The sequence below is a fragment of the Gorilla gorilla genome, chromosome 10, assembly GCF_029281585.2.
Source record: "Gorilla gorilla gorilla isolate KB3781 chromosome 10, NHGRI_mGorGor1-v2.1_pri, whole genome shotgun sequence".
In the NCBI taxonomy this organism is placed as follows: domain Eukaryota; kingdom Metazoa; phylum Chordata; class Mammalia; order Primates; family Hominidae; genus Gorilla; species Gorilla gorilla.
This window is the reverse complement of record NC_073234.2, coordinates 126,118,845-126,190,786: the sequence shown is the minus strand read 5'-3', so window position 1 is coordinate 126,190,786 and position 71,942 is coordinate 126,118,845. Positions and strand designations below refer to the sequence as shown.

Below are 71,942 nucleotides of genomic sequence, written 5' to 3'. Positions count from 1 at the left end.
GCAAATTTTTTGTATATTTAGTAGAGATGGGGTTTCATCATGTTGGCCAGGCTGGTCTCAAACTCTTGACCTCAAGTGATCTGCCCGCCTCGACCTCCCAAAGTGCTGGGATTACAGACGTGAGCCACCGCAGCTCTTGTATTTTCACCAAGAGAGTTTCTTGCTACTTACTCCTCCACCAAAAACAGTGATAATACTAATTATTTTAGTTATTACAGCTGACACTCTGTGTTCCATATCCCATCTTAACACCTTACACCTGCTCATCAAATCATCGTGACAACCTTGTAACATAGGTCCCATCATTATCCTTAGTTTATAGATGAGGAAACTGAGGCCCAGAAAGCAAGAGAACCTTGCCCAAGGTCACACAGCTAGTAGACAGCAGGGCTAGGATGCAAAGGCAGGCAGCCGGCCCCAGAGTCCACCTTGTAATCTCTGCACTCACTGCTTTCCATTAAACTTCTTGGGGATTTACTGCAAATCGTGGTTACTTTCCTTTACCATTATCTCTATATATATCAATTGACTTTCACTTACACAAGTAATATGTGAATGAATACATTCTAAAAAACAAAAACAAAATTAGGGCATGACTGACAAAACTAAACTCTGCTTGGACATTACTCTTATTTTCCACCGTGAGTAGTTTGGTAAGAATCCTCTCAGCCTTTTGCCTACACGTTTACATATGTACTTTACTGCCACTTTGCATACTCTTCCCACTGGGCCTCTAGAAAACAGTAGCTGAGATGGCAAACTTGAGACTGAAGAAAGGTTGTGGGGGCTGGAGATGGTATCACTTTCTGTTTTCTGTAGATCAGTTACCTATAAATATTCTGAAAGCTTCCCGGCAGGTGACTCAGCCAATGGGCCAGCGAGTTGGATGCATAATTAGGTTTCCTTGGCTATCTGCAGAGACAAAACCAGAGAAGGTGGGCTGTCTCTATCCAATATGGCTGCCACTCACCAAATGGGGTTTTGGGCCCTTGAAATGTGGCTTGTCCGAACTGAGATGTGATATAAGTGCAAAATACCAGATTTTGTAGCCTTATACAAAAAAAAAAAAAAGGATAACATAGCTCATGCTTTTTTAAAAAAAACCTTTCCTATGGTGCTAAATTAATTTCTTTTCTTTCTTTCTTTCTTTCTTTCATTCATTCTTTTTCTTTCCTTCCTTCTTTCTTTTTTTTTTTTATTTCTATGAGTCAGGGTTTCACTCTGTCACCCAAGCTGTAATGGCCTCACAAGTAGCTAGGACTTGTGTATGTGTAATCACTTCTAGCTAATTTTCTTTCCTTCCTTCCTTCCTTCCTTTCTTTCTTTCTTTCTTTCTTTCTTTCTTTCTTTCTTTCTTTCTTTCTTTCTTTCGAAACAGGGTTTCACTATGTTGCCCAGACTGGTCTCAAATTCCTGGCTTCAAGCAATCCTCTCACTTTGGCCTCCCAAAGTGCTAGGATTACAGGCATGAGCCACTGCACCTAGCCTTGAAATACTTTCTTTTTTTCTCTCTCTCTTTTTTTTTTTTTTTTTTTTTTTTTGAGATGGACTGTCTTGTCGCCCAGGCTGGAGTACAATGGCATGATCTTGGCTCACTATAATCTCCACCTCCCAGATTCAAGCTATTCTACTGCCTCAACCTCTCAAGTAGATGGGATTACAGGTGCCTACCACCGTGCCCGGCTAATTTTTGTATTTTTAGTAGAGACGGGGTTTCACCATGTTGGCCAGGCTGGTCTTGAACTCCTGACCTCAGGTGATCCACCCGACTCGGCCTCCCAAAGTGCCAGGATTACAGGCATGAGACACTGTGCCCGACCAGAATACTTTCTTTATATTGATTACGTGTTAAAATGGTCATTTTAAAAATATATCAGGTTAAATTAAATATATCATTTAAATTAACTTCAGCTTTTTTAATGAGCCTACTGGAAAAATTAAAAGTCCATATGTGGTTTGAATTCTTTTTTTTTTTTTTTTTAAACACACTCTGTTGCCCAGGCTGGAGTGCAGTGGCGAGATCTTGGCTCCCTGCAACCTCTGCCTCCCAGATTCAAGCGATTCTCCTGCCTCAGCCTCCCAAGTAGCTGGGACTACAGGCGCCCACCATCACACCTGGCTAATTTTTGTATTTTTAGTTGAGACGGTGTTTCACCATGTTAGCCAGGCTGGTCTCGAACTCCTGGCCTCAAGGGATCCATCCGCCTTGGCCTCCCACAGTGCTGGGATTACAGGCGTGAGCCACCATGCCCGGCCTTGAATTCTATTTCTAATGGATAGCGCTGTTCTAAACAGTTGCTTGAGGAGACACTATTTTAAAAAATTATCTGAGAATGGTAATGATAGTTCGATTGTATCAGGTGCTCTAAGATGAGGTTGTAGGCTAAACACTTCCCATTGCTTATCTCTTCCATTCCTTCACAACAGTTGCATGAGCTAAGCACTATTCTTACCTCCATTTTGCAGAGGAGGAAACTGAAGCTCAGAGAAGTGAAGTCATTTGCCCAAGGTCACACAGCCAGGAAGCAGCCAAGCAGCAATGTGAACACATCCCTCATGGGATTAACCCTGTGGATGACAGGACAAGAAAACCATTCACAGGGACCCGCCTCAGAGATGAGTATAGTCAGAAGAAAGTCCTGGAAAAGCCAGGTTCCAATGGAATAATACAAGCCCATCTCATCCACAGCCCTTTTTTTTTTTTTTTTCTTTTTGAGACGGAGTTTTGGGTCTTGGTCTGTCACCCAGGCTGGAGTGCAGTCGCACGATCTCGGCTCACCGCAACCTCCACCTCCCCAGGTCAAGTGATTCTCCTGCCTCAGCCTCCTGAGTAGCTGGGATTACAGGTGTGCACCACCACACCTGGCTTTTTTTTTTTTTTTTTTTGAGACAGAGTCTCACTCTATCGCCCAGGCTAGAGTGCAGTGGCTCGATCTCGGCTCACTGCAACCTCTGCCGCCCAGGTTCAAGCGATTCTCCTGCCTCAGCCTCCTGAGTAACTGGGATTACAGGTGCCTGCCATCACGCCTGGCTAATTTTGTATTTTTAGTAGAGACGGGTTTTCACCATGTTGGCCAGGCTGGTCTTGAACTCCTGACCTCGTGATCCGCTCGTCTCGTCCTCCCAAAGTGCTGGGATTACAGGTGTGAGCCACCATGCCCAGCTTAATTTTTGTATTTTTAGTAGAGATGGGGTTTCACCATGTTGGCCAGGCTGGTCTTGAACTCCTGACCTCATGTGATCTGCCCACCTCAGCTTCCCAAAGTGCTAGGATTACAGGCATGAGCCACTGTGCCCATCCTCATCCACAGCCTTTTGGGGGTGGGGGTGTTGTTTTGTTAGTTTGGGGCCCAGAGGAGAAACCAATCAGACAATTCCATACCTGCTTCTCTGCCCTACACATTGCAAGGCCCAGCCCCTGCTCTGAATTAATATGGAGTTTACATTTGAAGAGTAAGTGTTAGTTTCTTTTTTTTTTTTTTTTTTCTGAGACGGAGTCTCGCTCTGTTGCCCAGGCTGGAGTGCAGTGGGGCATTCTCGGCTCACTGCAAGCTCTTCCTTCTGGGTTCACGCCATTCTCCTGCCTCAGCCTCCCGAGTAGCTGGGACTACAGGCGCCCACCACCACACCCAGCTAATTTTTTGTGTTTTTTAGTAGAGATGGGGTTTCATCATGTTGGCCAGGCTGGTCTTGAACTCCTGACCTCAGGTGATCTGCCTGCCTTGGCCTCCCAAAGTGCTGCGATTACAGGCGTAAGCCACTGTGCCTGGCCAAGCTAATGCATTATAATTAGTGTATAAGGAGCAGTCAGGATGACCAGAAGTCACTTTGATTGTCATCTTAGTTTTGGCAGGTTTTGGCTGGCTTCTTTACTGCATCCTGTTTTATCAGTGGGGTTTTTATGACCTGTAAAAATACAAAAATTAGCCAGGTATGGCGGCACACACCTGTAATCCCAGCTACTTGGGAGGCTGAGGCAGGAGAATCACTTGAACCTGGGAGGCGGAGGTTGCAGCGAGCTGAGATTGTGCTGCTGCACTCCAGCCTGGATGACAGAGTGAGACTTTGTCTCAAAACAAACAAACAAAAAAATCTATATATCTATCTATCTATATCTGTCTACATAGATAGATAGATATAGCAGCAATGGCTGCTTCCTGGCCATGTGACCTTGAGCAAATGACTTCACCCCTCTGTGTGTGTGTGTGTGTGTGTGAGTGTGAGTGTGTGTGTGTGTGTGTGTGTTTTAATATAATGCATTAGCTGCTAAAAGACACTCCCACCAGCACCACAACAGTTTACAAATGCCACGGCAACGTCTGGAAGCTACTGACAGAGCAGGAGCACCGTAATCTCTGACAAACAGAGATTTGTTAAAGCAGCTTAAAGCTGCTTTAAGTTCCAGCTCCCTTTCTAGCTTCATTCATTTCAAGGAGATCACTTCTCTTCTAACTACAAGCAGCCAGAAAGAGCAGACAGTAAAACACAGATAAGATAGCTCGGGCACAGAGGGAGGTGGGGGGAAAGTCTCTTAGGTAACTGCCAAACTTCACCCTCATACAATGGGCCCCATTAAAACAGTGGGCCTTAAATGAGCATATTCCTTTCCCTTCAGGTGCACTAAGATAGGGAAGCTAAAAGCAGACTCAGAGGATATGCCTGCAGCTGCAGGAAGATGTTTGGCAACAAACACACAACTCTCCCTCCCAGATAAGCACAACAAAGAGACACAGAAGCAGCCCAAGCCTCTGATAAACTCTCCCACCCTGAATCCTTAAAAACTCTTAGTCTGTAAGAGAGTGTGCCTTTGACAACTCGCCAGAAGCTCCTCTCAGGTTTGTTTTCTCTAAAATAAACCTGTCTTGACTGGTGAGCCACCTTTCATGTTTCTTTCCTCTTTCTTTAATTTGTGTTGGTCTAAAAGGAAGAAGAACTCTCAGTTCCAGGAAATCCCTCCCCCTTTCCCAAAACACCTATGAATAATCCATCCCTTTAGCATATGATCAAGAAATAATTATAAAAATAGCCAACTAGCAGCTCTCACAGCTTCTCTGTTCATGGAGAAGCTATTATTTTAATTTTAATTTTTTTTTTTTGACAGAGTCTCACTCAGTCACCCAGGCTGGAGTGCAGTGGCATGATCTCGGCTCACTGCAACCTCCGCCTCCTGGGTTCAAGCGATTCTCTTGCCTCAGCCTCCTGAGTACCTGGGACTATAGGCAGGTGCCACCATGCCCAGCTAATTTTTTGTATTTTTAGTAGAGACAGGGTTTCATTGTGTTAGCCAGGATGGTCTCGATCTCCTGACCTCGTGATCCACCCACCTTGGCTTCCCACAGTGCTGGGATTACAGGCGTGAGCCACTGTGCCCAGCCTTTAATTTGTTTTAATTTTTTTGAGACAGGGTCTCACTCTGTCACCCAGACTGGAGTGCCATGGCACAATCTCAGCTCACTGCAACCTCTGCCTCCTGGGCTCAAGTAATCCTCCCACCTCAGCCTTCTGAGTAGCTGCGACTACAGGCACATGCCACCATGCCCGGCTAATTTTTTTGTGTGTGTGGAGATGGGGTTTTGCCATGTTGCCCAGGGTGGTCTTGAACTCCTGGACTCAAATGATCTGCCTTCCTCAGCCTCCCAAAGTGCTGGGATTACAGGCATGAGCCACTGCACCTGGCTCATTCTTTTTTTCTTTTCTTTACTTCTCTAATAAATTTGCTTTCACTTTATGGACTTGCCCTGAATTCTTTCTTGTGCGAGATCCAAGAACCCTCTCTTGGGGTCTGGATCAGGACTCCTTTCCGGTAACAATTGCAGCTCTGTGGTAGTGATATGATCTTATGATTACCTTCCAGCCAATGGGATGTACACAGAAATGGTATGTACAAGTTCTAGGAAGTGTCCTTAAAACTAAGGGGCATGCTCTTTGCTTCCCCTTTGCAAGCTTCTCTCTGGCTGGAATACACACATGATGGCAGGTGCTACGGCAGCTGTCTTGTGTCTCAAGAGGGCAGACAACTGTTGAGGATAGCATAAAAATAAGGTGGAAGGAGCCCAGGTATCTCATAATTATGGAACTGCCATTGAGCCCAAGTCTGCCCATATGTACTGTGAACCCCGAAAATTTGAGACAGGTCTCAGTTAATTTAGAAAGTTTATTTTGCCAAGGTTGAGGACGTGTGCCCATGACACAGCCTCAGGAGGCCCTGATGACATGTGCCCAAGGCGATCAGAGCACAGCTTGGTTTTATACATTTTAGGGAGACATGAGGCATCAATCAACATATGTACGATGAACATTGTTTAGGTCCAGAAAGGCGGGACAACTGGAAGTGGGGGAAAGAAGGGGGCTTCCAGGTCACAGGTAGGTGAGAGACAAATGGGGGGCATTCTTTTGAGTTTCTGATTAGCCTTTCCAAAGGAGGCAATCAGATATGTGTTTATCTCAGTGAGCAGAGGGGTGACTTTGAACAGAATGGGAGGCAGGTTTGCCACAAGCAGTTCCCAGCTTGATTTTTCCCTTACTTAGTAATTTTGGGGGCCCAAGATATTTTCCTTTCACAGTACCTTTCTATGAACGAGAAATAAGCTTCTATCTTATTTTGGTCACTGCTAGTTGGTGTCTATTTGTTAAAGTAACTAAAGTGTTTTTTTGTTGTTGTTGTGTTTTTGAGTCTCATTCTGTTGCCCAGGCTGGAGTGCAGTGGTGCCATCTCAGCTTACAGCAACCTCCGCCTCCCAGGTTCAAGTGATTCTCCTGCCTCAGTCTCCCAAGTCGCTGGGATTACAGGCACCTGCCACCACCTAATTTTTGTATTTTTTGTAGAGATGGGGTTTTGCCATGTTGGCCAGGCTGGTCTTGAACTCCTGACCTCAGGTGATCCACCCACCTTGGCCTCCCAAAGTGCTGGGATTACAGGTGTGAGCCACCGCTCTCAGCCTGGTTGTTTTAAAACTAACACAGGCCAAATTTATAGAAATTTCAGACAATGAAAAAAAAAAATACAAGCCAGGTGCAGTGGCTCACACCTGTAATCCCAGCACTTTGGGAGGCTAAGGCAGGAGGATTGCTTGAGCCCAGGAGTTCAAGACCAGCCTGGGCAACATAGTGAGGCACCATCTCCACAAAAAATAAAAAAATTAGCCAGGCAGGGTGGTGAACACCTGTGGTCCCATCTACTCCAGAGGCTGAGGTGAGAGGATCATTTGGGCCTAGGAGGTCAAGGCTGCAGTGAGCCATGATTGCACCACTGCACTCCAGCCTGGGCAACAGAGTAAGACCCTGCCTGAAAAAAAAAAACAAATACAGACCATTGCTCAGAGCGACAAGTTGTAGATTGAGAGGACTGGGGAAAGAAAGATCGGTGAGACTTTTGGGAGAGCATGGTGGGGCATTAGACTGCTTCAGATAGTGTGGAAGGCATTAGAAGTGGGACAGCAGTGGTAGAGATTAAAGGGTTAATAGCCCAGGACCATCAGCCATCAGAGGTAAGCAGTGAGGAGACATTTCAGGAATCAAGCGAGTGATTCTGTGAACTGGGGTCAGGGACAAGCGTCCACCTCTGTTTCTATAAAATGGATTGATAATGCTAACAAATGGAATAAAATAATAAAATGGTGTTGTGATGATGAAAAGAGACACAGTTCTTAACATGCTGCCTGACCCACAGGATGCACACAATATATGTTAGTAATTATTATTATTACTATTACTATTATCTCCTGCTATGACTGGCCTAGCTAGTCTTCCAGCTCTCCTGCTACTGAAATGCCTTCCCCCAAGTTGTCCCGTGGGAACCTGAAACAGTGACAGTCTATTCTATTCCTTTCAGACAGTACAAGGGCCTGCAGAAAAGGCTCTTGGAGGCAATGATCTCTCTGCAAATGAATTGGAGACCAGCACAAGATCCTAGACTCAAAGCCTTCTGTCATGACTGGATGTGACTTTTTGAGGTGTCGTCCTTGGGTGATGGGGAGGTGTATTTTGAGAGCAGATGGGACAGAAATAAATCTTTGTAACCAAGCGGGCAAACATGGTGGAATATATTATTGTTTTTAATTTTTCACTCCTTTCTCTGTTTTCCGCCAACTGACTTGGCCATATGGCATGCTTTGACCAACACAGTATGTAATGCCCATCACATCCACCTAAGAGCTGTAAGAGGCATAGCTAGGGTTTTCTCCTGCTTTCTCACAAGTTTCCCTTCTGCAACAAGAATGGGCGTGTCCCATAAGGCCCCAGAATGAAAAGACACACAGAGCAGAGCCCAGCGTAGCCACAGCTACAGCCACTGACATTAACAAGAGCAAGAAATCCACGTGTATTGTTGTAAACAATTGAGATGTGAGGATTGTTTGTTATGCAGCAAAGCTGACTTACACATCTGCCCCAGGGTTCTGGGAAGGGCCAAAGGATGTGGAAGAAGATGGACCTCAGTTTGAATCTCAGCTCTTCCCAACATCGAATCCTAGGTGACTTTGAACAAGTTGCTTAACCTCCTGGGACTCCATTTTCCTCATCAGTGAAATGAGGATAATGATACTGCTTATACGTCATAGGGTTATGGTAAGGATTAGATGAGATCTTGTCCATAAAGGGCTTGGAGTTGAAAAAGGGCTCTGTTAATAGGTGGTACAAGGACAAGTTCAACTGATATTCAGATCCCAGGCTTGACCAAGGCCTGACCTTGATCTCAAAGTGGAATTATAACTTTGCTGAGCTATATATATCTATAGCTATATATAACTATATATACATATAGAGACATATAGCTATATATAGCTATAGAGATATATAGCTATATATAGCTAGCTATATATAGCTATAGAGATATATAGCTATATATAGCTAGCTATATATATAGCTAGCTATATATATATAGATGATTTAGCCTGTGTGTGTGTGTATATATATATATACACACACATATATATACATACATAATATATATAATAATGTGTATATATATATATATATATACACACATATACATAATTTGGGTTGACAAGAACCCCACAACTGCCTCCAGTTTAAGCTGCCCTGGCCATGCATGATGGCTCACACCTATAATCCCAGTACTTTGAGAGGCCACGGTGGATGGTTCACTTGAGGTCAGGAGTTCAAGACCAGCCTGACCAACAAGGCAAAACCCCATCTCTACTAAAAATACAAAAATTAGCCAGGCATTGTGGCCCACAACTGTAATCCCAGCTCCTTAGGAGGCCAAGGCAGAAGAATCATTTTAACCTGGGAGGTGGAGGTTGCAGTGAGCTGAAATGGTGCCACTGCATTCCAGCCTGGGCCACAGAGCGAGACTCCATCTAAAAAAAAAAAAAAAAAGCTACACCAACTCACCAACTTCTTTCTTCCACATTCCTCTTCCCAACCTCAGGCCTCTGAAGGAAACCCTCTCCCACCAAAAAATAAAATAAAAACACAAGAACAGAAAACCCACAGCTTGAGGTGCTGCTTAAGGCTGACTTGAACCATGATCATTCACAACGAATGGCAAATTTTTTCATGTTTATCTTATCAATAGGTATCCTTCCTCTTGGGCTGTTTGGGAAGCAAATTTGGTCCACTCTTCAAAGTTTGCCTGCTCTTGGCTTGACCAGATGACCTCGAACTTAAAAGCAAGTTTTTATGTTGTGGAAGTGGCGCATTGAGCAAGTTTTATGGTGTGGAAGACGTCCGCGAACACACGATTTCACACCAATGCACGCAAACCTGCATGCATATACAACCATTTATATATATGCGTATACAACCACTTATATATACATGCACACAAAGATTTTCTTTTTTTCTTTTTTCTTTTTTGAGACAGAGTCTTGCTTTATCGCCCAGGCTGGAGTGCAGTGGCGTGATTTCAGCTCACTGCAACCTCTACCTCCTGGGTTCAAGCAATTCTCCTGCCTCAGCCTCCCAAGTAGCTGGGATTACAGGTGCATACCACCACGCCCGGCTTTTTTTTTTTTTTTTTAAGTACAGATGGGGTTTATACCATGTTTGTCAGGCTGGTCTCGAACTCCTGACCTTGTGATCCGCCCACCTCAGCCTCCCAAACTGCTGGGATTACAGGCATGAGCCACCACGCCTGGCAAAGATTTTCTTAGCCAGTTTCCTACTTAGGGGACTTCCAGGGTTTTTCTAAGCTGCTTGTTCTGTTTGCAGTTACAAAAGACATTGACGTGTATAGGCAGTATGTGTAGAGAGTGTAACTTTAGGCTCTGACTGAACTCAAAACAGACTCAGAGACAAGGATTCTACTGCAAGTTGTTCATTTGGAGGGTAATTCCAGGAAACATCAGGAAGAGGGTAAGAGAAGGAAGTTAATATAAGGGTATTTTATCAAGCAAATTACCACTGTGGCAACTGGGGCATTCTGTTTGGGAATGCCAGGAGCTGGGTAGAACACACTTCAGAGTTATCCCATCTGCGGATCACTTGAGGTCATGAGTTCGAGAACAACATGGTAAAACCCCATCTCTCCTAAAACTACAAAAATTAGCTGGGTGTGGTGGCAGGTGCCTATAATCCCAGCTACTTAGGAGGCTGAGGCAGGAGAATCACTTGAACCCGGGAGGCAGAGGTTGCAGTGAGCCGAGATCACGCCACTGCACTCCACCCTGGGCAGCAGAGTGAGACTCTGTCTCTAAATAAATAAATACATACATACGTACATACATACAGTTATCCCATCTGAGGGGTGAGGGAGCTGGGGTATTTATCCGCCAACCCCTGTCAGTCACTGGTTGAAGGATGTTCCCAGGGCAAACTAACTTCTTGGCACTACTCATTTGCCCCCAGACTTGTTGAGCAAGCCCTTGTAGACAAAGCCAAGTACAGGTGCCGGCAGCAGGTCCACGACTAGAGGGAAGCAAGTGAGGTGACTAGGGTGCAAAATTTAAGGAGTCACTTACTCTTGGGGTTGTGCAATTGCAGAGTGGACAGTTTGAACCTTTCTGGCACAGAAAGGCGATTACTGAAAGGCTATGGGGGAGGCACTGACAGTGTCTGCTACAGGTTTTGCAGGCAGGCAGGCTGCCTGAGTTTGATTCTTAATTCAGCCACTCAAGGGACACTCACTTAACTTCCTTATAACTCTGCTTCCACATCTGTAAACTGAGATAATTATAGTGCTTACTTCATAGGACTGTTAGAGAGGATTACACGGATGATTCATATCAAATGCTGAGAACACAGCTGGGCACAAAATAAGCCTCTCATAAGCATTAGCTTTGATGACATTGCAACGGACGTTATAGTGCATTTATCTTGGTAGGCTTTTTTGGGGTTTTTTTTGTTTGTTTGTTTTGAGATGGAGTCTCACTCTGTTCCCCAGGCTGGAGTGCAGTGGTGCCATCTTGGCTCACTGCATCCTCCGCCTCCCAGGCTCAAGTGATTCTCCTGCCTCAGCCTCCCTAGTAGCTAGGACTACAGGCACGTGCCACCATGCTAGGCTGCTTTTTGTGTTTTTAGTAGAGATGGGGTTTCGCCATGTTGGCCAGGCTGGTCTCGAACTCCTGACCTCAGGTGATCCACCTGCCTTGGCCTCCCAGAGTGCTGGGATTACAGGCATGAGCCACCTCGCTCAGCCCTGGTGGTTTTTTGAGTATCAAGGAAGCAAGATCACCTAACAGTTAAGAAAAGAGCCTTTCGGTTCAGGCAGATGTGGGTTCAAGTCCCCAGTCCACAATTTATTATGTGACCTTAGGCAAATCACTTAACTTCTCTGGACCTCAAGTCTCTAATAAAAATGATTATTAATCTCGGCGTGGTAGCATGTGCCTGTAATCCCAGCCACTCAGGAGACTGAGACAAGAGGATCACTTGAACCCAGGAGTTTGAGACCAGTCTGGGCAACATAGCAAGACCCCATCTCTTACTTTTTGGAGGGGGGTGGGGGACACAGTCTCACTCTGTTGCCCAGGCTGGAGTGCAGTGGTGTGATCACAGCTTGCTGCAGCCTCGATCTGCTAGGCTTAAGCAATCCTTCCACCTCAGACTCCTAAGTAGCTGGGACTACAGGCACGTGCCACCATGCCCAGCTAATTTTTTTTTTGAAGAGATAGGGTCTTGCTATGTTGCCCAGGCTGGGAGATCCCATCTCATAAAAATAAAAATTATTATTTAATAATAAGATACTTAGCCACAATTTTTAAAGCTTTAAATAAAATTAAAAGATGTATGCAGGGTGTTTCTCTAAGCGCTGTGCCAGGCTTGAAGTCAAGTGTGCAATAAATCTTAGGTGTGATTGTTGGGTGTTCAATTTCGCATGCAAGCAGGAAGCTTCTGCCATGTTGGAGTGGCCAGGAAGCTATAATTCAGGCAGCAATATTTATTGCACACCTGCAAGATGCAAAGCACTAAGATGGGAAGTGAGGGCCATTAAAAAGAAATATTAGCACTCTGTCTTGGTCCTGGTGGTAGACTGGAATTCTTCCATTTCTCCTTTAATAGAATCACACGTCCACACCCTCTGCTTTGTGACTTTGTGGTTCCTCTCTAGAATGGGCTATGAAAACTCTCCAGCAACCTTGAGAACATACAAAAGGAGACAGAGGCTGGGCGCAGTGGCTCATGCCTGTAATCCCAGCACTGTGGAAGGCAAAGAGGGAGGATTGCTTGTGGCCAGGAGTTCAAAACCAGCCTGGGCAACACAGTGAGACCCCATCTCTACAAAAGTAAAAATAAAAATTAGCCAACCATGGTGATGCATGCCTGTAGTCCCAGCTGCTTAGGAGGCTGAGACAGGAGGATCGCTTGAGCCCAGGAGGTCAAGGCTGCAGTAAGCTGTAATCACACCACTGCACTCCAGCCTGGGTGACAGAGCAAGACCCTGTCTTTAAAAAACAAAAAACAAAAAAGGCCAGGCATGGTGACCCATGCCTGTAATCCTTGCACTTTGGGAGGCTGAGGCAGGTGGATCATTTGAAGCCAGGAGTTCAAGACCAGCCTGGCCAACATGGTGAAAACCCATCTCTACTAAAAATACAAAACTTAGCTAGGCATGGTGGTACATGCCTATAGTCCCAGCTACTAGGGAGGCTGAGGTGGTAGGATCACTTGACCCTGGGAGGTGGAGGTTGCAGTGAGCCAAAATCATGCTACTGCACTTCAGCCTGGGCAACAGAGACAGACCCTGTCACAAAAAAAAAAAAAAAAAAAAAAAAAAAAGAAAAGAAAAGAAAAAAAGCAAAAGGAGGCCAAGGGAAAAGTTAGAAAAACTTGGTCCCTGATGACTCTATGGATTTCCTACAGAAGCCCTGAGTTGTCCCCCACCCCTCCATGAACTTATTTTAATATGAGAGAAAAACAAATCAATAAGTGCTTGAGTTTCTGTTATACACAGCAAAAATGAAATCTATGGTACACGCCCTTCCTATTTTATTTATTTATTTATTCATTTTGAGACAGAGTCTCACTCTGTCGCCCAGGCTGGAGTGCAGTGGCATGATCTTGGCTCCTGCAACCTCCGCCTCCTGGGTTCAAGTGATTCTCCTGCCTCAGCCTCCCGAGTAGCTGGGACTACAGGCATGCACCACCACGCCTGGCTAATTTCTGTATTTTTAGTGGAGACAGGGTCTCATCATGTTGGCCAGGCTGGTCTCGAACTCTTGACCTCAGGTGATCCACCTGTCTCAGCCTCCCAAAGTGCTGGGATTACAGGCATGAGCCACCACGCCTGGCCTTATTTTATTATTTTTTATGCTCTGGGCATGGCACTGTGGAAGATCGTGTTTTCTGGGGATTGCAGAGGAACATTCTCAAGTCTTGCAAAGAGGAGACAGTTTCCAGGCTGCCTCCTGCAGGGTGTGGCTCTTCTGCCCATGCCCCTGGGATCTGGCTGTCCCTCACCTTATCTCCATCTCCTGTCAAAGGCCTCAACCCCTGCTCTGTGCTAGCCCGGTGACTTCTGCTTTCTGCAAAGAGACAAATCAGAAACACCCATCCATGTCAGATCAGCCCTGAGGTTGGTCCAGACACGAGGGTATGAGCTGCCCCAACACCAAGTCCCCCTTTCCCTTGAGCTCAGTGGGCACCCATTCCACTCACGGTAGACCTGCCCATCTCTCCACTAGGTTCATTCATTACGCAGCTGGACCTTTTCATCCTGATGAATGCATCTCTTGGCAAGGGACACCAGGCCACAACTGCCAAAAATTTTTTAGTAATAATTTTTTTCTAGTCTTTTTTTTTTTCTTTTGAGACAGAATCTTGCTCTGTCATCTAGGCTAGAGTGCAGTGGCACCATCATAGTTTACTGCAGCCTGGAATTCCTGGCCACAGCGATCCTCCCACCTTGGCCTCCCAAAGTGCTCAGATTACAGGCATGAGCCACTGTGCCTGGTCCAGAAATAATGTTCTGATGCAACCAAGGATAGCCAAGTTAGAACTCAGAGAAATGAGATCCACCACTCCCCTTAAATTCAGCTGCCAAATTCCAACCACTTACATTGTTTCTTTACCCACGCACCCCCACCTATTCACACTTCTTCAAGTAACAATACCTCAGTTTTCCTCTGAACAGCTTCTTACCCCCGCTACTGGTTCATTTGGTCTGAGTGATGGAAATTCTACTTTCTGCACCCAATGTAGTCATGTGATTTGCACATGGCCAATCAGAGCCTCGCAGGCCTCTGGCCTTAGTGATTAGTGTCTCCATTTGGACTACTGAGAGTCAGGCCCAGGATTTTGTTTCATCTCCTGCAAAGATAAAGGTAACTCCCTTCTCTGCTGGTCTTGGGGCTGTGAGGGTGGGATGGTAGGGGCTGCTGGCAACCACCTTTCCACCCAGAGGGTAACAGCTGATTGAGAGAGTGGCATTAGCACAAAAGGAAGCTAAACTAAGTGATGGGAAGAAAGAGACACACAGAGACCAGCCCGGATAGCATCATTTGATCTCCTGGATCAAGCCACACTTGAATGTCTTTTTTTTTTTTTTAAAGACGGAATCTCACTCTGTTGCCCAGGCTGGAGTGCAGTGGTGCAACCTCGGCTTACTGTAACCTCCACCTCCCTAGTTCAAGTGATTCTCTTGCCTCAGCTTCCCAAGTAGCTGGGATTACAGGTGCCCGCCACCACACCCAGCTAATTTTTGTATTTTTAGTATTTTTAATAGAGATGGGGGTTTCATCATGTTGGCCAGGCTGATCTAACTCCTGACCTCAGGTGATATCCCCGCCTCAGCCTCCCAAAGTGTGAGCCACCACACCCAGCCGATTTTTTATTATTTTTAATTGTTGCTTACCACCTAGAATAGGGCTTGGCAGGTAGCAGGTGCTCAATAAATTTTTTTTAATAGAAAAATAAAGAGTACTGGCTGAGCGCAGTGGTTCACGCCTGTAATCCCAGCACTTTGGGAGGCTGAGGCAGCCAGATCACCTGAGATCAGGAGTTCGAGACTAGCCTGGCCAACATGGTGAAACGCTATCTCTACTAAAAATACAAAAATTAGCTGGGCGTGGTAGCGGGCACCTGTAATCCCAGCTACTGGGGAGGCTGAGGTGGAAGGATTGCTTGAGACCCAAAGGTCAAGGCTGCAGTGAGCCAAGACTGTGACACTGCACTGCAGCCTGGGCAACAGAGTGAGATTCTGTCTCAAAAAAAAAAAAGAAAAAAAAATCATAAATGTAAAATCAGTGTCACGTGCCATAAATAGAAGATAATTGTAAATATATACACTTTGAAGGCCAGTTTTCTTACATTCAGACTGGGTATTTTCACACCTTCTAACGACTGGACTTGAGGTCTACTTTCTCTTTGTTAAAAAGAGATTACCAGCCGGGCGCGGTGGCTCACGCCTGTAATCTCAGCACTTTAGGAGTTCGAGGCAGGCAGATCACTTGAGGTCAGGAGTTCAAGACCAGCCTGGCCAACATGGTGAAACCCCGTCTCTACTAAAATACAAAAAAAGCCAGGCGTGGTGGTGGGCACCTGTAATCCCAGCTACTGAGGTGGCTGGGGCAGGAGAATCACTTGAACCCGGGAGGCAGATGTTGCAGTGAGCTGAGAACGTGCCACTTCACTCCAACATGGGCAACAGAGTAAGACTCTGTCTCAAAACAAAACAAAAACAAAAACAAAAACTTATTAGCATCAGGCTGGGTGCAGTGGCTCACGCCTGTAATCCCAACACTTCAGGAGACCGAGGTGAGCAGATCACTTGAGGTCAGGAGTTTGAGACAAGCCTGGCCAAAATGGTGAAACTCTGTTGCTATTAAAAACAGAAAAATTAGCCAGTGGTAGTGGTGGGTGCCTGTAGTCCCAGCTACTCAGGAGGCTGAGGCAGGACAATCGCTTAAACCCAGGAGGCCAAGGTTGCAGTGAGCTGAGATCGCACCACTACACTCCAGCCTGGGCGACAGAGGGAGACTCTGTCTCAGAAACAAAACAAAACAAAACAAAACAAAAAAACTTTATTTGTCTCAGAAACAAAAAAAAAAAAAAAAGAAAGCAATGATACTTTCTCCTTAATCATTGCTTCTAATTAAAATATTAAATTAAATTTAAAAATATATCACTGCTCTAAAGCAAGCACCGTCTGATGAGGGTCATGGGCCCACCACATTTTTGTAAATAAAGTTTTATTAGGAAACAACCACACTCATTCATTCTTTGATGTATAGTCAAAGACTGCTTTCATGCTACATTGGCAGACGAGTATTCATGACAAAGACCACTGGGCCTGCAAAAGTCAAAAATATTTTCTATCTGGAGCTTTACAGAAAAAGTTTACCATCTCCTGCTCTAAATCACGTCACACTCAAATTCTCTGGTGTATGGAATTTTATGACCTTATAGAAGGAAGCATCACCTTTTCATAGAAAGTCCACAGCAAGCTGAAAGGGCCAAACTGCCCTGCCATCCCATTTGGGTTGAGGCAGGCTCTTCAGATGCAAAATCTACCCCCAGCTTTCCGAAGGCAAGTGGGGAGGTGAGGAGCATGGACGCCAAGCCCCCGGCAACTTCACTCTGAGCCAGAAGCAGCATCTTGCTGTGGGTCTTGCCGGATGGTGGAATTATGTGTGATTTCATCCTTTCCACGTTTCCATGTTTTCTAAATATTTAACACATTGTATTTGTCTGCTAGAGCTTTCATAACAAAATACCACAAGCCAGGTGGCTTAAGCAACAGAAATTTATTTCCTCGCAGTTCTGGAAGCTGGAAGTCCAAGACGAAGGTGTCAGCAGGGCAGTTTCATTCTGAGGCTCTCTCCCTGGCTTTAGATGACCGTCTTCCACCTGTCTTCACAGGGTCTTCTTCTGTGTGTGTTTGCTGTGTTCTAATCGCTCTTTTTTTTTTCTGCTCTGTCACCCAGGCTGGAGTGCAGTGGTGCAATCATGACTCACTGCAGCCTTGATCTCCCAGACTCAAGTGACACTCTCAAGTGAGCCACCACGCCCGGCCCCTAATCTCTCTTCTTTCTTCTTTCTTTAGTCACCTGAGTAGCTAGGGCCATAAGCCACAGGCACACATCACCACACCAGGCTAATTTTTTTTTTTTTTTTTTTTAGAGATGGGGATCTCACCATGTTGCCCAGGCTGGTCTCAAACTCCTGGGCTGAGGCAATCCTCCTGCCTCAGCCTCCCGAAGTGCTGGGATTAGGATTACAGGCATGAACCACCATGCCTGGCCTAATGTGTCTTCGCTCTGTCGCCCAGGCTGGAGTGCAGTGGCACGATCTCAGCTCACAGCAAGGTCCACCTCCCCAGTTCACACCATTCTCCTGCCTCAGCCTCCCAAGTAGCTGGGACTACAGGTACCCACCACCATGCCCCGCTAATTTTTTTTTTTTTAAATAGAGATGGGGTTTCACTGTGTTAGCCAAGATGGTCTCGCTCTCCTGACCTCATGATCTGCCCACCTCGGCCTCCCAAAGTGCTGGGATTACAGGCGTGAGCCACCACACCCGGACCCTAATCTCTCTTCTTATAAGAACGTCATTCATATTGGATTAGGGCCTACCCTAATGACCCCAATCTAACTCAGTCACCTCTTCCAAGGCCTTATCTCCAAATACAATCACATCCTGAGGTTCTAGGGGTTAAGACTTCAACCTTGGAATTTTGGGAGGATGCAGTTCAGCCCATAGCACATATTGTATTTGCATTATTCAAACATGGACAGTAAACTGCTAAAAATTTTTAAAAGGTAGACCAACAATCATGACCAACATTTTAATCTGAAATTTTTATTGTGTAAGTAATATCTGTCTGATACTTTTAAAACAATTCAAAGAGTATAGAAGATAACAAGGGGAACACCAGCACCTATTCCCAGCCAGCCACACTCCCCACTGTTGACATTTTGTGTATATCCTGCCAGAAATTTTCTTTTTGTTAAATTTATTTTTATTGTTGAGATTTTTATTTTATTGTTGAGGTCTCGCTATGTTGAGATTACAGGCGTGAGCCACTGCACAGGGTCTTGTTATGTTGAGATTACAGGCGTGAGCCACTGCACAGGGTCTTGCTATGTTGAGATTACAGGCGTGAGCCACTGCACAGGGTCTTGCTATGTTGAGATTACAGGCGTGAGCCACTGCACAGGGTCTTGCTACGTTGCCCAGGCTGGTCTTGAAAACCTGGGCTCAAGCGATCAACCTGCCTCAGCCTCCCAAAGCACTGGGATTGCAGGTGTGAGCCACTCTGCCCAGCCCCCTACCGGAAATTTTCTCTGCCTAGACAAGGATATGTAACCACCTCATACTTTTTTATTTTACACAAACAGGTTTATGACTTATATACTGCTCTGCAACGTGACTTTTTACACTGAACAATAAATAAATCATTGTATATTTTCAAAGCCTGTCACACATCTTGCACCTCAAGCTCCATCTCAGTGCCTGCCTCTGGAAAACCCAACTTGCAACAGGTTATTTTGAAGCTGATCCCAGACGTCATGTCATTTCATCTATAAATATTTGAATAGCTATCACTAAAAGATCAGGACTTTGTTTTTATGTTTAAACATAAGCACAAAACAAAGAAATAAACAGCAACAAATACATAGAATGAGTATGAAAGGAGAGGGATGATTATTCTTTTAATTTTTATTTACCTTGGTGATGTTGCCATGCTGATTTTGGACTTTGGAAAATTAAATCAATAATGAGCCATTTGTTTCCCTCTCCCACTCCCACTGTCAAAATAATTAAGATTTTTTTTTCCAGTCTTAAATCCCTCGGGTGGTTTCTCTTCCTTAATCTATAAAGCAGCAACGTCAAAGAGAGACTGTCCCTTGCCCCGGCGGCTGCAGTGATGGGCACTCTTGGGCCAGACAGAGGCCTGTTCTGCCCCGTGAGATGGCCCACAAATGGCCTTTCTTTCTCCCAGAAACAGCCATCAGCTCCCAGGCCCTGCCAGGCCTGTGATGTGAGGTGAATAGCAAGGTTCCCATGCATACCCACTGGGAGCCCAGTGCTGTGTTAAGCACTTACCTGCATTACTTCATTCAATTCTTCCCCAACTATTATCCCAATTTTACAACTATAATGTTTTGTTTTTGCTGTTTTTTGTTTGTTTATTTTTGAGACGGAGTCTCGCTCTGTTGCCCAGGCTGGAGTGTAGTGGCGTGATCTCGGCTCACTGCAACCTCCACCTCTCGAGTTCAAGTGATTCTCCTGTCTCAGCCTTCCGAGTAGCTGGGATTACAGGCACGTGCCACCACACCTGGCTAATTTTTATATTTTTAGTAGAGATGGGGTTTCACCATGTTGGTCAGGCTGGTCTCAAACTCCTGACCTCATGATCTGTCAACCTAGGCCTCCCAAAGTGCTGGGATTACAGGCTTGAGCCGCTGCACCTGGCCCATTTGTTTATGTTTATTCAACTTTTTTTGTTGTTGTTTTAGAAACAGAGTTTCACTCTATCACACAAATTGGAGAGCAGCGGCATGATCACCGTTCACCGCATCCTTGACTTCTGGGCTCAAGCGATCCTCCTGCTTCGGCTTCGTTAAGTAGCTGGTACTACAGTGCACCCACCCCACCTGGCTAATTTTAAATTTTTTTGTAGAGACAGGGTCTCACTATGTTGCTAGGCTGGTCTTGAGCTCCTAGCCTGAAGCCATTCTTCCACCTTGGCCTCCCTAAGTGCTGGGATTTACAGGCATGAGCCACCATGCCTGGCCTATTCAAGAATTTTTTACTGAATACCTTGTATGTGCCAGGCACGGGCCCAGGCACAAAAGCAAGAATAGCAAGCAGACAAAAATCCCCACCCACGTGGAAACAGAAAACAGGCAATCAAAGACATAACACAATGTCAGGCAGTGAAGAATCACACGGAGAAAAACAGAAAAATGGGAAGGGGGCTGGGTGCAGTGGTTCATGCCCATAATCCCAGCACTTTGGGAGACAAAGGCAGGAGGATTGCTTGAGCCCAGCAGTTCGAGACCAGCCTGAACAATATAGTGAGACTCTGTCTTTACAAAAAAAAGAAATTTTTTTTTTTGAGATAGTTTTTCGCTCTTGTTGCCCAGGCTGGAGTGCAATGGAGCAATCTCCGCTCACTGCAACCTCTGCCTCCCGGGTTCAAGGGGTTCTCTTGCCTCAGCCTCCCGAGTAGCTGGGATTACAGGCATGCACCACCACACCCAGCTAATTTTTTTAAGTAGACACGGGGTTTCACCACATTGGCCAGGTTGGTCTTGAACTCCTGACCTAAAGTGTTCCACCCGCCTCGGCCTCCCAAAGTGCTGGGTTTACAGGCATGAGCCACCGCGCCCGGCCCAAAAATTTTAAAATTAGCCAAGTGCAGTGCTCTGTGCTTGTGGTTCCAGCTACTCAGGAGGCCGAGGCTGCAGAATCACTTGAGCCTGGGTGGATGAGGTTACCGTGAGCCCTGATCGTGTCACTGCACTCCAGTCTGGGTGACAGTACCAAACCCTGTTTCAAAAAGAAAAAGTGTGATGGAAGGATTGAGGGCTAGGGAGCATTGTATTCCAGTGGTCAGGGAAACCCTCTCTGCCAGGGTGACAGTTGAACAGAGATCTGAATGGAATGAAGGAATAAATAGCTGGGGAAGAGCATTCCTGTGGAAGGAATGGCTCTAGCATGGGGGTTTGCTTGGGATGCTTCAGGCACAGCAAGGTCAGTGTGGCTCAAGGCAGGAGCAAGAAGGTGGAAGAGTTTGAGGCTGGAGATGAGTCAGAGACTCCCCTGGCTCCTGGGAGCCAGATGCCAGATGCTGCTGCCTGAAATTGGTAAGCTTGAAATTGATTGTGATGGGAGTATTAACACTATGAAAATTGGCAAAAGCTATAAATCAGGGCTTTTTTTTTTCTTCTTCTTCTTCTTGGAGCACCGACTTTTGTAGGTCGCAGTCAGGAGTTTGGATTTTATTCCAAGTTTGACAAGAAGCCATTGGACCTTTGGAGCAGGGAGTGACATCTTATTTCTGTTTCTGAGATCGTTCTGGGCTGTGCATGGAGAAGAGACAGTAGGCAGGCAAGAGGAGAAATCATTTAGTCCTCCCAGCAAGAGATGATGGTGGCTTGGACTTAAAGGGGTTGGATTTAGGCCGGTCGCCGTGGCTCACACCTGTAATCCCAGCACTTTGGGAGGCATAGGCAGGCGGATCACTTGAGGTCAGGAGTTGGAGATCAGCCTGGTCAACATGGTGAAACCCCGTCTCTACTAAAAATACAAAAATTAGCTGGGCATCGTGGCATGCACCTTTAATCCCACTACTCGGGAGGCTAAGGCAGGAGAATCTCTTGAACCTGGGAGGCGGAGCTTGCAGTAAGCCGAGATTGTGCCATTGCACTCCAGCCTGGGTGACAAAGTGAGACTCTGTCTCAAAGAGAAAAAAAAAAGGGCGGTGGGGGGGGTTGGATTTGGAATGTGTTTGGATTTACTGCTGGATAGGGAGTGTGAAGTGTGAGCAAGAGAGAGGCATGGAGAGATGCACCAAGGGTGACTGTGGCCTTTGCGTGTTCTGCTCATCTATTGTGCATAACAAAACACCTGGATGTTTAGTGGCTTAAAGCCATACTAGTTATTTATTGAGCTCACATATCTGTAATTGTAGCAGGACTCTGTGGGGAAAGCTAACCTGTCCTGCTCAGCATCCCCTGGGAGGTTGGAAGGGTGCTAGAGTCATCTGAAAATTCTTCACTCACATGTGCAATGGTGGTGGATGCTGGCTGTTAACTGGGACCTCACCTGGGGCTGTCACCTAGGTCACCTACGCAGACGCTCTTCATGTGACCTTGGCCTCCTCCCAGCACTGCAGCAGGGTTCCAGGAGCAAGTATCCCAAGAAAACAGGAAAGCTGGATGGAAGCTATATTACCTTCTGAGACCAAGTCTCCAGAGCTGCATAGCATGACTTCCACCGTACCCCATCCCGCAGGTAAGGGGAGGGACCATAGATTCCATTTCTTGCTAGGGGAGTGGTAAGGTTCTAGAAGAACATGTGAGACTGGAAATACTGTCATAGCTAATTTTAGAAAATACGGAAAATACAATCCCCATATTATGTGTCTGGTCGCAGGCGAAGCACCCCCTTACATTATTTCATTCCATTCTGTACTATCTTCATAGATGACAAAACTGAAGCTTGGAGATGTCACATCACTTGCCCAAAGCCACCCAACCACTAAGGGGACAGAACTGGAGTTTGATTCCAGTAGTCTGATTCCATGTAACTGGCAAGAACCTGGCCAAGCCAAATGCAGCCAAACAAGACTTGGAAGTGGCAGAGAATGGTCTTCCGAGGTTAACCCAGAGAGTGGGCAGCCAGAGATGAGAGCTGCCTGCTCTGGGCCTACTCACAGCCTCTGGCCTCTCTAGGGTTAGCCTTAGTCTCCCAACTGGCTCTAAGGCCATGATTTTATTCTAATTTCAAGGCTATAAGAACATGAGGCCATGCCTGTAATCTCAGCAGATTGGATGGCTAAGGCAGGAAGATCGCCTGAGCCCAGGAGTTCGAGACCAGCCTGGCCAACAGAGTGAGACCCCTTCTCTACAAAAAAAAACTTTTGAAATTTACAGGGTGTAGTGGCACATGCCTGTGGTCCCAGCTATTTAGGAGGCTGAGGTAGGAGGATTGCTTGAGCCCAGGAGGTTGAGGCTGCAGTGAACCAAGATCATACCACTATACTCCAGCCTGGGCAATACAGAGAGAACTTGCAAAGAAGAAGAAGAAGAGGAGGAGGAGGAGGAGGAGAAGGCAAGGAGGAAGAAGGAAGAAGAATTTTGAACACACATAAGCAGAAAAGACAATTTGCCCTGAGCAGGCCCTGGAAGCCTGTTCTTGGCTCTGGAGGGCCCTAAAATCTGGATGGAGCTTCCCTGCAGGGTTGGGTGCAGGCCAGTGTGTGGGCAGATGGAAGGGATGGTGGAAAGCACTTATTCCAGAAATCATCAATGTGGGGCTTAGATGCCCAGCAAGGGAACTGGAAGGCTAGATGTTCCAGTTCCAGCTGTCTAAAGACAGCTTTCTAAGTCAAGCCAATAGCCCCTTTATTTTGATCAATATTTCCTAGGAGAAAAGGCCGGGTCAGTGCAGAAACTTAGATGGTCTCTGGGGACCACTGGTTTCCCTGCCCAGTGGCCGATCATCAACTTCCGCTGTGAACAGCTTTCAGTAGTTTTCCAGAGTGCTGGCAAGGAAGACTTGACTTGAGGATTGGACACCAGGAAAATTGTCAGAATAATGTGTGTGTGTTGGGGGGGTTATAACAGGATGTGTTTATTTTGTTTGTTTGTTTTTTGTGTTTTCTTTTCCCTTTGCTTTTTTGTTTCTTTTCTTTTTGGGAACCATCTCAAATAGTATATTTATTTTTTGATAAACTATCTCAGGCATTAAAATGATAGATAATACAAACACTGGAAATAACCCAAATGCCTGCCAACAGGTGAATGGATGGACATATTCTTTTTGTTGTTGTTGTTGTTTTTTGAGACAGGGTCTCAGTTGCCCACGCTGGAGTGCAGTGGCACAATCACAGCTCACTGCAGCCTCCACATCCTGGGCTCAAGGCCTCCTGCCTCAGCCTCCTGAGTAGTTAGGGCTACAGGTGTGGGCCACCACTTTTAGCCAACTTTTTTTTTTTTTTTTTTTTTTTTTAGAGACAGGGTTTCACTATGTTGCCAGGCTCCAAATAGGTGTCTTTTTTTAGATTCTCCTGCCTCAGCCTCCCGAATAGCTGGGATTACAGGCACCCACCATGCCCAGCTAATTTTTGTCTTTTTAGCAGAGACAGGGTTTCACCATATTGGCCAGGCTGGTCTCAAACTCCTGACCTCAAGTGATCTGCCCACCTTGGCCTCTCAAAGTGCTGGGATTGCAGGCGTGAGCCACCGTGCCTGGTCCATATTATTTTTTAAAAAAATAGGGATGGAATCTCACTATTGTGACCAGGCTGTCTCAAACTCCTGGCCTCAAGCCATTCTCCCATCTCGGCCTCCCAAAGTGCTGGGATTACAAGTATGAGCCACCGTGCCCAGCCTAAAATCTTTTTTTTCCTTTCTTTTTTTTTTGAGACAGAGTCTAGCTTTGTCACCTACACTGGAGTGCAGTGGCCAGGATCTTGGCTCACCACAACCTCTGTCTCCCAGGTTCCAGCCATTCTCCTGCCTCAGCTTCCTGAGTAGCTGGGATTACAGGTGTGTGCCAGCTAATTTTTTGTATTTTTCATAGAGACAGTTTTCACCATGTTGGCCAGGCTGGTATCAAACTCCTGACCTCAAATGATCTGCCTGCCTTGGCCTCCCAAAATGCTGGGGTTACAGGCATGAGCCACCATGCCCCGCCTAAAATATCTTTCTTAAAGCACATTGCGGCCCCCAAAAAGTTTGAAAACCCTGCCCTAAATATGTGATATTGTTTTCCTATTTTAAACTTTTAAGTAAGTAGCATCATCCAGCCCAAATGCTTCCCCCAGCTGGCTTTTGCTTCGTTGATATTAGCTTTGAGATGGATCCATGTTGATACACGTAGCTCAGTTTCCTTCCTTTCCATCACCGCCTAAACATGCTGCAAGTTATTTCTCCGTCATCCTATGATTGGATTTTTTTTTTGCCAAATGGGACATTTAAAAAATAGCTATCTCTCACTATTACCACCTTTCTTACTTGGAAGGACATTTTAATATAAATAAAGTCAGAATGTCCTGCTCTCAGAAGCAAAGCCGGTCTTTTAAACGAAATAAATCTGGCTTTATGAAAACTCATTCCACCTGCCCCTGAGGGTTAAGGCTGTTGGTTTTCTTCCTTGTTGACTGTTAGTTTGTTTATTAGATGTTGTAACCTAGTGAAAACATAGTCACCTACACAACAATATTAGGCTGCCTGGTGCTACCTCTGGGGAAGGAAAGGGGAAGCGAATAGGATGGAGATGGGATTCAAAGGGAGTAGACTGGGCATGGTGGCTCACGCCTGTAATCCCAGCACTTTGGGAGGCCAAGGTGGGTGGATTACTTGAGGTCAGGAGTTTAAGACCAGCCTGACCAACATGGCGAAACCCAGTCTCTACTAAAAATACAAAAATTAGCCAGGTGTGGTGGGCACCTGTAATCCCAACTACTTGGGCGGCTGAGGCAGGAGAATCGCTTGAACCTGGGAGGTGGAGGTTACAGTGAGCCAAGATCGCACCATTGCACTACAGCCTGGGCGACAGAGCAAGACTCCGTCTCAAAAAAAAAAAAAAAAAAAAAAGTGTCAACCATAATACTTCATTTCCTTTCTTACCTAAAAAAAAATAAAGAAAAAAAACTAAGTCAAATATGGCCAAATGTTAACATTTGGAATCTCTGGAGTGTGAACAGGGGTATCTATATGCAAGTACTTTAAGCTTTAAATAGTTCATTACATTTTTTTCATTACCAATCTCTACTTCGCTCCAAGTTCTAGATAGTTCATTACAATGTTTTTTTCCTTTTCTTTTTTTTTTTTTTTTTTTGAGATGGAGTCTCACTCTGTCACCCAGGCTGGAGTGCAGTCTCAGCTCACTGCAGCCTCCATCTCTCAGGTTCAAGTGATTCTCCTGCCTCAGCCTTCTGAGTAGCTGGGACTACAGGCGTCCACCACCACACTCAGCTAATTTTTGTATTTCTAGTAGAGATGGGGTTTCACCATGTTGGCCAGGCTGATTTCGAACTCCTGACCTCAGGGATCCACCTGCCTTGGCCTCCCAAAGTGCTGCGATTACAGGCGTGAGCCACCGTGCCCAGCCAAAACATGTTTTTTAAGGAATGGGGTCTCACTACATTGTTCAGGCTAGTCTCAAACTCCTGGGCTTGAAGCAATCCTCTCACCTTGGCCTCCCAAAGTGCTGGAATTACAGGTGTGAGCCACCACACTGGCCAGAAGACATCTTTTATTGTCATGATTGGAGAAGAGGGCCATAGTACTTGTATCTGGTGGGTAGAAATCAGGGATACTGCTAAACACCATGTAGTACACAGGACAGAACCCGCACGACAGAGAATGATCTAGCCCAAAATGTCAATAGCGCCCAGGTCAACAATCCCTGCTCTAAAGTGAGCCTCCCTTTGCCAGACTTTGTTCCAAATGGCAGTGCGATCCACCCTCCAGATGCTGGGACAGCTTGTTTCTTTCCCGACCACAGAGTGAGTCATTTTGTGATGCTAAGGAACATTTAGCAAGGCGATAATCATCCTAGTTTCGCTGTTGGATAAGTCCAGATGAAAGTGTATTTGGGGCCTTCTCAAAGAAAGACACACCCAACGACAATGAAGTCTCTGTGAAGGCCAAGGCTGGTGCAAGAGGTTTTGAACAGCCCATCTAAATCCCCCTGCTCCAAGAAGGCTCCTGGGAACATCCCAAAGAATCTGCTCTCCCTGATCCCTAAGAACATAACTTCTGTGTTTGGAGGAAGAAGTGTGACATCAGATTCCCTGGGTTTAAATCCTGGCTCTGGCCCTCCCTAGCTGGGTTATAAATTATTTCCCTTGGCGAAACCTAACTCCTAAAATAGTGTGAAGATTAAAATGAGCATGCAGGCAGGGCGCAGTGGCTCATGCCTGTAATCCCAGCACTTTGGGAGGCTGAGACAGGAGGATCGCTTGAGCCCAGGAGTTCAACATCAGCCTGGGCAACATAGTGAGACCCTATCTCTACAAAAAAAAAAAAAAAATCAGAAAAATTAGGGCAGGCATGGTGGCTCACGCCTGTAATCCCAGAATTTTGGGAGGCCAAGGCAGGTGGATCACCTGAGGTCAGGAGTTCAAGACCAGCCTACAAAAATATTAGCCAGGTGTAGTGGTGCATGCTTGTCCTCCCAGCTACTCTCTACTCTGGAGGGTTAGGCAGGAGAATCGCTTGAACCCAGGAGGCAGAGGTTGCAGTGAGCGGAGATCATGCTACTGCATTCCACCCTGGGTGACAGAGTAAAACTTCGTTTCAAAAATAAAATAAAATGAGCATGCATGAAAGGCCATGAGCATAGAGATTGGCACACAGAAAACACTCAATAAATGCCAGCTATTATCACTGTTATTGTCATCATTATTCCTGTTAGCACCCTAAGTACATTGGAAGATACATTCTCATGATCACATTCTGAGATGGGTAATAATGTCCCCATTTTGCAGATGAGAAAACTAAGACTAAGCAGTAAAGCCACCATATATATATAATATATATATATACACACACACACATATATACATTTACAAGTACAAATATATATACATTTACAAGTATAAATATATATACATTTACAAGTATAAATATATATACATTTACAAGTATATATACACATTTACAAGTATAAATATATATACATTTACAAGTATATATACACATTTACAAGTATAAATATATATACATTTACAAGTATAAATATATATACATTTACAAGTATAAATATATATATACATTTATAAGTATAAATATATATATATTTATAAGTATATATACGTTTATAAATATATATACATTTATATATATTTATATATAAATATATATATAAACATATAAAGTAAATGGACATTTACTTTATACATGTGTATACTTTATACTTTATACATATATACATATATGTATATATGTATATATGTGTATATGTGTATATATACACATATATACCTATATAGGTATATATGTGTATATATACACATATATACCTATATACGTATATATGTGTATACATACAGATGTGTGTGTATGTGTATACATACAGATGTGTGTATGTGTATATATGTACGTATATATGTATATATGTATGTGTATATATACACATATATACACATACATATATATACATGTGTGTATATATATACACACACACACACATATATATATTACACAATTTCACTCTGTCACCCAGGCTGGAGTGCAGTGCTGAAATCTTGGCTCACTGCAACCTCCGTCTCCTGAGTTCAAGAGATTCTCCTGCCTCAGCCTCTGGAGTAGCTGGGATTACAGGCACCCACCACCATGCCCGCCTAATTTTTGTATTAGAGGTAGAGATGAGTTTCACCATGTTGACCAGGCTGGCCTCAGCCTCTGGAGTAGCTGGGATTACAGGCACCCACCACCATGCCCACCTAATTTTTGTATTAGATGTAGAGATGAGTTTCGCCATGTTGGCCAGGCTGGCCTCGAACTCCTGACCTCAAGTGATCCACCTGCATCAGCCTCCCAAAGTGCTGGGATTACAGGCATGAGCCACCGCTCCCTGCTAAAGCCACATTTTTCAACAGCCTGCTCTCTAGTCTCATAGCTTCCTCTCCTTCTCACCTATAGTCCATTCTCCTCACGGAAATCAAAGAAATCTTTAAAAAATGTAGGCTGTGCACGGTGGTTCACGCCTGTAATCCCAGCACTTTGGGAGGCCGAGGTGGGAGGATCACCTGAGGTCAGGAGTTCGAGACCAGCCAGGCCAACATTAGCCAGGCATGATGGCAGGTGCCTGTAATCCCAGCTGCTCGGGAGGCTGAGGTGGGAGAATCGCTTGAACCCAGGAGGCGGAGGTTGCAGTGAGCCGAGATCATGCCATTGCACTTCAGCCTGGGTGACAGAGTAAGACTCCGTCTCAAAAAGAAAAAATGCAATCAGAGCTAAGCATGGAGGTGTGCACCTGTAGTCCCAGTTACTTGGGTAGGAAGTAACTGTCCAGGAGTTCGTGTCCAGTCTGGGCACCATAGTAAAACCTGATCTTGGCCAGGCTCGGTGGCTCACACCTATAATCCTAGCACTTTGGGAGGCCAAGGTGGGTGGATCACTTGAGGTCAGGAGTTCGAGACCAGCCTGATCAACATGTAGAAGCCCTGTCTCTACTAAAAATACAAAATTTGCTGTGCGTGGTGGCACATGCCTGTAATCCCAGCTACTCGGGAGGCTGAGGCAGGAGAATCGCTTGAACCTGGGAGGCGGAGGTTGCAGTGAGATGAGATCGCGCCATTGCACTCCAGCCTGGATGACAAGAGTGAAACTCCATCTCAAAAACAAAACAAAACAAAACCCAATCTTTCAAAACACATACACACAATCAGACCTTATTTTGAAGAAGATGCTCTCTGGGTTATATGTGATGTGATATTTTATGATCCATCATTTTTTTGTGGGGGAGACAGGGTCTCACTCTGTCGCCCCAGCTGGAATGCAGTGGCACAGTCACAGCTCACTGCAGCCTCAACCTCCGGGGCTCAAGCAATTCTTCTGCCTCAGCCTCCTGAATAGCTGGGAGTTATAGGTGCACACCACCAAGCCCGGCTAATTTTTTGTATTTTTTGTAGAGACAGGGTATTGCCATGTTGCCCAGGCTGGTCTCAAACTCCTGAGTTCAAGCGATCCACCCATCTCAGCTTCCCAAAGTGCTGGGATTACAGGCATGAGCCACCACACCCAGCCTGATCCACCATTTCTTTATGATTTAGGTGTTAGGAGATAATTATGAGCAATGCCTTGGCTGTTGATGTTAACATTAAGGGGAAACCTAAAGGCATATGGGAACTCTTTGTACCATCTTTGCTACATTTCAGTAAACCTAAAACTATTCCAAAATAAAAAGCTTATTTAAAAAAAAACATGAGGCTGGGTGCGGTGGCTCACGTCTGTAATCCCAGCACTTTGGGAGGCCGAGACGGGTGGATCACTTGAGGTCAGGAGTTCAAGACCAGCCTGGCCAACATGGTGAAACCTCGTCTCTACTAAAAATACAAAAAATAGCTGGGTGTTGTGGTGCATTCCTGTAATGCCAGCTACTAGGGAGGCTGAGGCAGGAGAATTGCTTGAATCCAGGAGGCAGAGGTTGCAGTGAGCCGAGATCATGCCACTGCACTTCAGCCTGGGCAGCAAAGTGAGACTCCGTCTCAAAAAAAAAAAAACAACAAAAACATAAAGTCATGAAGTCAGGCTGGGCACAGTGGCTCATGCCTATAATCCCAGCACTTTGGGAGGAGGAGGCGGGCAAACCGCTTGAGCCCAGGAGCTCAAGACCAGCCTGGGCAACATAGCAAGACCACTGTCTCCACAAAAAACTTAAAAATTAGCTGGGTGTGGTGGTGTGCACCTGTAGTCCCAGTTACCTGGAAGGCTGAGGCGAGAGAATCACTTGAGCCTAGGAGGTCAAGGCTGCAGTGAGCCATGATATCACCACTGTAGTCTAGCCTGAGCAACAGGGCAAGACCCTGTCTCTAAAAAAAAAAGTGAAATAAGATCATGTTACTCCTCTACCTAAAACCCTGCAGTGACTTCCCACTAAGCTTAGAATAAAATCCGAACGTCTTCTTGTGGTTTATAAGACCCTGAGTGGGCCGAGGCGGGCAGATCACCTGAGGTCAGGAGTTTGAGATTAGCCTGGCCAACATGGTGAAACCCTGTCTCTACTAAAAATACAAAAATTAGCCGGGGCATGGTGGCAGGCACCTGTAATCCCAGCTACTTGGGAGGCTGAGGCAGGAGAACCGCTTGAACCCGGGAGGTAGAGGTTACATGAGCCAAGGTCGTGCCATTGCACTCCAGCCTGGGCAACAAGAGTGAAAAACAAAACAAACAAACAAAAAAAAACCCTGAGTGATCTGGCCTCTGGCCACTTCTCCAATTCCCACCTTCTTCTTCTTCTTTTTTTTTTTTTTTTTGAGTTAGAGTCTCTCTGTCACCCAGGCTGGAATGCAATGGCGCGATCTCGGCCCACTGTAGTCTCCACCTCCCGGGTTCAAGCGATTCTCCTGCCTCAGCCTCCCAAGTAGCTTAGGATTACAGTCACCCGACACTACTCCCGGCTAAATTTCGTATTTTTAGTAGAGACGGTGTTTGACCATGTTGGCCAGGCTGGTCTCAAACTCCTGACCTCAAGTGATCTGCCTGCCTCGGCCTTCCAAAGTGCTAGGATTACAGGCGTGAGCCACTGCGCCCAGCCTTCCAACCCCCATTTCTGACACTCTTCTCCTACCTTTCACACTGTGCTCCAGCCACTCTGGCATTTTTCCCATTCCTCCAACACTGGAAGATTATTCCTGCCTCAGGGCCTTTGCACTTGGTGGTCCTTCTTTCGGGAATATTCTTCGCCTATGCCATCCTTCCCATGACTTTCTCTTTTTCATCCTTCACATCTTGACTCAAATGTCAAATCTTCAGTCCTCCTATGTGGTCACATGACCCTTTCTAATTTTCTCACGAAATCGCCACTCTCTGAAATTATCCTCCTCAAATGGTTTATCTGTTCCCGTCTGTGTCTTTCTCTAGACTGGGAGCTCCATGAGGACAGGGACTAAGTCTGGCTTATTCACTGCTATGTCCCCAGCTTCTCACACAGTGCCTGACACCCAGTACGGCCTCGACAAACGTTGCCCAAAAGAATACAAGTGTCTGCCGGTAACACCACAGGATGCAGAGATAGAACTGTGGACGTTGTCAAAGAGCATTCACCCATATTTTTTCCCCATGGTTCCCTCCTTTGTATAAAACCCCCGGAATATCCAGGGAGGTCTAGATTTGCAGGCAAACCTCATCACCAACACTCAACACTTCTTTCTTTCTTTTTTTTTTTTGAGATGGAGTCTCATTCTGTCGCCCAGGCTGGAGTGCAGTGGCACGGTCTCAGCTCACCGCAACCTCCGCCTCCTGGACTTAAGCAATTCTCATGCCTCAGCTTCTGGAGTAGCTGGGATTACAGGCGCCCACCAGCACGCCCAGCTACTTTTTGTATTTTTAGTAGAGATGGTGTTTCACTATATTGTCCAGGCTGGTCTCGAACTCCTGGCCTCAAATGATCCACCCACCTTGGCCTCCGAAAGTGCATGAGCCACTGCGCCGAGCCACCAACACTTCTTCCAATCATCTCACCACAATCCTAATGCTCATTAAATTGGAAGGACGGAGAGAATAAAGTTCATCCCCAGCCTTCTAGAACAGAGTTCCAAATTGCTGGCCTAGGGCCAAATGTAACCCACAGATATGCTTTGTCTGCCTCACACTGTTTTAGAAGATTTTGAGTTCATGACCGACTTTTTAAAATTGGAACATTTAACATAAAAATCCATATGTTCAAGTTTTACCAAAAACTCAGAGGATCTGGCCACAAGTGGCCCCAGGGGACTGGAGCTGAGAAGTGGCTGCCCCCTTGGATGAAACGTGGGCTCAGTTTGCTCCAGTCCCTACCCAGAGGCTGAATTCTTTCGTATTATCAGCCAGGTCCCTTTAGGCACTGGGATCCCCCCTCAAAGCCTAAATATCCTCAGAGACACTATTGAGTTTCCAATATTTGGCCACAGCCACTCTCTTCTAATTATCAGCTCCCCATCATCTTCAGCAGCCCCTAAGAAAGCTCTGTAGAGCCAGGAAAGACAGTTTGAAAAGTGCACTTTAATCCACTCTCCTCATTTTACAGATAGGCAAACTGAGGCCTAGAGAGGGGAAGGGACATCCCATTTATTAGGCTGTATCCTTTCTGACAGGATGCTTATATCAACTCATCTTTGGAAAGCCACTGGTGCTGATAATGGCAGAAAAAGGTGAATAGGGAATCAGTGCTTTCCTCCACCAGCTATTTGCTGGTTCCTGGGAGCTGTGAGGGCCCACCCTGGTGAGCTATGCCATGCTCAGGCTCAGAGCCAGCTAATCACTTAGGCATGTGCCAGCAGAACTGAACTCTGGAGGGGAGTTGCCCAGCAGAAAACAGCCTGGGGACAGAGGCTCTCCCCATGTCCCAGCTCAGTCTGAAGTCCTCCAGCCCTGATGATGTTGCAAGAGGTTAACACACCTGCCATTTTGCATGAGGAAAATTATGGCACTCCTATTGTGGGCAGAGACACAATTCAGTCATTCCACTGGGTTCCAAATTGATATGTGCCCAGTATGTACCAGGGATGTGAACGCTGCTGGGGGTTCACTGCCGGGTTTTACTGAATATGAACGAGGGCTGTGGTTTCAGGCTGTCCTGAGTTCCAGCCCTGACTCTGTAACTTCCTGGCTGTGTGACCTTCAGCAACCACCCTAGCCTCTCTGTGCCTCACTTTCTTCATCTGTAAATGGGGGTGATAGGAATAGGACATAATTCCTAGGATTATCTTGGGGATTCAATGAGATCATTTTTTGGCACATACTAAGAAATGAACACAGTAGCATTTTTTTCTTGTTTATTTTTCTCCACTGCACTTATCAGAAGCTGATATTTTTATTTGCATCTTTGCTTACCATCTGACTGACTAAATGACTCTCCATAGAGAAAAGCCTTGTCTGTCTTGATCACCCCTGCTTCCCTGTCTAGAACAAATGCCTGGCACAGAGTGGGTACTCCATAAATATTTGTCTGCTGAATGAATTGCTGTCTTTCATATTTCTACCCTAAATGCCATTCCGATGATGCACCCTGCCCTGGAGTAGCCCAAAGTCCTGTGGACTCCAGCAAGAGCCCCCCCGACCTCCATAGCCAGATGTTCACAGCAGCGCTGGGCACCAACTCCGAATGTCACCAACTGGGCTCATTGCCTTGGCCTGACAAATGGCACTTATGTGACTTCTGGTGGACAGAGCTGTAGCAGGGGAAAGTGAGTTGGTGCCTGAGGAAAGTGGATCGATAGGCTGAGTTCTGAAACTCAAGGGCCCTGCACCAGTAGCGAGGGGGCCCAAGTAAGGGGACACGGAGCCCGCACCCTGAGGACATTGCTTTGGAAGAGGATGCCTGGGTGGTGCAATTACCTCGTGGCATACTGAGATGGGGATTCGTGCATCCTGCACGCCTTGGGAAACAAAATGAATTTCTCGGAGAGAGGCGGCTTTGCAAAATGTAAAGCGCTGCAGGAAGCAACGTACATGGAAAGGTCAGGAAAGAGAGCCGATCTGTTTGCTGAGTGTGGGCTGTACTTCCAAACCCAGCCAAAGTCGACGCGCAGCCCCTGGAGGTGGCACAGTTTGGGGGCCCCTTGGATAGGAGTGCCCTCGGGGAGGCTGGGAAGCCGGAGAGGAATGGGCCAAAGTTTCTTCGGGTGTCTGCAGAACCCAGGACCGCCCGCGCAGCTTGCATCTTCTCTTCCCGCCCCCGGCCTGCACGCGTGAAATCTGCAAATTCCCCTTTTAACTGCTGCACGCGCTCGTTCAACTTTGCCCTGGCTAGAATCGGGATAACCGTCCCGATGATTACATAACTTTCCGAGTTCAGGAAAGATAAATCCAAGGGACAGAAATGATAAAATTTTCTTTGAGGATGGATTTTTTACCCCTAAAGTTACAGAAGTGCACAAAAAATATGTATACAAATACCCATATACCCACGACTCACAATGAGTAACTGTTACATTTTGACTTATCTGAAAGAGGGTTTTTTTTTTTTAGTTACCAAATAAACCTTTCTCTTGTCCCAAGTTCCAGTATATCTGAATCCAAAATAAGTCAACCTTCTTTTCTTTATTATTCTCCTTTTCCATCCTCACCCCAGATTTATCTTAAAGGGTAAATTCCAGGACCCCCGAAATCCCTCGGTGAGCTCCCACCTGTCCAGGTCTGCAAACATCTAGCCTCAATGCACAAGATCCGGCGATGGCCGCAACCGGCGGTGTGCACAGCTGCATTTCCTCCCCCAGCCCCAACTCCCGCGTGCAACTTTGCAGCTCTCGCTCGGGCCCGGCATTGGGGGCGGGCCTATTTACTCGGCCCGTTTGGCGGAAGGATCCCGTGCGGGGACGCGGTTGCGCTCAACCATCTCCGCCCCGCCCAGCGCCCGGGCCCCGCCCCCTCCCGCGCCCGGGCCCCGCCCCCTCCCGCGCGCCCTATGGCCCATAAAGAAGTCCCGGCCGGGCCGCTGCACTCCCCGCGCGCATCCGTGCGCCGCCCGAGGCTGTCTAAGGAGTCGGCGGCCATTTTGTTCTTCTCGTGGTTCCAGTGGGGAGAGAAGGAGGAAGCAGGGAGCGGGGTGGCAGGGGGGGGACCCGCCGCGGCTGCTGCCACCGCCGCCACCACCGCCTCTGCTCGTGGGGTGGGAAAGGAGGTGTGAGTCCCGGGCGCGAGCCGGCGGCGGCGCCGCTGCGGGAGGGTCGGCGGTGGGAAGGCGATGGCGGATTTAGATAAACTCAACATCGACAGCATTATCCAACGGCTGCTGGAAGGTAAGGGGGGCGGCGGGCGGCTGAAGGGGGAGGCGGTCCCGAGGGCGGCAGGCGGCCCCGGGGGCTCGAGGGAGGGGAATTGGGAGGCCGGTTGGGCTTGCAGCACCGTGGGGAGTGAGCTCCTCGAGTTGGCCCACGGGCCGGGGACTGCAGCCGGAGAGAGGCCAGCCCGGGATTCCCAACTTGTCGCCAGCCGCGGACCCTCCAGGCTCCGCTCATTCATTGCACGAGGGTGCAGGCTTCCTCCCGGCCGTGGAATTTGAAAACTCCGCTCCCCACCCCCACGTTTCCCGCCCCTACCCGTTTGCCCCCGCACACCGGACGGGTCTTTGGAGCGATGGTTGGGGATCCCAGTCCAGCCTCCTGGACGACGTGTGCCGTACTGTGCCAGATGGGCTTTTCGGTGCTCGTCCTCTCGGAAGGCAGTTTGATGAGGGCATGAGTTCCGCCGGGTTTGGGGGCTCTTTTCCTGCTTGCTTTTATTTTTATTTTTCGTGGTTCTGGGGTCTTGGGGGGCCCATTTCTTGTTACTTGGTTCATGTCTCAAGAGGTGTGAGAACCTGTCTTCGCCTGCCCTCCAAATCCTTTTAAGTTGTTCTAATCTTGGAGAGGTCTCCGCGCTCTTTTCCTGAACGTGCATCTGACGAGGAAGCCAACGAGGCTGACGCTATCATTATCTTTCCAATGTGCCAGGCTCTGTCTTAAGCACTTTGCATCCATGAATTATTACTGTAATCATAACTGACGCTTCTAAAGCGCTTACTGTGTGTCAGGCATTCTTTGAGCACTTAAGACAGATTTCATTTAATTCTCCCACCCATTGCAAGATATTTGCAATTTTTTTTGTTTTTGTTATTTTACAGAAGAAACTGAGATGAAGTCACTTAACCAAGGTCACACAGTTAGTGACAGTTGGATTTCAAATCCACATAGCCGGGAGCTAGAACCCGCTACAGACAACACTGTCACCTTATGTAGGAAGGAAGGTGGCCAGTGGTTAAGTAAAGGTTAATAGAAAGCTTTAAATTTCGGCTCATCTAAGACTTGTGAGGTGCCTGGCAATTGATTCATGTTGATGTGGGAGAGGGGCGAGGTTCAGCTTTTAAAGACGGAAGCTGAAATGAGCTGCTTTCAGATTCAAGGGCATGTCAACGGATGCTAACATCTTATCCAAGACTTTGTAAGAATTCAGTCATATCCCCTAACTTGGACACTTCATAATGGGAACTTGGCAGTTTTAACTGCTTTTTGCCTTTATACAGTCCTAAAATATTGTTGGACTATAAACGCTGTGAGTGGTGGAGTCGAGGGCATGAACAGTTGGACAGCTCTGGTGTTAGAATTTACAGATCTTTTAAAGTAAGTTATTAAAATGAAGCTCCTGAAAATATCTCGTCCTTTTCTTAATCTATGCATTCTTTCCTTTTATGCTGTCTTTAAAAAAAAACAACAAAAAAACACTAAATGTCATTAAGGACCCCTGAAATGCTCTTGAAATGTTATTGCAGGTGAAAACCTTGTATTGTAGGTGAAAACCTTGTCATTCTTTTAATGCCAGGTATTTATATAAGAACCATACTTTTTCATACTAGTTAATATAGTTCTTTAATTTATTCGAGGCAGCAGTTGGTCAGAAACTGATTAAAATAGTTTGCTGTAAGAAAGGAAATTTTTGTTAAATATTTTCTTTCTAAATTTTAAAATTCTGCTTATCTCTGCAGGGATATGTGTGGCTTTATTTCTCTGAGGAAACAGGAAAAGTTGGAATTTGCATGGATTAGAAACATTAGAATTTTAAGATCATCTAAGGCTTGCTAATTTAAGTTCTGGTTTGCCCATAACTGCCTCTATTCATAAACAGCTTTTGTTAATTTTGATCTTTAAAATCCTAATAAGTACTTTGCCTGGTAAGTAATGATACATCTAAAATGAGATCATTGTTTCTTAATAGTTCCTCTTGTTATGTGGCACTTGAAAACCAGGTTTTCTTATATTTCATTTTTTGCTGAAATTAATAAAGCACTGCATTTTAATGCCTTGGGAATAGGCTAACTGCAAAGTATACTTAAATTTCTTTTTTTCTCGTGGGTGTTAAATTGGCAGAGAAACAGTTGAAGATGATCCATTGAGGATATGTAGATATCTAAGTTAAATGATGTTGGTAATAAATTCTGTGTTTTACAATTTTTTATTTAAAAAAATTAAATTTAATAATTTAAAATAGAAATGAGAGTCTCACTGTGTTGCCCAGGCTGTTCTCAAACTCCTGATTTCAAGCAATCCTCGCACCTCGGCCTCCCCGGGTGCTGGGGTTATAGTCATGAGCCACCATGCCCGGCCTAAATTTTGTTCTTTTCGTAATGCCCCCAAAACCTTTTTTTCCCCTAAATACTTTAAGATGTAAGTATATCTGAAAGTAGAGGGAATATGACTTTTGTGACTTTGGTAGATTTTTTTACGTGTTTAGAATTGATCTTTTAAGCTTGAGAGCAGTATAACCTAGTTGAGAAGTAGCTGAGTAATAGTACTGAAAAGCTAACTGAAAAGTGAAGTCTTAAGAAAAACAGCATGTTGGTTTAGATCTTAGTCACTAACCTTTGCAGTTCTTTTCTTCTCTGAACTCTTGAGTATTTCTGTAAGCGAGGCATCACCTCTGCAACCCACCATGGATGCTTTTATCCAAGCTCTGCCTTGCTGATGATAAAACCTTAAGGTTGTTAACTCCTTAGTATAACTGATGTTAGTTATTTAAATAACTACACAGTGAAATGGCATTTTGAGAGAAAATAAGCCAGCTGTTGATTTGTTCTGATGTATTGAAGACAAGTGAGATTTGGGGCAGTTTTACTTTGTAAATGACCTCCTTCAAGGAGCCATGGTGGCTAGCATTTTTTTTGCATAGCAGGTGGTTGTAACTTACTTCACATCTTGGTTTGCAAGAAGCATCTTTGCTTTGAAGAAGGCCGTTGTCAAAGTGCAAGACCATGTCAGGCTCTGCAGAATTGCCTGACTTGTTTTAGTGATTTAAATATGATCTCTGCCCTGGCTCACAGAAAGTGCTTACAGATTTAATCCTCTGATACATAAGGGTTGTTCTGAAGGTAGGGAGTGTTCAGATATTCTGAAACTCTAAGATTGTTTAAATAACCCATGTGTTCAACTTTTTGATGCAGTATAAAACGTTCATATTCTGGTGTTTAGCCATCCCTGGTCCTAAAGATAATAAAGGACAAACATAATGGTTTAAAAAGGGGAAGGTTTCTTAATATGCTAACCAAAAAAAACCAAAAGTAATCTTTCCTAATGAACACCTGTAATTATTTATTTTTTTATTTTATTTTGGAGACAGAGTCTCACTCTGTCACCCAGGCTGGAGTGCAGTGGTGGGATCCTGGCTCACTGCAACCTCTGCCTCCCTGGTTCAAGCGATTCTGGTGCCTCAGCCCCCTGAGTAACTGGGATTAACAGGCATGCACCACCACGCTCGGCCAAGTTTTTGTATTTTTAGTAGAGATGAGGCCAGGCTGGTTTTGAACTCGTGACCTCAAGTGGTCTGCCCGCCTCAGACTCCCAAAGTGCTGGGATTACAGGCATGAGCCACCGTGCCCAGCCTGTAATTATTTGTTTACAGAGCAGGTAATTTTTACACTCACATCCAAGTTGTCAGTTTCTATTTCCCTCATTGATAAGAACTCTGATGTGAGCCCTTGCCCTTCCTTTCCCATCAGTATGTTGGTCATATGCCCACTTCCTCTCCTTCTAGGCAAGGTGGGAAAGCTCTGTTGGAGACAGATGATCTGCAGCTTGCAGGAGTCCTTTTTTAAACCACAGCATTGAAAAAGGATTACTCTCCTTGTGCCCGCAGTGCCCTCTTGCCTGTCAGTAGCAGGAGGCAGCAGTGAAATCTGACAGAATTGTGTGTGACGTTGTGCTTGCGGGGGATGTGGCACACAGGAGCGCTCTGCATTCTGAGCCTAGGGTGTTCCTCCTCATAACTGGGCAAATGGACATGCAGTTGTAGCCCAGCAGTGGTCAGCTGTAGAAATTAGTGAGGTGATTTGATGTCTTTGAAAGCACAGTCCTATTACAACCTGTAACCTGTTGTGCAGAATCACAGTACCAGTCAGCCCACTTGACTAGGTGAGGATTCCTGATGGTGAAGCAGGGAAATTATTGATGTTATGTGGACTTCACCATTTAACTTAATTTACAATTGAGGCCGTTAGTTGACCTGAGAGATTGAAATATGAAGGAGATAATATTCTGGGTGTCAGTCGCTTTGTAGATAAAGAACTGGAAAGTCATTCAAGACCAAGAAGGAAAGATTTCATTTCCATGGAGCTTATGGAATTCCAGGATAGAGTTTGATATTTTAAGATCATACCTCTGTATCCAAAGCATCAAGAACAGATGATGTGTTTGTGGATCTTGGTGATTTGTCTGATATCTCCAGCTTCCCCACTTCACTGGGGTTTACTGTCATCCCTCTTCTAGAAGGTAGTGGTCATCACCGACAGTAAAGCTTACAGCAAATGAAAACTCAAAATGTAGTCTACTCAGTGGTATATTACCGAAATGTGTTCTTAGACTGTGGAAAATTAAAGTTTTTAATGGATTGGTTTTACTCGAGGTGTAGAAAACTCAAGATGCTTTATTGAGAACAGTAGACAGTGTTTTGCAGCCACATCCTATCTGCCTTGAAAAAAATGATGTCACTTTTATTTTTTTTACTAGAGACTGGGTCTCACTCTGTCCCCAGGCTGGAGACCTGAACTCCTGGGTTCAAGCGATTCTTCCTCCTCATCCTCTTGGCTAGCCGGATCTATAGGCACACACCACCACACCTGGCTATTTTTTTTTTCTTTTTCTTTTTTTCTTAAAGACAGGGGTGTTGCCTAGGCTGTTGTTTAACTCCTGGCCCCAAGCAATCCTCCCACCTCAGCCTCCCAAAGTGCTGGGATTACAAGCGTGAACCACAGCTCCCTGCCTTGGTGTCACTTCTCAATGCCTGAAGTGTAACCCCATCAGTTAGGAAAATCAGGATGGGAGAGGGCAGGGTGTGGAATAAAAATTGTGATAATCAGAACATGGAAGTCTTTCTGCTGGTGACTTTGCAGAGAAACTAAAGTATTCTTTTTTCTTTTCTTTTCTTTTCTTTTTTTTTTTTTTTTGAGTCTTTGTCACCCAGGCTGGAGTGCAGTGGCAGGATCTCGGCTCACTGCTGCCTCCACCACCCAGGTTCAAGCGATTTCTCCTGCCTCAGCCTCAGTTGTTGAGTAGCTGGGACTACAGGCATGTACCACCATGCCCTGCTAATTTTTGTATTTTTAGTAGGGATGGGGTTTTACCATGTTGGCCAGGCTGGTCTCGAACTCCTGACCTCAGCTGATCCACCCACCTCGGCCTCCCAAAGTGCTGGAATTACAGGCGTTAGACACCGCATCCGGCCCAAAGGATTCTTGATAACATTTTTGTGGTTTATACTTTTGCAGAAAAGAACTCAGTTATTTATGGGAGTGCTTAATGTTGGAAGTATTTACTGTTTTTTGTTTTGGTTTGAGTCTTATTTTCCTAAATGTGTCAAATATCATGAGGCTATTGATTTCACTGAAATGAATATGATGTGGCATATTGTTAGAATTATCACCTACTTTTTAACAGGATTATTTTAAAACAGCAAAATCTTCGTTGGCTTATTTTTATACCACTTGTGCCTTTCTTAGGTTCTGAAACTTCATTAGAATTCAGCTAGGGCTTTTTTAGTATATGCTATTTCTTTAATATGTTTTTCTTTAAACAATTAAGGGGCCTTTATGTGGCAAGGAAAATACTTTTTTATGCCTCATAAATAATCTCAAACTTGTCTTAAATTTCCTTCCATAGTTTCCATCTTTGCTTTGCTTTTTGCCAGCAACTAACTTTCAAAAGTAGTATTGCTTATGAGAAAGAGCTGGTGTTGTAAATAATCACCAATGCTATTTTATTTATTTAAATTTTTTGAGACAGGGTCTCACTCTGTGGCCCAGGCTGGAGTGCAGTGGCATGATCTCGGCTCAATGCGGCATCTATCTCCCGGGCTCAAGTGATCCTCCCATCTTAGCCTCCCGAGTAGCTGGGACTACAGGCGCATGCCACCATGTCCAGCTATATTTTGTATTTTTGGTAGAGACTGAATTTCACCGTGTTGCCCAGGGTAGTCTCCAACTCCTGAGCTCAAGCGATCCTCCCACCTCGGCCTCCCAAAGTGCTGGGATTATAGGTCCGAGCCACCGCATCTGGCTGCTGTTCTTTTATAATTCAAATTTTTACCAGTTTGTTTTCAGTAAAAATGTGTGGAAGTTTTTATTATTGCTCATGTCAGTGATTTGCCAGAAAAATAGATCAGATATATTTCTACAGAGCAACCTTCACTTTTAACAGTAATAATACATTTTCCTGAATCTCCCTTTCTAGCCAGATAAAGAAATATTAATACTTGTACTGAAAAGTCACATCCTTAGGTCTAAGTTGGTGTTGCTTTTTTGTTGTTGTTTGTTTGTTTGTTTTGAGACGGAGTTTGTTTGTTTGTTTTGAGACAAAGTCTCATTCTTGTTCCCCAGGCTGGAGTGTGATGATGCGATCTGGGCTCACTGCAACCTGCCTCTTGGGTTCCAGCAATTCTCCTGCCTCAGCCTGCCGAGTAGCTGGGATTACAGGTGCCTGTCACCACGCCTGGCTAATTTTTGTATTTTTAGTAGAGACGGGGTTTCACCATGTTGGCCAGGCTGGTCTCGAACTCCTTACCTCAGGTGATCCGCCCGCTTCGGATTCCTAAAGTGCTGGGATTACTGTCATGAGCCACCGTGCCTGGCCCAGACGGAGTTTCTTTCTTGTTGCCCAGGATGGAGTGCAGTGGCACAATCTCGGCTCACTGCAACCTCCACCTCCCGGGTTCAAGTGATTCTCGTGCCTCAGCCTCCTGTGTAGCTGGGGTTACAGGCGTGCACCACGATGCCCAGCAAATTTTTGTATTTTTAGTAGAGATGGGGGTTTCACCACGTTGGCCAGGCTGGTCTCGAACTCCTAACCTCAGGTCATCCACCCGTCTCGGCCTCCCAAAGTGTTGGGATTACAGGCATGAGCCACCGTGCCCGGCCTTCTCCTTTGGTTTTGAAGTTCAATGTAGAACAGATTCTTAATTGGGAGGGTGGTATGGTGGATGCACCACTAGATGTAGCATCGCGGCCTCGTGTCCTTAAGCTCTGTGACTTTGGACTAAGTCACTGTAAAATGGGAGATGACAGTGCCTGACTTCCTAGGATCGTTGACAGGATTGAATGGCAATATAAAGCCCTTAGTACAGTGCCTAGTGGATAAGTGCTCAGTAAATGTTAACTACAATGAGTAAATAATTCTGTTTGATGGACATTGAAAATAGTGAAGTCGGCCAGGCACGGTGGCGCACGCCTATAATCCCAGCTACTTGGGAGGCTGAGGCAGGAGAATCACTTGAACCCAGGAGGTGGAGGTTGCAGTGAGCCACGATCGCATCACTGCACTCCAGCCTGGCAACAGAGCGAGACTCCATCTCAAAAAAAGAAAGAAAAAAATAGTGAAGTGAATTTGTATGCTTTTGGCTGATATGGCAACTTTTTTTTTTTTTTTTGAGATGGAGTCTCACTCTGTCACCCAGGCTGGAGTGCAGTTGCACGATCTCAGCTCACTGCAACCTCCACCTCCCGGGTTCAAGCGATTCTTCTGCCTCAGCCTCCGCAGTAACCAACCACCACGCCCAGCCTGATATGACAACTTTTAAGAGCTCTCCAGTGTTCACTTGGACTGCCAAGCCCCATTTGAAATCTCTGTTAGACAATTCAACGTGAAATTTAAGAGTAATTCTAGATTTTCATACTTTGAAAAATACTCCAGTAAAGCCTGGTAAGCAAGTGGCACTATTGTTTTATAATTTTATAGTGCAGAAACAGGCTTTTTGCTCATCAAAAGTATATAGTCTGGGCTGGGCACGGTGGCTCAAACCTGTAATCCCGGCACTTTGGGCGCCGAGGCAGTGGATCACCTGAGGTCGGGAGTTCGAGACCAGCCTGACCAATATGGAGAAACCCCGTCTGTACTAAAAGTACAAAATTAGCTGGATGTGGTGGCGCATGCCTGTAATCCCAGCTACTCGGGAGGCTGAGGCAGGAGAATTGCTTGAACCCGGGAGACGGAGGTTGCAGTGAGCCGAGATCGCGCCATTGCACTCCAGCCTGGGCAACAATAGTGAAACTCCATCTCTAAATAAATAAATATATAGTCTGGAATGTATGTTTAATTCTAATGCCACCAGTCAACACTACTTAAAGACTTATCCAGATTTCAGTCATGCAACAAATTTTGAGCACCTGCTGCATGCTGGCTATGGCTCATGTACACTACAGAGCAGGACTACTGCTGTGAGTTTACTGCTGTGGGTTTACATTCTACCAGCGGGTCCAGATGAGCCGGCAGAAGCAAACTGGCAAGTATAAAACAAATACAAGCATGGTTGAGGGGGTGTGGTGGGTAGTGACCTGATGTTGAGAGAGCCTTTCAAAAAGCATGCAGCAAGCTTGTGAGGGGAGAGGAGATGGATGAGAGAAGCTTTTCTCCAGGGTGAAGTGTGGTATCTGAGCAGAGGCCTGAAGTCTGAGCAGTTGTATGATAACTGATGGAAGATGGTTTTGGCAGTTTCTATCTTTATATAACTTTTTTCTTTCTGCTAATTTTAGGGTATTTAAGAAGCTTTCAGACCATGTTTGTTGATGTTTTTCATAAGCACCATTCTTTAAATACAAATCTTTATTTTTTCTGGAAAAGCTGCATCTAATCTTAATATTAAGAGTAATTTTTAAGGCCAGGTGCAGTGGTTCATGCCTGTAATCCCGGCACTTGGGGGGCCAGAGCAAGAGGATCACTTGAGCCTGGAAGGTTGAGGCTGCAGTGAGCCATGATCATGCCACTGCACTCCAGCCTGGGCACCAGGCTTCTTCAAAAAAGAAGAATTTTTAAATTGCTGTTAGTATTGCTTTTGCTTTTTACTGATCTCTGAATGTCCTTACCCAGAGGACAAACAGAAACAGAATAAAGGAGTTAAAACAAATATAAACTATGTTCAAAGGTGACAGTGGAGAGCTTCCAAAGCCAAAAAAAAAAAATTGTTAGCAACATTGATTTCATCTGATGGCGTTGACTAACTACAATAGCATTCATACAACAAAGCTTGCCCATTATATGGTATGAGCTATTTATCGCAGAAATATTCTCCTGGAAGACTTAGAGTTAGCTATTCATTCATAAGTGTGGGACTCTGCTGAAAAAAATTCACGTTGAAACCAGAAGCTTCTAGGATTTCCTTCCTAGCCGAAAATAAAGCTTCCTGCTGGGCAGTCTGCCCAAGTTTTTGGTTAACTTGTGGTGAAATCACTAATGATTGGCATTTTCTGGCCAATGAAGTGGGGATCCCATCTTTCACCGGGAGTATTTCCTGAGTTCTAACTCTGTATGTGTGTCTAGAGAGAAAAAAGATTACTTATGGAAAAAACATTTTTGTTGCTCAGTTGCTGTTTTATTAAATATGCATCTGTTTCATATCTTTCCTCGAAGACTATTATTACTATGCTTTTATTGCTTCTTGTTGTATAATATTTTTATCAGAATGAGACTTAGTTACATATTTTGGGGTCCAAAAGTGAACTTTATAACTGTAAAATTAAGGTACATTTAGCAGTTCCGTGCTACTTTATCTGTATCTAATGACTATCCAGTCTGTTAACACTGGAACCAAAACAAAATTTCTTTCCCACAACTACCTACGTGCTGACAAGTGAGTTCTGTTGCAAAGTTTGTACTTTGATAGAAGAACCCTAAGTGCTCTGGTGGTGTGGATGCCCCATGCTGTGCAATGATTTCTTTCTCCCATTATTATCTTATCTGTTCAAATTATTAGGGAACGTGCTTTCTTACAGTATAGCACATGACTGACATCCTTTGCCCTATATAGACGTGAGCATAAACCCAAATGCAGGCCCAGAAAATGCATGGCAAAATAAGTACAATGAACCAACGTTTTCTTAATGAAATGAAAACAACACTAACATTTTTTCATAGGTAAATTAAATCAGAGATCCTCAGGAGGAGATACCCATGGTCCTCTGGAAAACACTGATGGGGGAGGGTTCTGAGTATTTCCAATCCTGTTTCTTTTCTTTTTTTTTTTTTTTGAGACGGAGTCTCGCTGTGTTGCCAGGCTGGAGTGCAGTGGCGCGATCTTGGCTTACTGCAACCTCCGCCTCCCAGGTGCAGGCGATTCTCCTGCCTCAGCCTCCCGAGTAGCTGGGATTACAGGTGCACGCCATGTTGGCCAGGATGGTCTGGATCTCTTGACCTCATGATCTGCCCACCTCACCCTCCCAAAGTGCTGGGATTACAAGCGTGAGCCATTGCATCTGGCCTGCAGTCCTGTTTCTAACAGCATTTGCACAGACAGGATGGCTCTTTTTTTGGAATACTATAAAAGAAGTCTTATTTGGTATCGAAGATGCAATTAAGTCTTGTCTAAGATTTTAAGATTCTAATTAGACATTAAAACCATGTTTATTATAAGTGTCCTGAAAATGAAGCCACTCAGAAAGCTAGTTAAACCATGTTTTTGCCCCTTTATCTAAATCTCGTATTGTATTTTGTATTTTGGCTTCATTGGACTAATTGCGATTTTTCTCTTGCAGTGAGAGGGTCCAAACCTGGTAAGAATGTCCAGCTTCAGGAGAATGAAATCAGAGGACTGTGCTTAAAGTCTCGTGAAATCTTTCTCAGTCAGCCTATCCTACTAGAACTTGAAGCACCACTCAAAATATGTGGTAAGTTTGGGGCACACAAGTTATCTTTCGTTACATGATCGATTAACTGAGTCAAGGATATGTTGATGACCTTGTATTAGCTAGCAAAATGATTATCCTGTTTGCGAATAGCTTGGAACTACTTAAAAGTAAGTTAAATAGTAGCTTTAGAATAAATACCTCTAATGGACTTAGTTTACTTAGATGTACTTCAGATTTTTTTAAAAAATATTTTGCTGAAGGAATAAACATTGCAGGAGAAAAAAATGAAACTAAGAATGGAGAGCTGAGGAAAGGTCTGAACTACCTGGATGTATAGGAATATGTTTAAGTTTAAAGCAACACTGGTTATAGCTAAAAATAGAACTTCCTTGATGCTGATTTTGTGGTTCTGTTTTCTGCATAATAGAAGCACATAATCTGTTTTAACTCAATGTAAAACTAAACTTTATTCATTTGAGTAATATATTCTTATAGCATATTTGCATTGATAAAACTTTGTGTTCATGTTTTTAAAAGTAAAATGTTCTTTGGCATTATCTAGCAGGGAGAAATTGAAAGCTAAATGCATTGATGGGTGGGGGGTGGGGGGGGTGTGTATGTGTGTATGTGCTTTTGTTCAGATGGGGCCAAGACTCACTAGAAGTGCAGCAGTTCTGCTGACACAGTACCCAGAGACTGAGCTGTCAGAGATCTGATATTGATCAGTCAGCCTGAAAGGGATACCATGTTACTTGGCAAGAATGCATGCTTGGACATAATAACCCTTTCCACAGAATAAATTCTTAATAGTTGAATTTTATGTGAGGTTCTGGACATACACATATACTTAAAATTTTTGTTAAGCTCAATTGAACTAAATATGATGTAAGATTGGAAATTACTTAGTGTTGGCTGCCCAATTAAACTCTCATTACTAGAGGTCAATGCCATTTTACAATGAATATTTAAAGAATGTCTTTCCAAAGCTTTGTTAGTGGATTGAGCTTTAAGTATGGGAACACTGTGTAACAAAATTCTTGCTTCCAGGTGACATCCATGGACAATACTATGATTTGCTGCGACTTTTTGAGTACGGTGGTTTCCCACCAGAAAGCAACTACCTGTTTCTTGGGGACTATGTGGACAGGGGAAAGCAGTCATTGGAGACGATCTGCCTCTTACTGGCCTACAAAATCAAATATCCTGAGAATTTTTTTCTTCTCAGAGGGAACCATGAATGTGCCAGCATCAACAGAATTTATGGATTTTATGATGAATGTAAGTACTTTTCTATATCTAAGGAAGAGTTATTGAAATTAAGATATTTATCATAAACAATTATCACGTACTTCTGTTAGGAATTGTGAGAGTTCAGATGCAGTGGTATCATCTCTCATGTTTTCTATTTCATCAACTTGTTTTTAGCTTAGCTTTTTTAGGGGGGCGGGGGAACGGAGTCTCACTCTGTTGCCCAGGCTGGAGTGCAGTAGCACCATCTTACCTCATTGCAACCTCTGCCTCCCAGGCTCAAGCAATCCTCCTGCCTCAGCCTCCCAGGTAGCTAGGACTGCAGACATGCATCACCACGCTTGGCTAATTTGTGTATTTTTTTGAAGAGATGGGGTTTCACCTTGTTGCCCAAGCTGATCTGAAACTCCTGGCTCAAGGAATCTGCCCACCTAGGCCACTCAAAGTACTGGGATTACTGGCGTGAGCCATGGTGCCCAGCCAGTTTTTTCTCTCTTGGGTAGAAAAATAACACTGCCGCTGTAATAAAATAAGGTCTTGGATTCTTTTATGATGTGATGATCAGATTAGGAAGTAATGATCATGGTAATGGTTGCTTTAAGATTTAAATTGTTGTATTCACAGATAACTTAATTCTTAGTAGAAATCTGAGAACCATTCCAAATAGTTTTTTAAGCAACTTTATTATGTAATTTCATTCCATAAAATTAATCTGTTAAAAGTGTACAATTCAGTGATTTGTAGTAAATTTATAGAGTTATGCGACCATCACCATAGTCCCCAGGCAACCACTAATCTACTTTTTGTCTTTTCTAGAGAACATTGCATGCAAATGGAATCTTGCAATACGTAAATAATTAGTTTTTGAAATTATTATAGTTTTTCTCCTTCTGGCATATCCACACCCAGGAAGAATGGCAGTAACTTTCCTAAAACTAAAATGTGCTGAACAAAGATTATTTTTACAGTATTTTACACATTTTGTGACCCATTTTGGATTGTTTAATTAAAGGTGCACTTTGATTTGACTATTGACAAAACACAGTTCTTAAAGCTTTGAAAATAGGCTGGGCACAGTGGCTCACGCCTGTAATCCCAGCACTTTGGGAGGCCACAGCGGGTGGATCACAAGGTCAAGAGATCAAGACCGTCCTGGCCAACATGAGGAAACCTCATCTCTACTAAAAATACAAAAATTAGCCAGGCGTGGTGGCAGATGCCTGTAGTCCCAGCTACTCAGGAGGCTCAGGCAGGAGAATCGCTTGAACCCAGGAGTCGGAGGTTGCATTGAGCCAAAATCACACCACAGTACTCCAGCCTGGGTGGCAGAGTGAGACTCTGTCTCAAAAAAAAAAAAAAAAAAAGCTTTGAAAATATCAGTTCCGATAAAGGGTTTCAAGTCAGAAAAGGTTTTGAATCTTTACCTTCACCTTCCTTTTGTGCTCATCATTGCTGCCAGGACGGGTTTCAGGTTTGGAGTGAAGAGGTGGTTAAGGAACTTCAGGTACTTGGCATTTGCTAATATGATTATAGGGATATCAGCAAAGGGTTGTCCCTGTGGCCCTCCCCTAGACCACATCGTAACCTAGAGTCTCCAGATGCGGTGTTTTTCCATCTCATTTCACATAGATGTGTTGAGCTAGCACATTTGTTACAAGTGCATCCTAGAAAGATTATATTCACAGACTCAGCCCTTCTACTACCACCCTTTCCGACAACTGGATGTTTGCTTGGTCTGTGACCTTGAGATCCAGCTGATAAGATAGGGTGGCAGGAATCATCAGGGACAAAAATTCTGTGGGTTCTGGACTGACTGATAGCATTGAACTTGTACATGAAAGATATTCAATATTAACAGTGATTCTGTGTCAGAGAAGTACCAGTAAGCCAGTTACTACTCCTTAGGTAGTGAAATGCAGGGCAGGTGTGATGGGTTTTTTTTGTTTGTTTTTGAGACAGAGCCTTAGGTTGGAGTGCAGAGGTGGGGTCATAGCTTACTACGACCTGTAATTTCTGGGTTTAAGCAATCCTTTCACCTCAGCCTCCCTAAGTGCTGGGATTACAGTCATGAGCCACCACACCCAGCCAACACTGTGTTTTGGATACTTATTCCAAGTGTTACTCTTGAGGTTTTTTTTTTTTGTTTTTTGTTTTTGTTTTTTTTTGAGACGGAGTCTCACTCTGTAGCCCAGGCTGGAGTGCAGTGGCGCGATCTCAGCTCACTGCAAGCTCCGCCTCCTGGGTTCACGCCATTCTCCTGCCTCAGCCTCCCGAGTAGCTGGGACTACAGGCGCCCGCCACCACACCCGGCTAATTTTTTGTATTTTTAGTAGAGGCGGGGTTTCACTGTGTTAGCCAGGATGGTCTCGATCTCCTGACCTCATGATCCGCCCGCCTCTGCCTCCCAAAGTGCTGGGATTACAGGCGTGAGCCACCGCACCCGGCCTACTCTTGAGTTAAAGGATTCCTTTTACATAGCTGTTAGCCCAGCAAATACTTTTCATGTTTGCACTGATGAATTCAAATCCAGTTGACCTCATTGTTGTGACGTGTATCCTAATGTAATGATACTGGCTGCATCAGTTTCAGTTTCTACTTAATGCAGAGGCCTTTAAAAAATGACTTAGAAGATCAGTGTTGGTTGGTATCAGTTTCAACTCCTGTTTGGTCATCAACACAATTTGTAGATCTTATGCTCAAGCTTCCTCACTCTCATCAGGCAGATATAATTTGCCATCCAGTCTACTTGTGGGCATGAAAGTGCCCTTGACATAGGTGGCTTTTGGTTGAAGGCTTGCAGACATTTAATATATATATAAAATACTTATTAATTTTATTAAAATGAAAAGTTGTATTCAAATGTTGATTTTCATGGGACAATTTAAAAACCACTGCCTGTTTTCCAGGTACATAAGTACTTTATACTACCATTTCTTTTTTTTTTTTTTAAACTTTGTAAATGTGATGGAAAGGCTGAGGTATATGTTGTTGGGTAAAACATGAGTGTTTGTTGATCTGTTTCTGCTGCCGTAGCTGTCTGATGTACAGTAATGAGAAACCGCATTACAGGTTATGGCTCAGAATCTTAGGATTTGGAAGTTAGGCGATTACCCTGGCTAAACCTTTCAGGAGCCAGGTGTTCCTAGTGGTCTGAGGTGGCCTTAGGGAGGAAATGAAGAGAGAATAGAAAGAGGCAGGCCCACGCTTAAAGTGCTGAGAGGGAAAAGGAGGAAACAAACTGATTTTTGATGGAGAAGCCAGCAGGAATCGGCAGGAGAAGCTGGAGTATGTGGCATAACTAAAGAATCAAAGCCCGGGCGTGGTAGCTCACGCCTGTAATCCCAGCACTTTGGGAGGCCAAGGTGGGTGGATCACTTGAGGTCAGGAGTTCAACCTGATCACAGGAGGTCAGGAGGTCTGGCCAACATGGCAAAAACCCATCTCTACTAAAAATACAAAAATTAGCTGTGGTGGTGCACACCTGTAGTCGCGGACACTCAGGAGCTTCAGGCAGGAGAATCACTGGAACCTGGGAGACCATGGTTGCAGTGAGCCAAGGTTGCGTCGCTTCATTCCACCTAGGTGATGCAGTGAGACCCCACCTCAAAAAAAATATCCAGAAGTGAAGCTGACCTTGGGGAAAGAGGAAGTCACTGTCACTGGGGAGCTAAGACAGCAGCTGTGTTTTTATAATACAGGTTAAGTATTCCTTACCTGGAATGCTTGGCACTAGAAGTGTTGCAGGTTTCAGAGGTTTTTTGTTTTTGTTTTTTTTTTAATTTTGGAATATTTGTGTTATAATTACTGGTTAAACATCCCTAATCCAAAAATCTGAAATCCAGAATGCTCCAGTGAGCATTTCCTTTGAGCATCATGTGAGTGCTCAAAAAGTTCCAAATGTTGGAGCATCTTGGATTAAGGATACTCATCCTGTGGTGGTAGTAGTAGTAGTATTGCTGTTGGAAATGGGAGGTGGTGGTTTTTGCAGATTGCCCTTCAGCCTTTCGTAAGGAGGAGTTTGCTTTTTTTTGAGACGGAGTTTCACTCTTGTTGCCCAGGCTGGAGTGCAATGGTGCGATCTTGGCTTACTGCAACCTCTGCCTCCCAGGTTCAAGCAATTTTCCTTCCTCAGCCTGGCGGGAGGAGTTTGTTAAACTTTCCGAACCCCCCAGTGAAGGACCTCTAAAGAAATATGCAACAGGGTGAACCATAGTCAGTGTTAGACCCAGTCATTGAGAAACCAGAAATTATTAGGAGAAAAGATAACACTCCTCTGCAGAGAGAAGGCAAACATTTGTTGAATTTACATTACATTTCAAGCCCTGTGCTAAACTCCCTAAGCAGCTTGATTTGCATTACAGGGTGGGAGGTGTGGTTCAGGTCAGTTGCTTGGGCTGGCTCTAACTCTCAAAGGAGAGGTATAGGTTTAAACCTTTAGATGTCCCTGTAGTCCCCAGGAAAAGAGACTAAGGACAAACTCTTGGTTTGTTTTGTTTGTTTTGTTTTGTTTTTTGAGACGGAGTTTCGCTCTTGTTGCCCAAGCCGGAGTGCACAATCAAGGCTCACCGCAACCTCCGCCTCCCAGGTTCAAGTGACTCTTCTGCCTCAGCCTCCCAAGTAGCTGGGATTACAGGCATGCGCCACCACGCCCAGCTAATTTTTGTATTTTTAGTAGAGACGGGATTTCTCCATGTTGGTCAGGCTAGTCTCAAACTCCCAACCTCAGATGGTCTGCCCGCCTCGGCCTCCCGAAGTGCTGGGATTACAGGTGTGAGCCACCACGCCTGGCCAAACTCCTGGTTTTTAAAGATTGTGCTTAGTATAGTACATACAGGAAACAAAGGCATCTGGACAATTGGACAGTCCTCAACCAATCCAGAGAAATTTGTTCTTGCAAGGTATGTGACTAGGTTTTAAACTCAGAACATCAGTTTCCTGTAGAAACAGTGCATAGAGGCATATTTCTGTCAGAACTGCACTCTGACTCCAGAATGTGTGGATGCCTTTGCTGTTGAGGGAACATGACCATCCTGTGACATCAGGCCTGTGGGAGCATGTGGAGTCTGTGCAGTGTTGGAAACAGATGCCCTGTAGTGCCTGTGAGAGGCAGCCGCTGCCGTGTGATCATTGTGCCTCCTGCTAGAGTACTGAGGGCTGGGGATCCTCTGGTATCAGTAGGTTATTGAGGGGGGTACATGGGGGATGGGTGCTAACTCTCAGGTTTCCTCAGAAGGAAGGTCATAATGCCACATGTGTAAGTTCGTAATTGAATTCAGAAGTAGGGGACTAGCTGCGGTGAGATTGGACAGAGCAGACTATTTCAAACAGAATTGATGCTACCAGATAATTCCTGGGATTTGATGGCAATCCTTAATCATTATCAAATCTGGAATTCTGGTTTCATGCTTCTGTGGAATTTAAAAAGATTTCATGTGAAAATGTAAGTCATTGCTTTTAGATCAGATATGTGTCTCTCCTAAACCCCTTCCCTCCAGGAGAGTCTTTCTTTAAAGAGATGGGGTCTCACTATGTTGCCCAAGCTGGTCTTGAACTCCTGGGCTCAAGCCATCCTCCTACCTCAGCCTCCCGAAGTGCTGGGATTACGGGTCTGACCCACCACACCCAGCTCTTATTTTAAAAGAGCCTTAAAATAAGATGGTTTTATTAAGATTCTTAATGAAAACATAGTTTCATTTGCTTAAAAGGCACCCAGAATCTTGCTTTCGGGGAAGTTAATCCTGAGAGAATGAGCCTACAGAACAGTAATACTCTCTTTTTAATCACAGGTAAAAGAAGATACAACATTAAACTATGGAAAACTTTCACAGACTGTTTTAACTGTTTACCGATAGCAGCCATCGTGGATGAGAAGATATTCTGCTGTCATGGAGGTAGGTGGGCTGATTTTTGTTCCAAATAGGTTTTGATCCCTTCCAAAGGGTGAACACTTTAACATTTGTGAGTTATAATTGGGATGACTTTCTCTGACAGAACACTCTCCTTTGTTGATGTGTTGCATTGCACTTTCACTCTGATACAGCCAGGATCATTTGGATAAAAATCTTAAGGAATTGATTTATTACAGGGAATTCTAGACTCTGTAAGCTAGGTTTGAAAATAGAGCAGAAAATTTTTATTTTTATTTTATTTTTTGTAAGGATGAGTTCTCACCATGTTGCCCAGTCTGGTCACAAATTCCTGGGCTCAAGCAATCCTCCTGCCTCGGACTTCCAAAGTGCTGGGTTACAGGCGTAAGCCACTGTGCCCGGCTTAGAAAAGTTTTTTTTTTTGAGATAGAGTCTCGCTCTCTCACCCAGGCTGGAGTGCAGTGGCACCATCTCGGCTCACTGCAAGCTCTGCCTCCCAGGTTCATGCCATTCTCCTGCCTCAGCCTCCTGAGTAGCTGGGACTGCAGCCACCCGCCACCACGCTTGGCTAATTTTTTGTATTTTTAGTAGGGGCTTCACCGTGTTAGCCAGGATGGTCTCAATCTCCTGACCTCGTGATCTGCCTGCCTCGGCCTCCCAAAGTGCTGGGATTACAGACTTGAGCCACCGCGCCCGGCAGAAGAGTATTTTTAACTATAAAATGAACAATGTGTAATTTGCTGTGCCAGAGATCCTCTAGAACACTCAAGATGTGAATAGATTTTCCCTTGATTGTTTTTTATCCTCTCAGAACTTTCTCTGACTTGGATTTTAAAAGTTATTTTGGCCAGGCATAGTGGCTCGCATCTGTAATTCCAGCACTTTTGAGAGGCCAAGCCAGGAGGATTGCTTGATGCCATGAATATGAGAACAGCCTATAACATATCGAGACCCCTGTCATTAGAAAAAGTTTTAAAAGTTAGCCAGGTGTAATGGTGCACACCTGTAGCCGTAGCTATTTGGGAGGCTGAGGCGGGAGGATCGCTTGAACCCAGGGGTTTAAGGCTGCAGTGAGCTATGATCGCACCACTGCACTCCAGCCTAGGCAACAGAGCAAGACCCTATCTCTGAAAATATATACATATATATGTTATAAGCTGTTTTGCTTTGCTCAGTGGTTGTGCTTTCTATAATGTAATTAAAATAGTAATTGCAAAGAGAATTTCTTTTCCTGTATGGTCTGAAATTAATCGGCCATCAAAAAGCCTGCATAATGTCTTTTATCTCTGTGCTTCTGTACTTAGGTTTTGGTAGAGTTGGATACATGGTTTTTAACTCTTACAATATGCATCCCATATTGTAACTCGATACAATAAGCTCTTGTAGATTTTAATGGTCTGTGAACAGTGCAGGTTTCCTAGAGAACTACCTCACACTGAGCATCCTTATCTTCTCAGCTCAGTCATTATAAGCCATCAATCATAACATCGCTCATTATTGTCATCAACTGGGGGAAGCCCATAGAAGAGTTTTTTAAATCACTGGATTTTATTTTACAGTGTTCTGTATAATATAATTGTTTCCATGTACTGTTTAAACCTACTGCACCCCATGCATTACTGCATATAATTCTAGTGTGTATCCAATTGTCCTTTTTCTGTGTGTTTTTTTTTCTTTTAACCAAAAGTAAATAAAATATAATCATAGATTTGAGTTTTTATATCAGGATTATTGAATTTCTATGTAGACAAATGGAACGTTTGAAGGGGTAGTATCCTTTTAAAAGTTCTGCTTTCTTCTTTTTTTTTTTCCTCATTGAATAGGTTTATCACCAGATCTTCAATCTATGGAGCAGATTCGGCGAATTATGCGACCAACTGATGTACCAGATCAAGGTCTTCTTTGTGATCTTTTGTGGTCTGACCCCGATAAAGATGTCTTAGGCTGGGGTGAAAATGACAGAGGAGTGTCCTTCACATTTGGTGCAGAAGTGGTTGCAAAATTTCTCCATAAGCATGATTTGGATCTTATATGTAGAGCCCATCAGGTATTGATTTTGAATTTTACATGTACACTTAAGAGCATGTGTGTGAGCACAGATTCTCCTTGTTGATTTTGGTGGGTAGGTATTGCTTATTTATACAAAGTGTTTCTGGAACACAAGATATCAGGCTCAATGGGAAACTGAAACATGGTTTTACTCACCTAATATTTGCACCTATTTATATTGAAAAAATTTTCTCTTCAAGGTGGTTGAAGATGGATATGAATTTTTTGCAAAGAGGCAGTTGGTCACTCTGTTTTCTGCGCCCAATTATTGTGGAGAGTTTGACAATGCAGGTGCCATGATGAGTGTGGATGAAACACTAATGTGTTCTTTTCAGGTAGAGCATGGTTTCAACATTATTTCCTTTTAATATGTTTACACTTTGCTGATTGAAAAATATAATTGCTACTTTTTGCCTAGTGTTCATTTATGCTGAGTAGGCTAAGTTTTTATTTTCCCTTAACCAGTGTGTATTATAGTTGAATAATGTGTGGATCCCTTGTAAAAGAAAAAATTAATTATGGAACCTTTTCCCAGTGTTGAATTATAATTTTTTGCATTGCATATTGGCTCCTTAATGCTTATGGCTCTTTTACTGTAAATCTAAAACCTTAATGACAATGTAATGTTCAGCTAAAATTAAATCACCACTTGAATGTGAAAAGTACTGAGTGCCTTGTGCTATGTGTTTACTTAGTTCTGCCCTCTAGTCTAACTTCCACAAAACTTCTATTAATGTGCCATGACATCATTTGGCCTTCAGTTGGCACAAAAGCATTATTTAGAATCTGCCTCAGCCTTTTTCTCATTTGCTTATTATGATACTTGTACAACTTCAAGCCAGCCTAGTCATAAACATAAATACAGCCACCAAATCATGTGGCAGTCATAGTTAAATGAATTAAAATAGTTTTTTCCCAATTATCAGAGAGAACTTGCAGCTTTCAAAATTCCAAAGATTGTGCAAGGATCCCCTACAGGTTGGAGAAACACTTTTGTAAAGAACTTTCTCCCCTGTATCAGAAGGAGTAGCTAAAGATACTACCAGGTGTAGACTTCAGAAGATTGTCATTATACTCAGAGACAAAATAATTTGTCCAGATAATAGATTTTATCTGTTCGTCATAGCATTAATTACTAAATGTTTACATTCAACATAGCTTGTGTTAATATGCTAGGGGGGCTTTTACAGTTGTTGGGGCAGTTGTAAACACCATCTGAACAGAAGATCTGAATGAAATTTAAGGACTCTTAAGATTTGTGGTTGAGTATATTTCCTAAGTGAACTGTCTTTTGAATCTCCAGATTTTAAAGCCTGCAGAGAAAAAGAAGCCAAATGCCACGAGACCTGTAACGCCTCCAAGGGGTATGATCACAAAGCAAGCAAAGAAATAGATGTCATTTTGACACTGCCTAGTCGGGACTTGTAACATAGAGTATATAACCTTCATTTTTAAGACTGTAATGTGTACTGGTCAGCTTGCTCAGATCTGTGTTTGTGGGGGCCCTTCCTTCCATTTTTGATTTAGTGAATGGCATTTGCTGGTTATAACAGCAAATGAAAGACTCTTCACTCCAAAAAGAAAAGTGTTTTGTTTTTTAATTCTCTGTTCCTTTTGCAAACAATTTTAATGATGGTGTTAAAGCTGTACACCCCAGGACAGTTTATCCTGTCTAAGGAGTAAGTGTACAATTGATCTTTTTTAATTCAGTACAACCCATAATCATGTAAATGCTCATTTTCTTTAGGACATAAAGAGAGCCCTAGGGTGCTCTGAATCTGTACATGTTCTTGTCATAAAATGCATACTGTTGATACAAACCACTGTGAACATTTTTTATTTGAGAATTTTGTTTCAAAGGGATTGCTTTTTCCTCTCATTGTCTTGTTATGTACAAACTAGTTTTTATAGCTATCAACATTAGGAGTAACTTTCAACCTTGCCAGCATCACTGGTATGATGTATATTTAATTAAAGCACACTTTTCCCCGACCGTATACTTAAAATGACAAAGCCATTCTTTTAAATATTTGTGACTCTTTCCTAAAGCCAAAGTTTCTGTTGAATTATGTTTTGACACACCCCTAAGTACAAGGTGGTATGGTTGTGTACACATGCTGCCTTCTTGGGGATTCAAAAACAGGTTTTTGATTTTGAATAGCAATTAGTGATATAGTGCTGTTTAAGCTACTAATGATAAAAGGTAATAACATTTTGTACAATTTCCATATAGTCTATTCATTAAGTAATCTTTTTACAGTTGCATCAGGCCTGAACCCGTCCATTCAGAAAGCTTCAAATTATAGAAACAATACTGTTCTATACGAGTGACCGATTATGCTTTCTTTGGCCTACATTCTTTATTCTGCGGTGAAGTTGAGGCTTATAAGTTAAAACAAAGGAACTAACTTACTGTCCACCAGTTTATACAGAACTCACAGTACCTATGACTTTTTTAAACTAAGATCTGTTAAAAAAGAAATCTGTTTCAGCAGATGACCGTGTACAATACCATGTGGTGAAAATGAATTCAGACTTATTAAATGATGAACTTGTTAAATCTTCTCAGTGTCTATTTATCAGCACAATACACACAGGAGAACTGTTGATGGCATATTGAATAGATTTTCCTGAATAAATTGCTCTGGAAACCACACGGTTGCATTTTGGTTTTGCTTCTTTCAAATAGTTTTCCAAAGATGGATTATAATACAGATACTAATACTCTTTGAGTTGTAACCTGGAGACATCTATTTGTGTAATAGAGTGATGAGGTGGAACGATCCTCCTCTACCATTTGGGGAGATGGGGATTAATCTGTGTCCATAGTTTTCTTACTGTCTGGGTTCACTTGAACTTAGTGGCGAATTTGAAAGCAGCTCACTTTGTTTTCTGAGTCAGCCACCTATATTTTCATGCACAGTTCTTTGATCTCTTCCCCCTTCCCTGGTTTATATGGAACACAGTATCATGTCATATTTTGTCACAAGTATGTATCTTAATTTCGCAAAGGTACGCTAAAAATGAGTGAAGAGCATGTCATTTGAAAAGCTTTTTTTTCTGTTACAAAGTGGTCTCCCTGAGGGCGTTGGCAGAGGACCTAGCGAGGAACTCTTTGAAGGACACAGAAGAGCACAAGGCCATGGACTCCCCTCTGCTAACAAGCCCCGGTCCTGAGGCATCTGGACCCTGCCATGCTCCCATCAAAGAGGGAAGGGGGACCTCATTACCTGCCTGCTCTACATTGACAATATCCAAACTTGTGCTGTTTCACTTTTACGTAATATTCTCCCAGACTTCTTTGACTATAGGAAGAAAAAAGTGAATGATAATTGTGTCAAAGGCAAATTCTGCACATCTTTATGTCCTGAATGTTAATGAATTGATACTAGGATTTCAAAATGCTATAAAGTAAAATTGGGCTGCTCTACTAGGATTATATCATTATTGGAGTGTGGTATCGGGCTCAAAATTTTCTTAAGGAACATTTGTCAAGTACTAAGGATTATATCATTATTGGAGTGTGGTATCTGGCTCAAATTTTTCTTAAGGAACATTGGTCAAGTAGAAGACAAGATTAATCTTTGGTTTTAGGACCTGAGATCCTTAGGAGAGACTCAATTTGAAATCTGTTTGACAGCAGAACTTGAGATGTGTGTGATAACCCAAGTCCTGGCCCCTCCTACCTGATTTGAGTGAGTGACCTGAATGCTGAGCCACTGTGTTCCTAGCTATGAAACGTCCATAGCAGAAGCCGTCTCACGTTGTGAATCTTGAGTGAAGTTGTGTGGTGTCTTTAGAATGCTCAACTCGGTGGTATTTGCTAAATGTTTGCTTTTGGTTATCTTATCGATCCCAGTTCTTTCGTGTTTTTGCACATCTCAGTTGGCTGAGTTTGAAGTGTCACTTGCCTTTGCTTTGCTTTGCACCTGATACCAAGCCATGGATAGCTAAGTATGTCTGAGCATTTACTGCATAAGGGAACACCATCATGGATGTTTTCAGCATATGCAAAAGAAGTAACTAGGAAAGAGGAAGTTGTAATTATTAGTGTGATACTATTCTATTAAGTGTTTCGGTTTTGTTTTGTTTTTGTCAAGTATTCCGGGTCACAAGATGACAGCACCATTACAAAACCATACAGAAAGGCAGGTGCTAGGCATCCTTAGTCGCTCAATCATCTACATAATACCCTCCCATAGAAATTGCCGATTTGGTACACAAACTAGGCCTGCCCATGTCTAGTTGCAGTGGACAGCACAGATGCTCACATATAACCCTTGTTCTTGAAGTACCTTGATTTAAGGCCAGAGTTCTCAAGTGACATACACATAAATGGGATATGGAACACAGGGACTAGGAAAAAAATTACTGAATGCTGAGCCATGAAGAAGGCACATGATTTAAACTGATGGAAAGGAATGTCGATCAAATTTCTCAATGTGGGTCCATGATGAGCGTTTGAAAGGGAATTCAGTTTGCTGGGAAGTGAAGATACAAGCTACCAAGTTAAGGCATCATGATACCAAAAAACACAAAGGAACCATTGCAGGGAAGTGCTGCATGAAAAATCTTAGCTTTATTTTGGCAGTTTGCAGACACCATGTGAATTGAGACACGGAGACAAGGGCCGCGTAATCCAAGTATCACCTGAAATTAGTAGAAGGGACAAAGCTGAGGATCTGCATCAGAACAAAGAAGGAATGTCTTCCTCATGTTTGGGTCTATAGAAGACATTAAAGAAAACTTCCAGAAAGTGGGTTTGAGGCCGGGCACAGTGGCTCACGCCTGTAATCCCAGCACTTTGGGAGGCTGAGGCAGGCGGATTACAAGGTCAGGAGATCGAGACCATCCTGGCTAACACGGTGAAACCCCGTCTCTACTAAAAAAAATAGAAAAAATTAGCCGGGCGTGGTGATGGGCGCATGTAGTCCCAGCTACTCAGGAGGCTGAGGCAGGAGAATGGCATGAACCTGGGAGGTGGAGCTTGCAGTGAGCCGAGATCACGCCACTGCACTCCAGCCTGGGCGACAGAGTGAGACTCTTGTCTCAAACAAACAAACAGTGGGTTTGAAGTGCTATGTCTCCATTTTTCTATCTTGAGGAAAAGACCCAAAACTCAACCTCATGTACCAGCTGGCTTGAATCTGCAGGGGTGGTTTTGATGAGTAAGAACTTTTTCAGTCCTGCAAATCAGGTGTGTGCATCAGCCCAGACTGGAAGAACATGGCACCCTCTGCCCCAGGCTTTGGTTTCCTTCTCACCCACAGAATAGGAATAACTAGAATACTTACCGATGGGATTGTGAGGATTAGCCCACCAAAAATCTACAACTTGCCTTAGTCATAAGCATTCAGGAAACAGCCCTGGTATAAGACCAATGAATAGCCCTAAGATTTAAACCAATGGCAACACACAGGAACTTTGATTAGGAAAACTTGGGCCAGGCACAGGCAGAAGTCACTTTTCATTCATCCTTGCTGACGTGAGCTTCAGAAGAGTGGAAATGATGGAATATCAACACCTTCAGCCTACGACTCAAATAGAATTGAGTACTTGCATTAGTGCATCCCTGAATTAGTGGGTGGTTCATAGTTGTGTGATCACAGAGATGACTGCCATCCCATCTGATCAGCTGTAGCTCCAACGGACTTGTCATCCAGATGTATTACAAGTATTCCAATAATTTCAAACACAGGTAAGTATTTCAGTTGTGAGAATTATGTCAGTTATTTGAAAGATAAATATGTTAGAGGATTAAAGCACTTCAGTTAATCATGTAAACAGTTTTGTAATCAAAAAGTTAAAACTAGGCTGGGTGCAGTGGCTCATGCCTGTAATTCCAGCGTGATTGGGAGGCTGAGGTGAGTGGATCACTTGAGGTCACGAGTTTGAGACCAGCCTGGCCAACATGGTGAAATCCTGTCTCCACTGAAAATACAAAAATCAGCCGGGTGTGGTGGCACATGCCTGTAATCCCAGCTACTTGGGAGGCTGAGGCAGGAGAATCGCTTGAACCTGGGAAGCAGAGGTTGCAGTGAGCCAAGACTGCCACTGCACTCCAGACTGGGCAACAGAGCGAGACTCTATCTCAAAAAAAAAAAAAAAAAGTTAAAACTAAGAAAGTTTGCAGTAATAGGGAAATAGAATGTTACCTACATAAGTTCAAGAACTTTATACTCTTGAACTAACAAAAGTTTGTAAGAATTTTAAAATATAAGGCATGCAAAATATCGGGAATGAATCAGTACGGCAAGTCTTTTAAGTGCATCTCAGAAAGCATCCTGAAGCACTGCCCAAAGCTTGAGATTGAGGGGTTGTGTAAAGGCACTGGCGTCAACCAGATTTTTTAAGTCTAGGAATTGAGAAGGAAGACATAAGTCTTTACCTTGCTATTGGGATGGAACAACCAATTTGGTGGTAGGACCAGCCAAAAAGCAACTTGCCTTTCCACCAACCTCAAAGTGAGCATCTATTTAGTATTACAAACGTGCAGATACCGCAGGAGCAAGAAAGCGACGGGTGGTGCTAAGAAGGTAGCATACTGGCCGGGCACGGTGGCTCACGCCTGTAATCCCAGCACTTCGGGAGGCCAAGGCAGGCAGATCACCTGAGGTCAGGAGTTCCAGACCAGACTGGGCAACATGGAGAAATCCCGTCTCTAATAAAAATACAAAATTAGCCTGGTGTGGTGGTGACACATGCCTGTAATCCCAGCTACTCAGGAGGCTGAGGCAGGAGAATCGCTTGAACCCGGGAGGCAGAGGTTGCAGTGAGCTGAGATTGCACCATTGCACTACAGCCTGGGCAATGAGCAAAACTCCGTCTCAAAAAAGAAAAAATGTAGCATACCAGCCCAGCGTCAAACTTGGGAGAATTCTGATGATTGTAATAATTAAATGGTATCAATTAAATTTTTTTCCAGTATGGGCAACATGGTGACACCTCGTCTCTATTAAAAATATAATAATACAAAAAATTAGCCAGGCATGGTGGTGCACATTTGTGGTCCCAGCTACTTGGGAGGCTAAGGTGGGAGGATCGCTTGAGCCTGGGAGGCGGAGATTGCAATGACCTGAGATCACGCCACTGCACTCCAGCCTGCGCGACAGAGTGAGACCCTGTCTCAAAAAATAATTTTTGATAGAATTTCAAATTCATTCTTGTGTTCCAAACAATCAGTTCCCTAATAGCAATATTTAGCTATGACCACCAAATACTGATTTTAATACTCATTCAGCCAAAATGCATATTTGGTGCAACTCTTGAAACAATTCTAAAATGTCACTTAAAAATGCGTATTCCTTTTTTTTTCTAGCCACCCAATTAGGACAGTGTCAAATACCATGTCTCCCAGAGAGGACCATCCCACACACCAGTTGTTCAGGGCTGGTGAACAAGAGAACAGTAAACTAGTCGTTATATTCTTGGACAGACTGGCTTGACCTTTCCCTGGCAAGTTAGGTAGGTGTGGCAGAGGGAGCGGGTGGGATAAAGGGTGTTTTTGCTGAGGTTGGCAGAAGATTTTTACCATCTAATGGGGCTTTGCTCATTCACCAGCTCCGCGAGCCCCTCAAGGAGTCCTGTTCCATACCTACTGTTAGTTACCATAATGAAATCACTTCCCAATTTTTTTTTTTTTTTTTTTTTTTTTTGAGACAGAGTCTTGCTCTGTCGCCCAGGCTGGAGTGCAGTAGTACCATCTCGGCTCACTGCAAGCTCCACCTCCCGGGCTCAAGTGATTCTCCCGCCTCAGCCTCCCAAGTAGCTGGGATTACAGGTGCGTGCCACACACCCAGCTAATTTTTATATTTTTAGTAGAGACAGGGTTTTACTACGTTGGCCAGGCTGGTCTCAAACTCCTGACCTCAAGTGATTCGCCTGCCTCAGCCTCCCAAAGTGCTGGGATTACAGGCCTTCCCAAGTTTTGATTACTGACCTACAAACACCACATATCTTCTCTAGTGCTTGCCCTTCAGATTGAGAGGTGGAATGGACAGATCGTAGACTCACATGGTCCTCCACTCAGGAGGCTGTCCAGCATAAGTGAAGGACCCAGATTCAGCGTGGATCACAGGGTTAGCTGGATTTTACTCACTAGCTTGGCTTAGATTGGTTTCAGGTCTGCCCCATGTGCCTCTCACTGTTCTAGGGCCATTGGGTATTACTTAGGAGGGTGGACTGAGGAGAGGAGAGCAAGCAGGCAATCTTAAGGTTTGCTGCAGTGCAAATTACTCATTGGGTGCACATTTTGGTTGCCATGAATGCTGTGTTTTTATACTTTTATTTTTAGAAGCCATAATCTTGCTGAGGTCAATATAATCTTGCTAGAATGAAAGTTTTTTTGTTTTTGTTTGTTTTTGAGTTGTAGTCTTGCTCTGGCGCCCAGGCTGGAGTGCAGTGGCACAATCTTGGCTCACTGCAACCTCCGCCTCCCAAGTTCAAGCGATTCTCCCACCTCAGCCTCCAGAGTAGCTGGAACTATAGGCGCCCGCCACCACGCCGAGCTAATTTTTGTACTTTTAGTAGAGGCAGGATTTCACCATGTTGGCCAGGCTGGTCTCAAACCCCTGGACCTCAGGTGATGCGCCTGCATTGGCCTCCCAAAGTGTGAGCCACTGCGCCTGGCACAAGAATGAAAGTTTTGAGAAAGTGATCTGCATTCTCCACTCCAGAAAACCAGAATTCCTCTTAAGACAATGCTGGTCAAACTTTTTTGACATGTGGAACCCATCAAACAAAATAATATTGGAGGCCTCATGTAAAATGAATAAAATCAGAACAGCTCTGTTAAAAGCGGGGGCCGGGGGCTGCTTGTCCCCGAACAGCTTCCACCTCCAAAGATTGAAACCACGCTCTAGGAAAAATATTGGCTGCTACATACAGGCCTGTGTTTGTAGACCAGCATTAGTAAGATGTTAGTACAACTTACTAGGTAGAGCCTTCCCTGATTTTGTGATGCCTTGTCTAAGATCCAAATAGCTAAGAAGTTCAATCCAAGTATTCTCCAAGTAGAAAGTCAACACGTGGCCAGGCATGGTGGCTCACGCCTGTAATCCCAACACTTTGTGAGGCCGAGGTGGGCAGATTGCCTGAGCTCAAGAGTTTGAAACCAGCCTGAGCAACACGGTGAAACTCATCTCTACTAAAATGCAAAATAATTAGCCGGGCGTGGCAGCGTGTGCCTGCAGTCCCAGCTACTCAGGAGGCTGAGGCAGGAGAATTGCTTGAACCCAGGAGGTGGTGGTTGCAGTGAGCCAAGATCATGCCACTTCTTTCCAGCCTGGACAACAGAGTGACACTACATCTCCAAAAAAAAAAAAGTCAACATGTAACTACCATTTTCCAAGTTATTTGCTGGTTTTCATTTCTTTTTTCTTTTTTTGAGATGGAGTTTCGTTCTTGTTGCCCAGGCTGGAATGCAATGGTGCAATCTCGGCTCACCGCAACCTCCACCTCCCAAGTTCAAGCAATTCTCCTGCTTCAGCCTCCCAAGTAGCTGGGATTATAGGCATATGCCACCACGCCCGGCTAATTTTGTATTTTTGTAGTAGAGATGGGGTTTCTCCATGTTGGCCAGGCTGGTCTCGAACTCCCTACCTCAGGTGATCCACCCGCCTTGGCCTCCCAAAGTGCTGGGATTACAGGCGTGAGCCACCACGCCCGGCCTGGTTTTCATTTCTTAGCACTGTGGTAACAGACACAGGAGATCAGAAAAGCATTTTGCAGATTTGAACAAAGCATCCTTTAGGAGACCAGGGTTTTTCATCAGGGGGATTTCAGTGCCACTTTTTTTTTTTTTTTTTTTTGAGACAGTTTCTCTGTCGCCCAGGCTGGAGTGCACTAGTGCTAACTTGGCTCAGTGCAACCTCCGCTTCCCGGATTCAAGTGATTCTCCTGCCTCAGCCTCCCGAGTACCTGGAATTACAGGCACCCACCACCACACGTGGCTAATTTTTGTATTTTTAGTTGAGACGGGTTTTTACCACATTTGCCAGGCTGGTCTCGAACTCCTGACCTCAAGCCATCCACCCACCTTGGCCTCCCGAAGTGCTGAGATGACATGCATGAAACACCACGCCCGGCCTGTGTGTCTGTTTTTCAATGTGTGTGTGTATCTATAAGGTATATTGTCATTTTATGTTATTTTATATAATATATATAGTCCCGTGTCACTTAACGATGGGAATACATTGTGAGAAGTGTGTCATTAGGCAATTTCATCATTGTGCAAATCATGATAGTGTCCCCACACAAACCTAGATGACATAAGCTATATGGTAGAGCCTATTGCTCCCAGGCTACAAACCTGCACTGGACCCTGTAGGCAATTATAACACAATGGTAAGTATTTCTGTATCTAAACATATATAAATATATAGAAAAGGTACAGTAAAAGTATGGTATTATAGTCTTATGGGACCACCATCACATATGCAGTCCATCATTGACTGAAAACTTGTTAGGTGGCATGTGACTGTATTTTTAATGGTTTGTTGTTGTTTTGTTGTTGTTGTTTGAGACAGAGTTTCATTCTTGTTGCCCAGGCTGGAGTGCAATGGCGCGATCTCGGCTCACTGCAACCTCCGCCCCGCAAGTTCAAGCAATTCTCCTGCCTCAGCCTCCCAAGTAGCTGGGACCACATGCATGCACCACCACGCCCAGCTAATTTTGTATTTTTAGTACAGACGGGGTTTTTTCCATGTTGGTCAGGCTGGTCTCGAACTCCCAACCTCAGGTGATCCTCCTGCCTTGGCCTCCCAAAGTGTTGGGATTACAGGCGTGAGCCACTGCCCCTAGCTAGTGTATTTTTTAAATGAAATGTCTTAATACAAAAGAATACATAAAACACCCACATACCCATCACCTGGGTTAAGAAGTAGAATATTACCAATAACTCAAGAGCCCGTGTGCGTACCTCCCCAGTTACATACTTACCCATCTCCCTTGAGAGTTAACCATGATCTTGAATTTGAAAGTAATCACTTCCTTACTTTTCTTCATTGTGTTTGTATCCCTAAGCAATATACTGTTAAATTTTGCCAATTTATTTATTTTTATAGAAACAGGGTCATGCTATATTGTTTAGGCTGGTCTGGAACTCCTGGCCTCAAGAGATCTTCCTGCCTTGGGCTCCCAAGTAGCTGGGATTATAGGTGCAAACCACAGTACCAGGCAATTTTTGAGCTTCATAGAAAGAGAAATATATGTATTTCTGTAAATGGTTTCCTTCAGCATTTAAAAATTTTTATTTATTTATTTATTTTATTTTGAGACAGAGTCTCACTCTGTCGCCCAGGCTGGAATGCAGTGGCACCATCACTCACTGCAACCTCTGCCTCCTGAGTTCAAGCAATTCTCCTGCCTCAGCCTCCTGAGCAGCTGGGATTACAGGCACATGCCACCATGCCCGGCTAATTTTTGTATTTTTAGTAGAGACGGGGTTTCACCATGTTGTCCAGGCTGGTCTCAAACTCCTGGCTTCAAGTGATCCACCTGCCTCAGCCTCCTTTTAAAGTGCTGGGATTACAGATGTCAGCCATCCTGCCCGGCCTAAACATTTTTATTTATATTTTAGAGAGACAGGGTCTTGCCTTGTTGCCGAGGCTGGTCTTGAATTTCTGAGCTCAAGTGATCCGCCCACCTTAGCCTCCCAAAGTGCTAGTAGGATTACAGGCGTGAGCCACCTCACCCAGCAAGCATTTTTTTTTTTTTTTTTTGAGACAGAGTCTCATTCTGTCACCCAGGCTGGAGTGCAGTGGTGCAGTCTCCGCTCACTGCAAGCTCTGCCCCCTGGGTTCATGCCATTCTCCTGCCTCAGCCTCCTGAGTAGCTGGGACTACAGGCGCCCGCCACCACACCCGGCTAATTTTTTGTATTTTTAGTAGAGATGGGGTTTCACCATGTTAGCCAGGATGGTCTCGATCTTCTGACCTCGTGATCCACCCGCCTTGGCCTCCCAAAGTGCTGGGATTACAGGTGTGAGCCACTGCACCCAGCCTAATTTTTGTTTTTCAAAACAAACAAACAAACATTTTTTTGTTTTTCAAAACAAACAAAAATTTTTTTTTGTTTTTCAAAACAAACAAAAATTTTTTTTTGTTTTTCAAAACAAACAAAAATTTTTTTTGTTTTTCAAAACAAACAAAAATTTTTTTTTGTTTTTCAAAACAAACAAAAATTTTTTGTTTTTCAAAACAAAAATTTTTTTTTGTTTTTCAAAACAAACATTTTTTTGTTTTTCAAAACAAACATTTTTTTGTTTTTCAAAACAAACAAACTTTTTGTTTTTCAAAACAAACAAACTTTTTGTTTTTCAAAACAAACTTTTTTTGTTTTTCAAAACAAACATTTTTTTGTTTTTCAAAACAAACAAAAATTTTTTTGTTTTTCAAAACAAAAATTTTTTTTTGTTTTTCAAAACAAAATTTTTTTTTTGTTTTTCAAAACAAAAATTTTTTTGTTTTGAAAATTTTTGAAATTTTTAATAGCGACAGGGTTTCACCTTGTTGGCCAGGCTGGGCTCAAACTCCTGACCTCAGGTGATCCGCCCACCTTGGCCTCCCAAAGTGCTGGGATTACAGGCCTGAGCCACTGCACCTGGCCTTAATTTGCATTATTAATATTAGAGGTTATCTTTGCCCTTTTTCCTATTCTCTTTGGGAAATATAATGAGGTGTATTAGACCTCATTCTGTCTTTCATTTCACTTTAACGTCTTGTTTTTTTCCATCTCTTTCCCTATGGTTTGCATTCTTGATAATGTCCTCAGCTCTATCTTCTAGTTTACTAATTTTTTCTTCAGTTGTGCTTAATCTAATCCATGCAATGAATTTTTAAATTTTAATTACTACATTTTTATCTCAAGTTCTATTGGGTTTTTTGTTTTCCCTTATTATTATTATTTTTTTTTTTGGAGTTTTTTGTTTTTCACAATCCACTTGGTCATTCTTCATTGTCTATTATTTCTTGCTAATCTTTTTAAAACTTTTAAAATTTGACCAGGCGCAGTAGCTCATGCCTGTAATCCCAGCACTTTGGGAGGCTGAGTCGGGTGGATCACTTGAGGTCAGGAGTTCAAGACCAGCCTAGCCAACATAGTGAAACTCCATCTCTACTAAAAATACAAAAATTAGCCAGGTGCCTGTAATCCCAGCTACTGGGGAGGCTGAGGCAGGAGAATCACTTGAACGAGGGAGGCAAAGGTTGCAGTGAGCCGAGATCACACCACTGCATTCCAGCCTGGGCAACAAAGTGAGACTCCGTCTCAAAAAAAAAAATTATTTGACCCCATGGCCTTCTGGTCTGACGTTTTTTGGCTGGGCACCATGGCTCATGCCTGTAATCTCAACACTTTGGGAGCTCGAGGTGGGTGGATTATGAGATCAGGAGTTCAAGACAAACCTGGCCAATATAGTGAAACTCCGTCTCTACTAAAAATACAAAAAATTGGTCAGGCATGGTGGCGCATGCCTGTAATCCCAGCTACTCGGGAGGCTGAGGCAGAGAACTGCTTGAACCCGGGAGGTGGAGGTTGTAGTCAGCCGGGATCACAATACTACACTCCAACCTGGGCAACAGAGGGAGACTCCGTCTCAAAAAAAAAAAAAAGTTTTATTTCTCTAAATATAATAAACATGGTTATTTTATGTTCTATCTGATTATTCCAATATCTGAAGTGTTTGTGGGTTTGTATCTATCATTTGTGTGTTTTTGTGGGGGGTTTTGCCATTCTTCTGAATGTTTCTATCATCTGTTGTTTCTATTGTTCCTCATAGTTGTTTCTCTGTGTGCTGTGATTTTTTGACAGAGTTGCCCATTTTCTTCGCATCTTTATCCATGGGATTCTCTGCGGCCTGAATTGAAGTTGAGCTCCTCCAGAGAAGATCAGAGTTTGCCTCTGCTGGTAGACTGGGGCAGTATCAACCTAGACTCTTTAAATCCTCACTTGCTCACTTGACATTTTTCTTTTCTTTTCTTTTCTTTTCTTTTCTTTTTTTTTTTTTGAGATGGACTCTCGCTCTGTCACCCAAGCTGGAGTGCAGTGGTACGATCTCAGCTCACTGACTGCAACCTCCACCCCAGATTCAAGCAATTCTCCTGTCTCAGCCTCCCGAGTAGCAGGATTTACAGGTGTCTGCCACCATGCCCGGCTAATTTTTGTACTTTTAGTAGAGGTGGGGTTTCACCATGTTGGCCAAGCTGTTCTCGAGCTCCTGACCTCAAGTAATCTGCCTACCTTGGCCTCCCAAAGTGCTGGGATTACAGGTGTAAGCCACCATGCCCAGACCCACTTGACATTTTTCAGATCATACAAGTCTCATGAAATTAGGCCACAAACCTGCAGATCCTGGTTGTGAATTCTCAGGAGAAAGTTGTTTTGCCAAGAGTAATGGAGATCCCACTGGTAATAACTGTAATATTTTCATTGTGCATGTGTTTGTTTTGATGAATAAACATTGGAGTCATATATATCTTTCAGCCATGAGAGAACTTTCTGAGTTGCTAATAGTTTCTAAACAATATAGATAGATGGGTGAGATTCCATTTAAGCTTTCTATTCCTTTAAGAGCCAATTGTTGTAAAGAAGTAGGAAACTAACTCAAAACTATACTAAGGTTTTCTGCAAACTATGCAGCTCAACCTAGCTGTTACAGAAGCAGGGTACCCCTTTCTGTAGTGAGTTGGTGGATTCATGTAGCTAGTTACACTGGCACCCCAGTCTACAGAAGCCCACAGGGGCAGCTTCTGGAAGCTGTTGCTTCTCTTGAGAGGCCATACTGGGCCGTGGTTAAAGCCTGGGGTTTGCAGCCAGTGGCCCAGGTGGGAATCCTGACTCTTGCATTCTGGTTGTGTGTGACCTTGGGCAAATCCCTTAATCTCCCTGTGCCTCAGTGCTTCCCTTGGTTAAAACAGGGATAGCAGCACCTGACTTCAAGCTATGCTACAAGGTTATAGTAACCAAAACAGCATGGTACTGGTACCAAAACAGATATATAGACCAATGGAACAGAACAGAGGCCTCAGAAATAACACCACACATTTACAACCATCTGACCTTTGACACACCTGACAAAAACAAGAAATGGGAAAAGGATTCCCTATTTAATAAATGGTGCTGGGAAAACTGGCTAGCCATATGCAGAAAGCTGAAACTGGATCCCTTCCTTACATCTTATACAAAAATTACCTCAAGATGGATTAAATATTTCAATGTAAGATCTAAAACCATACAAACCCTAGAAGAAAACCTAGACAATACCATTCAGGACATAGGCATGGGCAAAGACTTCATGACTAAAACAGCAAAAACAATGGCAACAAAAAAAGCCAAAATAGACAAATGGGATCTAATTAAACTAAAGAGCTTCTGCACAGCAAAATAAAATATCAGCGTGAACAGGCAACCTACAGAATGGGAGAAAATTTTTGCAATCTACCCATCTGACAAAGGGCTAATATCCAGAATCTACAAAGAAATTTACAAGAAAAAACCCCATCAAAAAGTGAGCAAAGGATATGAACAGACACTTCTCAAAAGAAGACATTTGTGCAGCCAACAGATGCATGAAAAATGCTCATCATCACTGGTCGTCAGAGAAATGCAAATCAAAACCACAATGAGATACCATCTCACACCAGTTAGAATGGCGATCATTAAAAAGTCAGGAAACAACAGGTGCTGGAGAGGATGTGGAGAAATAGGAACACTTTTATACTGTTGGTGGGACTGTAAACTAGTTCAACCATTGTGGAAGACAGTGTGGCGATTCCTCAAGGATCTAGAACTAGAAATACCATTTGACCCAGCCATCCCATTACTGGGTATATACCCAAAGGATTATAAATCATGCTGCTATAAAGACACATGCACACGTATGTTTACTGCAGCACTACTCCCAATAGCAAAGACTTGGAACCAACCCAAATGTCCATCAATGACAGACTGGATTAAGAAAATGTGGCACATATACACCATGGAATACTATGCAGCCATAAAAAAGATGAGTCCATGTCCTTTGAAGGGACATGGATGAATCTGGAAATCATCATTCTCAGCAAACTAACACAGGAACAGAAAACCAAACATTGCATATTCTCACTCGTAAGTGGGAGTTGAACAATGAGAACACATGGACACAGGGTGGGGAACATCACCCACAGGGGCCTGTCGGGGGGTGGGGGGTTGGGGGAGGGATAGCATTAGGAGAAACACCTAATGTAAATGTCAAGTCGATGGGTGCAGCAAGCCAACATGGCACATGTATACCTATGTAACAAACCTGCACATTGTGCACATGTACCCTAGAACTTAAAGTATAATAATAATAATAAAATAGGGATAGCAGCATCTATATCAATGGTTACTCTGAGACTAAATAAATTAATACATGGAAAGAACCCAGACACATAATAGGCA

General features: G+C 44.1%; 1 protein-coding gene and 1 long non-coding RNA gene across 2 annotated transcripts; both read left to right on the top strand.

Moving 5' to 3' along the window:
• Positions 1–35,202: 35,202 nt before the first annotated feature.
• Positions 35,203–58,177, top strand: PPP1CC (protein phosphatase 1 catalytic subunit gamma). Its single transcript, XM_004053888.4, has 8 exons — positions 35,203–35,524; positions 46,267–46,398; positions 47,407–47,637; positions 53,394–53,498; positions 55,298–55,521; positions 55,724–55,858; positions 56,827–56,887; positions 57,784–58,177. Exons 1-8 carry the CDS (start codon positions 35,470–35,472, stop codon positions 57,852–57,854), a joined length of 1,014 nt encoding a protein of 337 aa, XP_004053936.1. The 5' UTR covers positions 35,203–35,469; the 3' UTR covers positions 57,855–58,177.
• Positions 58,178–62,517: 4,340 nt separating this feature from the next.
• On the top strand, positions 62,518–70,003 carry LOC134756588 (uncharacterized). The gene is made up of 2 exons (XR_010129422.1): positions 62,518–62,987; positions 69,333–70,003. It is a non-coding gene; the product is annotated as an uncharacterized lncRNA (long non-coding RNA).
• Positions 70,004–71,942: the final 1,939 nt, after the last annotated feature.

What these genes read in the sequence shown, in the direction of transcription:
- PPP1CC (XM_004053888.4), top strand. Translation starts at nt 35,470, where the DNA reads ATGGCGGATTTAGATAAACTCAACATCGACAGCATTATCCAACGGCTG. An exon ending in TATCCAACGGCTGCTGGAAG is followed by an intron (nt 35,525 to 46,266) that starts GTAAGGGGGGCG and finishes TTTCTCTTGCAG; the next exon opens with TGAGAGGGTCCAAACCTGGT. An exon ending in TTATATGTAGAGCCCATCAG is followed by an intron (nt 55,522 to 55,723) that starts GTATTGATTTTG and finishes TTTCTCTTCAAG; the next exon opens with GTGGTTGAAGATGGATATGA.